At 43.0% G+C, this 72,089-nt stretch overlaps 2 protein-coding genes across 2 annotated transcripts; both read left to right on the top strand.

Moving 5' to 3' along the window:
• The first annotated feature begins 4,029 nt into the window (after positions 1-4,029).
• LOC125396688 (vomeronasal type-1 receptor 4-like) lies at positions 4,030-4,935 on the top strand. Its single transcript, XM_048428685.2, has one exon. The coding sequence runs from the start codon at positions 4,039-4,041 to the stop codon at positions 4,933-4,935; it is 897 nt and encodes a 298-aa protein (XP_048284642.1). The 5' UTR covers positions 4,030-4,038.
• A 29,725-nt stretch (positions 4,936-34,660) lies between these two features.
• On the top strand, positions 34,661-58,279 carry Ppp2r1a (protein phosphatase 2 scaffold subunit Aalpha). Its single transcript, XM_048428687.2, has 15 exons — positions 34,661-34,821; positions 40,686-40,776; positions 45,547-45,647; positions 46,694-46,926; positions 47,647-47,794; positions 47,895-48,050; positions 49,755-49,869; positions 49,970-50,040; positions 50,482-50,616; positions 52,115-52,288; positions 52,596-52,656; positions 53,233-53,387; positions 54,216-54,358; positions 57,625-57,716; positions 57,827-58,279. Exons 1-15 carry the CDS (start codon positions 34,744-34,746, stop codon positions 57,841-57,843), a joined length of 1,770 nt encoding a protein of 589 aa, XP_048284644.2. The 5' UTR covers positions 34,661-34,743; the 3' UTR covers positions 57,844-58,279.
• The last annotated feature ends 13,810 nt before the right edge of the window (positions 58,280-72,089 follow it).

The following is a 72,089-nucleotide window of genomic DNA, read 5'->3' as shown; positions in this document are numbered from 1 at the left end:
TTCAGAAGCGAGGTGAGGTCACAGCCACAGACTTTTTTTATCTCGTAGTTGAGACACCTCCATCATAACGGTGCTGGATTTCAGGATGCCACAAAGTGCACACTGAACAGAAGGATCTGCATTGAGGAGTCAGGTGAGCAATTTGTATTTAGTCTTGGAAGAAGAACTAGATAAGAAGGGAAGTCTGATTACATGCCCATATCTGGAGTCGAAAAATTACAAACTGCAAATTTAGTCTTGAGATTATATGAATAGCTTGCAGTTTAATTTCTTTCCAAAATCTTGATCTATTACTAATCATTTGACTTAATCATGGGATTAGTAAATGAAAGCATTTAAGTATAAACTAGTATTATTAGTAGTATTATTTATTTAATTTCTTCTCTGTGTACATGTGAATGTGTATGTATCCATGGACAAGTACACATGCATTTAGTATCAGGCTCGGTGCATGAGGGGTGGTCAGAGGACAAACTTAGAACTTAGCTGTTTTTCTTCAGACACATTTTACACTTACAAATTTTTATTATACCATCTTTTTAGACAAAGTCTTTATCTGGACTCTTATTCTCTGACCATTCAAGGCTGGATAGTCAGCAAGTTCAGTGGATCTTAATGACACCTCCACTGCAATGCTTAGATGACCGATGATGTTACTACACACAGCTTGTTTTTAATGTCTTGTGGAGACTCATCTTAGGCCCTCCATATACAAAGCAAGGACTTTACCAACTGAGCCCATTCCCTAACCTAGTAATAACTGTTTAAGTTCCATTATTGTATTAAACATTATTTTTCCTGTATAATATCTAAGAATCAATGTAATATCTAGGACTACATCTCAGAAATCTAGAGGCTAAGGCAGGAGGATTGCAGAAATTTCCAGTCCAGCTTACATTACAAATGGAGGCCCTTTGTGAAATCCTTCACCAAATAAATAGAAATATGAAATTACCAATTAGCTGTATACAATCCTATATTGTGTCACTGATAATAGTGTCCTGCTAGGGTTTTAGTGAAGGGTGGGGTTATGAGGATATGTGTATAGATGTATGTTAATCTATAAGAAACTGGAAAGCTGTTGATCTGTGTTGTGCTTTGCCTAATTGGAATCATATGTATGAATCTTACTTTTTCATTTCATTTATTTTGTGTGAATACCCTGGTCTTTTACTTAACTTGCTGCAGAGCACAGCATCATGAAAATATCAGTTAAGTATGTAAACTCTTAAAGAACATGTGACTAAGTCTAATGTTAAAAGGTGTATCTTAAATATATATGAATTGTGAACTTTGACAGCAAAGCCACAAGTGTAGGATGACTGACACATGGTTTTGTATATCTTTTGTTACACATATTCTCATATCCCAAAATGATTGTTTCATTGTGATCACAAGGTCTGTGTGTGAGATGCTTGCTGTATCTACAGCCATACAAAGAGCTGCTGTTTTCTACGGTTTTTATGTGGCACATCTGCTACTGCGCTATGACAATACACAATGGATCCTAAGAAAATTTATCATTTGTTTGTTCCTTATGGAGAGTGCTCATTTTTCAGAGACTTCTGTTGAAATGATTCAAGTCCTATCATTTTGTTGTCTATTTAGCAAGAGTTTTTCACACAGAATACTTCCTAAGTGAGTTTCTGTTCTCCCCAGTTCCTTCCTCATGTGAGCAAGCATGCATGACTATAGCCACGTCTTTCTATGAAACTTGATGAGACCTAGTTCTTTGGGTAAAGTCTCAAATATCACTTTATGATTAGTGACTATATGATTAGGGTTTTTTGGTATATGATAAACATATTATATAAGAATAGATAAATATTCACATTGTTGTGGGGAAATATTTTCATTTTCTTAGGTTTAAATTTCAGATGAGAAATTCATGGGTTTCATACATGCTGAAAGATTTTCTATAACTATTTATTTAAAAACAATCGTTTCTCATTTTACATACCAATCTTAGTTCCTACTCTCTCCCCTCCTCTCATTCCCTCCACTTTCCTCCCACCTCACCCACAACCCAGTCCTCAGAGAGGGTAAGACTTCCCATGAGAAGTCAACAAAGTCTGACACATCACTTTAAAGCAGGACCAAGGTACTCCCCATTATATCTACCTAAGCAAGGTATCCCTCCAAAGAGAATGGGTTCCAATAAGCCAGTTCAAGCAGTGGGGATAAATCCTAGTCTCACTGCCAGAGACCCCCACAGATAGCTCCAGCCATACAACTGTCACCCACATTCAGAGGGCCTAGTTTGGTCCTATGCTAGTTTCCTCACTGTCATTCAGTCAGTTAGCTCCCATTAGCTCAGATAAGCTGTTTCAGTGGATATCCCCATCATGGGCTTGACCCCTTTGTTCATATTATTGCTCCTCCATCTGTTCGACTGGAGTTTGGGAGCTCAGCCCAGTGCTTCACTATACAGTGAAGTGGTCTCTGCATTTGCTTCCATCAGTTGCTGGATGAAGGTTCTATGATGACAATTAAGGTAGTCATCACTCTGATTACAGAAAAGGCTCAGGAACCCTCTCCACCATTGCTTAGGGTCTTAGCTGGGGTCATCCTTGTGATTTCCTGGGAATTTCCCTTGTGCCAGGTTTCTTACTAGTCCCACAATGGCTACCTGGATCAATATGTCTTTTTTCTTTCTCTCCTTCTCTGTTCTTCCCTAATCTCAACCATCACTTCTTTCCTCCTTTTTCCCTTCCACCCTCTCTTCTTCCCCCACACCCACTCTCCCAATATACTCAGGAGATTTTATCTATTTCCCCTTCCCAGGGGGGAATCCATGTATGTTTCTCCTAGGGTTCTTCTTGTTATCTAGCTACTCTGGGATTATAAACAATAGTCTGATTATCCTTTACTTTATGTCTAATGTTCACCTCTGAGTGGGTCGATACCATGTTTGTCATTCTGGGTATAGAGTACCTCACCAAGAATGGTTTTTTCTAGTTCCATTCATTTGCATGCAAATTTCAAAATATCTTTTTTTTTCTGTGTAGTACTACATTGTGTAAATGTACCACATTCTCTTTTTCTATTCTTCTGTTGAGATGCATCTAGGCTGTTTCTGGCTATTACAAATAATGTTGCTATGAACGTAGTTGACCACATGTCATTATAGAATGGTTGAGTATCCTTTGGGTATATACCCAAGAGTGGTATTAGTGGGTCTTGAGGTAGGTTGATTCCCAATTTTCTGAGGAACTGCCATACTGATTTCCAAAGTGGCTGTATAAATTTTTACTCTCACCAACAATGGAGGAGAGTTCCCCTTCCTGTGCATTTTCTCCTATGCTGAAGAGTTGTATTATGCCCTGTTATGACTTGTAAATAGCAAGTCATTATGGAATTCAGAAGTGAGCCTCCTTTCCATTTCTATTCACTGCTCATTGCTACTCAAAGGCAATTTGGTCTTACTCAATCATCATTATTATTATCCCATAGATTACATCATGATCGCAGATTTTCCTCCCTCTCCTCCTCCAGGTCTCTCCAGCCCATCTCCCCTCTCCCCCAGATCCATGCCCCCACCATCTTCTTTCAAAAAAGAGCAGGCCTCCCAGGGACAACAACTAAACATGGCATAACATTTATGCTACAAGAAGACTAGATACACACAATCACATCAAGGCTGGGTGAGGCAATCCAGTAGGAGAAAAACGGTACCATAAGTAGGCAGAAAAGTCATCAACCACCTCCATTGCCATTGCTAGGAATCACACAAGAACACCAAGCTACTCAACCATAACATATATGCTGAGGAACTAGGTCAAACCCATACCATCATATTCTTAATTCTGACATTTCTAATAAAAGTTTCTGAAAGACTTCAGTAGTAACGGTAACAAAGTATTTTTGAGATGGGGTCTTGTTATACTGCCTACAATAGCCTTGCAATCTTGAACATACATAATTCTTTCACACCAGCAAAAATATTTTAAAAAATAAGCTGCAAAAGTTCAAGTCACCGTTTTGATCAAAGAATGTATTGTTTGCCAAAATTTAGGTGGAAAAGTGCTAAATGACAGAATGGACCTCAAGGATTTGGCAATAGGAATAGTATTCTTACTTCAGAGCACAGTTGGAATTCTGGGAAATCTTTCTCTTCTTTCCTGCTACTTTATCCTTTACCACATTGAACAGACATTAAAGACTACAGATGTGATTCTCACACACCTCTTCATAGCAAACTTCATGATTATTCTTTCTAAAGGGATGCTGGAGACAATGAGAGCTTTGGGGATGAAAGGGTTCTTCAATGATTTCAGTTGCAAACTTCTTTTGTATATTCAAAGACTTGGCAGGAGCATGTCCATGGGCACCACCTGTCTCTTGAGTGTCTTCCAAGCCATCACCATTAGCCCGGGTGACTCCTGTTGGAACGACCTTAAAGTCAAAGCTCCAAAGCATATTGGCCTCTTCATTTCTCTCTGCTGGATTCTCTACATATCAGTAAACATGATTTTCCCTGTGTATTTGTATACCAAGGGGAACAGCAATAACCTGACACATACGAATGATATGAAATACTGCTCCACTGTAGGTCATGATGAATTCACGGGGTCATTATATACAGCTTTCTTTGTTTTTCCTGAAATTTTGCTTTCTGTTCTCATTATCTGGTCCAGCAGTTCCATGGTTTTAATTTTGTACAGGCACAAGCAGCGGGTTCAATATATCCACAGTATCCATGTTTCCTCTAAAACATCCCCCGAATCCAAAGCTACCCAGAGCATTCTGGTTCTGGTGTTCACCTTTCTAGGTTTTTATGCCCTCTCCTCCATCTTACAAGGTTGTGTTGCTCTCATGTATAATCCTAGCTGGTGGCTGCTGAACATCACAGCCATCATTTCACTGTGTTTTCCTATGTTGGGCCCCTTTGTTATGAGCCATTATGCCACTGTGCCAAGACTGTGCTATTCCTGAGTATGGAATTCAAAAAAATTCCATAACTGTAACATAGGTGTGAAGATTGTATGGTCTCTTACTCACAGTATCTAAAATTTTATGTTCTGCGTGTCTTTCAAAACATGAACATACAACTAACTCCATAGTCACTGGTCTTCCTAAGGGACTCTATACTACGCATGTGGATTTTCATCTTGTTGAAACTAGTACCTGAGGTAACATAGCAGAGGTGAATGCAGCAAGTCACTCTGATGTGAGTTAATAGTTGGTGGAAATCTTAAGTACTTTTGCTTAAGGCAAATAAATGGGTTGAGCTTCAATTTTTTAGCGTCAGTTTCCAGAGAGTAGGTGACCAAGAATATATGTATTGGAAAACTTTTCCAGAAGCAAGCACAGCAAAGAATATTAGTGGATGTTGTTGAGAGATAACTTTTTAAATAAATCCATCATGTATGTTTATTATTTTTACAGATTCCCCTTCCTACTGTCTTCATTATAGCTACAAAAACAAGTTTGCCTGAAGACTAGTTCAATGCCATTTCTGAAGTGTGAAATAAAATTCTTCTGCTGTTTAGTTTAATAGGTATCACATTTCTGTATAAGGAAATAGTTGTGATAATTTGCTAGCACTTACCTTTGTAAAATTGTTTTTTATTAGTGACCTTCAGATGAAGTTACACTCAATTGTATGCACCCACCAACATTGGAAATAGGGAGGAAACAAAGAGTCACCAGAAAAGTGTTTGTGTTGACTGGTATTCCCTGAGTAGTAAACACTTGTGCTTCTCTCAAACATTTTATGCTTACAGTCAATGTATGATGGTGATTTTCAAAATGATCTTAAATTTTCCACTGCATCTGGAAATAAACTATTATGCAAAACTCCCAGATTTCTATAAAATGAGAGCTAACACCCTATAAAAATGGGAGTCCATGTAGGCCTTTAGGCTAGGCTGTTTTCTTTTTTTTATGGTTACTTTTTTACGATTTATTTATTGATTATGTATACAGTGTTCTGCCTACATATATGTTATGTAGAAGGAACTTCTGTATTTCTGTTGCTTTCATTGGTTAAATAAAGAGATTGCCTTGGCATTTTAGTAGGACAGAAAATTAGGTGTGCGGAGTAGACAGAACAGGATGCTGGGAGAAAGAAAGCAGAGTCAAGCAGAAGCTGGGAAGCTCTGGTCCGAGATGGACGTAGGTTAGTATCTTCCCAGTAAGCCACGACCTCGTGGTGAAACACAGTTATTAGAAATGGGTTAATCAAAAAGTGAGAGTTAACCAATAAGAGACTAGATATAATGGGCCAGGCAGTGTTTAAAAGAATACAGTTTCCATGTAATTGTTTTGGGTAAAGCTAGCTGGGAGGCGGGAAACTGCCTGCCAATCCTTTTACAACAATTGGTGTGCCAACGTGAAGGACCAAATCCACTTAAAAACCTGAGAGGGCTTAAAAAGGAGAGAGAGAAAGTTTAGCACAGTTTTTTGCTGTTTGCTAGGGTGTGCCGCAGAGAAATTTCCCTGACTCAGCAGCCGTATCAGGATAAAAGCTGCACCATTTTAAAGCGCAGCTTCCTGGGCTGTGCTGCCGGTGCAAATTCCGGCTATGGAGCATTTCTGGGCCCGGATGTTTGTGTGCCCACTTGGGATAGGGAAGAAAGTACTCTGAGACCATGCCAATGGTTCAGCACTCCCTGCCTGCACCTGGGCAGACAGTGGGACCAGGCTTAGGCAGGTGGGAGAGCACGGTGGATTCCTGCCACCATACAGAGAGATGTTTTCAGGCTGTACAGGCTGTGCAATACTCTGCATGGCTGATTTGGCTGTAACCAAATAACCAGATAGAAAGAGTTTCTGTGCTGCACGCTCAGTCTCAGAGTTAAAGTGCTGAGTGCAGCTCCTTCCTGGTGGCCCCAGAGCTAGCAGACCATTTTGAAATTGGAGAGAGGTGGAGCCAACATCCAGAACAATCCGCAGCTTTGCAGCTCAGAGACACAACTGATTCAGAGTCACAAGCAGCTCTGCCTTGTTGGACTGGGTGGGGAAAGCCTTTAGAACCTATTTTTAACCTACGAATGTCACAGCTTAGATTCTTAAGTGCTTAGTGTTTTAAAACTTCAAAGCAAAAATGCTCCTAGAGAGTAAAAAATTACAGACAATGCAATAGGACAGATTCAGACATAAAAGACCTCTAAATGGGTCATACTGTTAGACAAACATAAGCTTGGGAGAGAGAAGAAAAAGAATATAGAAAATAAAGTTAATGCTTAAAAAAGGGGTAAAGTCAGAGTATAGATTAAAAGAAATAAAGAAAAATAAGTCATGTATAAATGCAAAATTCAAAGAGTCTGGATTATGTACATTGTGTTTTCTTTGAATTTTTTGACTGTGAAGGAGCTAAATACAGAGAGACATTTCATTGTGAGGTCTGCTAAGCTAATCCAACATGTGTATTATAAAGCTATCTTGACTTTAGAATTTGGATATAAGAATGTGATACTTTGGAAAAGAAGTTCTTTGTTTATTTTCATAGAAGATGAGACCCTGTAGATTGCTTCTATCCCAATATGGTATGATAGACCACGCCCTGCTGAAAGGTTGCTGTCAACACCTTCAGAAAATTACATCATTCAACTGCTGACTGAAAGGAACCAAGCACACAGGTTATACCATAAAAGACCTGATTAACAGCACCCCTATACAGCAGGAAAAAGTTTGGAGAGAAATAACTACATTCATGTTCCCAGATATTATTTATAAATGTTCTTTTACATTTAAAGGGGGATATGATATAGATATGAATAATTTACATTGGTATAAATTTTACACTATTGATATAAATTTAAGGTCAATTTTGAAATATATATATTTCTTATCTTGATTAAGATATTGTGATTGTGTAGTTCATTTAAAAATGTAATGTATATTCAGGAATTTAGGCTGTTAATGGATAATCATCAATAATACTCAAACTTGTAGTTAGATTTTCTAGATATATAAAGATATATTTCATGGGGACTGAGAGATAGCTCAATGGTTAAGAGCACTGCTTGCTCTTCCAAAGGTCCTGAGTTCAATTCCCAGCAACCACATGGTGGCTCACAACCATTTGTAATGAGAGCTGGTGCCCTCTTCTGGCCTGCAAGCATACATGTAGAATACTAAGAATACTGTATATGTAATAAATAAATAAATCTTTTAAAAAAAAGATCTATTTCATTTAAATAGGCATTCTTCATATCTTTCAAAGACTACAGAATATGGCATTTTAAATGTTTTAATAACTTAGGGCTTTTCATGACAATGAGACACGTCTGCTCCTGGCAGCACCAATCCACTTCAAGAAGAAGATGGATATCAAAGAGGCTACTTATGAAGTTTGCTAGCCATTTGAGCAAGAAACTGCTCTTGTCTGGACTGTTGCATAAACTGGACCCAGAGAACCTGCAGAGAGAGGACTGCTGAACTTGCATAAAGGTGAGATGGTCTTTTGGGGTTCCTGATTCATGAAAGAGTCTGCGAGACATTCTGCAGGACACAGCAGATAGTGACTTAACTGTCTTTGAATTTTCCTGCTTCATGGAAATGTCTACTGGATACTATGGGCCTGAAGACCGAAGATAGATGCCCCAAAAGTACAAAAAAAGAACTTTGGGTGACTGTACAGGCAACAAATGTCTCTGTCATTTCTAGAGTTTGGAAGTTGCTTATTTCTTGTTTACTTAGGTAATATTATATCTTTCTGGAGTCTATATAGTTATAGTTTTCCTTAGTTATGATAAAAGATAAAATAGATATAAATATTGCAACTATAATTCTTGCTTGATAACCATTTTGTTATATGTAATTTTACTATGTTAAAATGAAAGACTTTCCTTTTTGTTCAATCAGAAAAAGGGGAAATGATGTAGGAGGAACTTCTATATTTTGTTGCTTTCATTGGTTAAATAAAGAGACTGCCTTGGCCTTTTAATAGGACAGAAAATTAGATGGGTGGAGTAAACAGAACAGGATGGTGGGAGAAAGAAAACAGAGTCAAGCAGATGCCATGAAGCTCTGGCCCAATATGGACGTAGGTTAGAATCTTCCCAGTAAGCCACAACCTCGTGGTGAAACACAGATTATTAGAAATGGGTTAATCAAGATGTGAGATTTAGCCAATAAAAGGCTAGATATAATAGGCTAGACAGTGTTTAAAAGAATACAGTTTCTGTGTAATTATTCAGGGTAAAGCTAGCCGGGAGGCGGGAAGTGGCCCGCTGATCCTTTTACAACATATGCATGAACATCAGAAGAAGGCAATGATCACATCAAAGACAGTTGTGAGCTACCCTGTGGTTGCTGGGAATTGAACTCAAGACCTCTGGATGTACAGCTAGTGTTCTTAATCTCTAAGTCATCTCTCTAGCCTATAGACTGTCTTCTTTAGGTATCTAATTAATCTACATTACAATTCAGAATGTTTCAATTATTTAGAGAATTGGGATGCAGACTTGGTTATTGGCATCAAATTCTGTGAAACTGAACATGTAAAAGATGTGAAGTTGGTATAGTAAAAGAAATGTCTTTGGCTGTTGAATATTGACAAGCCTATGCTGTTTTACATAGAGTATAGGAATTTCTTTTGAGACTTCTTTTAATTGATTTTTTTTGTGGATTTCTCATCATGTATTCCTGATTCATCCATCTCCCCATCCCTTCATAGCTGCCTTCTGTCCTTGCAACCATCACCACCCCAAAAAATTAAATTGAATTTAAAAAAACTAAATAAGCAAAAAAGAAAAAAGAAAAGAAAAGAAAAATGAACTAACATTAAAAAACAACAACAACAAAAAATCTTGGTGTGGAAGCTGTACTGTGACACAGTGAGTCACACAATATACCATTTATTCCTTATATATTTACTTGCAAGTGTTCACAGAAATGAGTCATTTTTCTGGTGCAAAGCCTATGACTTCTGCTACACTATTGATAATGGACCCTCACTGGGACTCTTTTTGGATATCCTGTTGTTGCCTTGTGTCACAAAGATCCTCCAACTTTGGATCTGCAGGTACTGGACTTTCACATGCTCCAGCAGTTCATAGATGAGGTAGATATTGGCGTGGGCCAATCAATTCATAGCCTTTGTTTGGGGCATATAGGTAGGTCAGCTTGCCAGTTCTCCCTTGTCAACAACACCAGAGCAAGCTCTCCAGCATTGTCCTGGCTAGGTCACCCACTGCAGCAGGCAGTGTGGAGTAGGACCAGCTCTCCTGCTCTAATGCCCTAAGGATCAGTTCACCTGCACCCACACCACCAGGACCAGCTCTATTGTTTTGCTCTGATGTGGGATTCCCCTCTGTATGCTGTGAATACCATTGGTGAAGAAAGAAGCCGCCTTGGTCTGTTGATAAGGCAGAACTTAGATAGGTGGGGAAAACTAAACTGAATGCTGGGAGGAAGGAGGAAGAGTCGAGGAGAAGCCATGTAGCCCTGCCAGAGACACATACCAGAACTTTACCTAGTAAGCCACTGCCATGTGGCGATACACAGATTAATGGAGACGGGTTAAATTAATATGTAAGAGCTAGCCAATAAGACACTAGAGATAATATACCAAACAATGATTTAAGTAATATAGTTTCTGTGTGGTTATTTTGGGTCTGAACTTCCTGGTGGCCAGGAAACAAACAAGCAGCCTTCCTCCCATTGCTCAGAAAGGTTCAGGGCTAGCTCTCCTGAGTGAGTGCTGCAGTTAATGAGCTGCAAGGCCAGTCTTGCTGTTCTTGTGTTCCCAAAGCCAGCTCTGCCACCTGCCTCAGGTGGCAAGTAGTGCATGGAGCAGGGATGGTATCTTTCTTTCACCCATGTCACCACATGGCAGATGAAGGTGGGGTGGGGTCAGTTCTCCTGCTTTCATACCCTTGGGGCCAGCTGACCTTGCCTCCCCATTCCACCCACCTCCCTACCCCCTTACCCCTCTACTCCCACCAACAGGATCAGCTCTACTCTTACCATGTTGCTTGGAGGAGGTTCAGGCAGAGTGCTGCCACTGGTGAGAGGCAAGACCAGCTCTCCCACTCTCATGAACTCATGGTCAGTTGTCCCACCTGCCTCAGATGTCAAGGGATGGGGGATGGGAGACAATATCCCTCTCTCACTCACTCCACCATATGGCAGATGAAGGCTGGGGCATGTCTTTCCCCTACATTCCAGGGCTCAGATTCCCTCAGCAGGGTCAGCTCTATTGTGCTGGCCAGGCAAAGTGCAAGGACCACTCTCTGGAGTGTTACAGTAAGTGAGTGGCAGGGCACTCTTTTGTCCCTGGGACAGATTTCCTGTATGCAGTAGGTGGCAAGGGGTAAGGGGGGAAATCTCTCCCTCTCCCATGTCACCAAGGGGCTAGCTCTTCTACTCTCATGCCTTGAGGGTCAAGTCCCCTGCACCTCCACCTGCAGGGTTAGCTCTACTGTGCTGCCCAGGCGAGGGACAGGATGCCCTTTCCCAAGTGCTACAATTGGTGGTGGTGAGGGAGAGTCATTTCCCTTTAGAACTAGAATCAGTGACAGGCAGGTCCAACTGTGTGCAACCCTATCCTCATTGTCTTCAGTGGTAACAGGAACCACGGCCATCGACACAGACCGAGGCTATGGCAGGGCTATGGACCTAGACATGGCCCTTGGCAGCAGCCCCACCCAGATGACAGCATGGCCCCAGGTGGTAGGACAAGCCCCTCAGAACTCTATAGCCCCAGCAGTGGCAAGAACCTCACACCCTAACTGGCCCTAGGTGCCAGCCCAGACCCTGACTGCCCCCATGGACTTTAGAGGCAACACGGTCCCTGCATATCAACCTAGACCTTGACTGTGGTTGAACCATACACCCAAACAAGGTCCCTGGCAGAAGCCTGGGCCTGAATGCCATCATGGCCCTAGCTGGCATTCAAGTTACCCACGTAAGCATGGCCCCAGTTGCAGCATGACAATCGAGCTCCAATAGGTAGCAGCCCAACTCCCAGACATCTGCCCGGCCTTCAATAACAAGAGCTATGGACATCAACACAGGCCCTGGCTGCAGTAGGGCTATGGACCCGGACATGGCCCTCAGCTGCAGCTCAGGTCCAAACATCACCCATGGTCCTGAGTGGCAGCCCAGACCACACAGATATATATGGCCCCAGAAGCAGCATGACCCTCAAATACGAACATGGCCTCAGGTGTCAGCCCAGATTAACGTCCTCTGCAGTGCCCTCAGTGGTAGCAGGAACCCCTAACATCAACACAGGAACCAGTTGCAGCAGGGCCACAGACCCAGATATAGCCTTCAGCAGTAATCTGAACCTTGATGTCACCATGGTCCTGGGTGACAGCATAGACCTCTTATAAAAGTGTGGCCCCTCAGACACATCTCTTAGACACCAACATGGTCACAGATAGTGGCTCAGCCTCCAGACATCCGCAGGACCATTGGTAGTCACAGGAGTTACAGACATCAACACAGACCACCACAACTGCATCAAGACCATGGACCCAGACTTGGCCCCTGTTAGCAGATCTGCCTCTCTCCTCAACACTTGAAACTCTCTCTCTCTCCCTCTCTCTCTCTCTCTCTCTCTCTCTCTCTCTCTCTCTCTCTCTCTCTCTTTCTCTCTCTCTCTCTCCCACCATATACTCATTCACCATACTGGTGCCTGATCACCCAGCGCTATGCTTCATCTCATCTCTGCCCACTCAGGGTAAGTGTCCTGGGATGAAGTTGTAGCTGTCCTCCATGCACTGGGCCTCGTGGAATCAGGCCCAGAACTTTAATTAAAAAAAAATTCTGAGTGATAATAAAATAAGTATGAAAAACAGAAGCATATAAATGAATAAAGCAATTAAGGTAGCCCCAGAGGGATAGAATCTGTGATATTGAACAGCAGAGAGGCATTCAGCAGACTGTCTTCATCCAGGGAATGTATGAGTACATCATCCGGATACATGAAACCAAGAATGCAGAGAGACCCTGTGTATAATATGTTTACACCCATGTACACATAAGTACTTATGAGACAGCTTATAGGTCAGGCCTGTAACATTAACACATATAATTGGTGAGAGGATAGAAGGATTATAATGATACACCAAAACAAAAGTTATACACGAACAAACTATGTTAAGAATTTCTCAATTCAGCAGAAGATAACATGGGCAACTGAAGTACCCTGTACAACTGGGCTGTCATCTGAATCCTGTGCACTGACTTATTATACCTGGAGCGAGGTTGAGGACTTGGATAGAGATCAATGAATTCTTCCAGTTAAGAAGCCAATGGAAACCACAGTTACAAGGAGGCTGTGTCAATTTACCTTATCACAATCCCACTCTAATTTACTTGAATTGAGGTGTCCTTGAAAGCAAGCACTTGTCCATAGAGGAACTGCAGAAAATTATCCCCCTGTGAGACATGAAGTGATGAAGAATAACTTAGAAGATGCCCAAAGCCATCCCCTGATCTTATCCATCTGGTCAGCAGATGAAAACAATTCTCATTTTCTCTATTTGTTCTGGCCAGAACTTGCTCTGCGTAAATATTTCAGTTCATGCTTTCTCCAAATCACTGATGATAGTTCCACAGTGGGGTGTTCAGAATAGTGACACAAATAAAAAAACTGCATTAACATGATGATACAAGGAAATAAACAGACCAGTTGAAGATTGTAGGCTACTTTCTTAGTTAAACATTCTGTTGCTAAAACAAAACAAGTAATGCTCACACCCTAGACCAAAACATTCTGCAGGCAAACCACTCCCTAGGTGGAATCCATTGGTATCTCCCTAGGGAGTAGGAACTTATTTAGACCCTTAGACTTTTGTTTGAGTTAGAAACGTTTATTTAGTTAGAAGAGTTTGTTTACTTCTCTATACCTGAAATACAAGGTCTGGTTATTAACCACATCTATTGACAATAACCTTGAGAGAGCAAAACTCTCAGATCTAAATATGAGTCTCTTTGGGGAATTTTCCACTCTGAATCTTATCAGTAAACAAATGGGGCTTGTCAAGACACAGGTGGTGGTTGCGCTCACCTTTAATCCCAGCACCTAGGAGGCAGAGGCAACAGATCTCTGTGAGTTCAAGGTCAGCTTGGTCTACAAGAGCCAGTTCCAGAACACCTAGGGTTGTTACACAGAGAAACTCTGTCTCCAAATCCAGGAAGGGCAGTGAGCATCAGATGGTTTATGGGACCAGTACAAAAGGGCAGTGATTATAGAGTCATGTGTTATGGCTCAGCTGTCTGGACTTAAGGGACCAAGTCACTCCCTATTTTCACAAGTTCTTGAAGTACTGAAAGTTGAGAATCAAGGTTTCAAGGTTGTTTGTTATAGAGGGCACATGGGCCTACTATGAGTTGGGATGTTTGAATTAAAGGCAGAGAGAGGGCAAGCAGAAGAAGACAGGAACAACAACATTCCTGGACTTTGTGAGAGAGAATAAAGGTCAAGACCGAAGTCTTCAGGATAGATAAAATGAAGAAGTACCTCAGAGAGATGATAGGATGGAGGGTGCAGCACGATGTTAATGGCCAAGTGAAAGGCAGAACTAGTGGAAGTATTTGGGTTTCTGAAAGTCACATGATTAATGGAGGATGGTGTGGACTGAACCATTTGTTCAACAAGAGCCTGATTCCATTGAATGAGCACTTGCTACGTTGCAACTGTGCAGTTATCTAGTGACACAGCTCCTGGGATTCCAACCTGACTATCCCAGCTCTGACACAGATGCACTAGGGCCTGGCAACAGTTGTACTGATTCATATATCTTATTGGGTGGTGACACAAGATTTTAATCTTCTTGATGGAAAAGGTCAGTTAAGATCAGTGCCTCACAATGACATATTTTATTTCATAGCATACTATATTGCAATAAAAGGGTCGGCAACATCGAGCATTTTGTATTTGCAATATCTACTTTCACAATTAGTGCAGGAATATGAAAATTAATAGAAGAAGTAAAACGAGAGAGCTGTGAATCATTTACTCTTACGTGTTTCAGACTGTGACAAGCAAAGCTGCATAACCTCACTCTGGAACTGAGGGGTCTCAAATACTTTGAAATGAGTGAATATATCAGTTCACTCTCACAGACTGCTTAAAGAAGCACATGCTCCCAGCTCTGTGTTGTCCCAGGCTTTCAAAAATGCTACATTAAGTTCTGCTTATAACGTTCAACAAAATTACCGGTCTTCCAATCTCAATACAACCATGTCCAATTGCTTCACAATGACAATATATTTTTGGTACTAATTCCCTTATTAATTACTTTTCTATTTTTGTAATAAAATATCATGACCAAAGGCAAATAATGTAGGTGATATTTTTGTGTCCAAATCCATAGAAAGCATAATCCATCATGACTAGGAAGAAAGACAACAACAAGTGGCAGGCAACCAGCCGGAGCAGAAAGCTGAGAGACAACCTCTTGAACCACATGTTCTAACAAGAGTCAAAAAATAAAATAAAATAAAATAAACTGGAAGTAGGGTGAGACTATGAACCCTCAAAACTTACCCTGAACAACAAACTTCCTTTAGCAAGGGTGCATTCCCAAGATTCTCCAAACAAAATGATCACATGAGTATCAAATGTTCAAACGCCCAAGTCTATGGGTGACATTTTTTATTCAAGCAACACATATAGGTTTTTCTGATATACTTTTAAACTTTAACACTAAGAAAGTCCCCTGGCTTGAGTGATTTTTAAACAAAAGAGTCTAGTGGGATGAGACAGAAGTTAAGAGAGATGCTCTTTCGTAAGACCAGAGTTGAATTCACACACTCACATAAGACCCTAAACTGCCTCTAAACAACATTCCAGAAGATCCAGTGCCTTTTTCTGGCCTCCTCAGCACCAGCACAGATGTGGTACACACTTAAGCAGACATGTGCATGTACATATAAATCAAAATCAAAATAAATGTAAAAAGCCAAACAAAAGAACAGGAACATAAATTAATCAGAAATGGTTATGAACTTGTCTATTCTAGGAATAAGGCTCTGTGCTGAAGTCGACCCATGACTGAGCTGATATTTGTAACTTTTCCAGGATTATTTGTATAGCACTATTTCTTGATTGCATTCATTTGTATAAATGAGCACAGTCATGTCTAGTGTAGATTACATCATGTTTTCCCTTTTACTCATACTTCAGTAGATGTCTGTTGAGATTTGTTCTGTATCTGTTTAAATGATAAGTGTTGGGAAAAGTTCCATGAGGTACTCATAAGTCTATATTCCTTTTTTGGATGAAATATTCTGTAAATACCTGTTAGTACCATTGTTTTATAACGTGAGTTAGTTCCAGGATTTCTCTGTTATTGTTTTTGTCCAGATGGCCTGTATATTAGAGAGAGTGGGATATTGATGTCTTCCCATCTCAGTGATGGGGGGGATGGGTGTGATATAATACATGAGAACTTTGGAGAATTATAGACCTTGAAAGAAAAAAAGAAAGAATGATAAATGATAGAAGGATATGACATGTAACCACAGGGCTAAAGTGAATTTACACATTCAGAATTAAAGTAAAGGATCAAATGGGAAAAGAAATTAACAAAGGTGAGTGCTATATCTATGTAGGTTGTCATAGCAGGGAAGCACAGTCACAAAAACAATATTAATGACCCCATCACACAGACACACACACACGCGCGCGCGCGCACACACACACACACACACATATTCAAAGAAGAAAGTGTGTAAAGGATCACTCAAAACAAGGGTTAAATTCTGTGGTGTAGTTTAAAGAGTTCCAGATGAAATAGACACGAATCTTAAGTTGTCAAGTCTCCCAGGCAACGAGTACTTGAAACACTTTTGGAAGCCTAAATTTCCTTCAACTGATGAGTGGATAATAAAAATGAGATACATATACATTATGTAATACTGTTTAGCTCTAAAGAGAAATGAAATCATGAAATTTACAGGAGCATCTCCAGCTGTCTCATCTGACACTCATTGCTGCTACAGATCAAACAGCAAATGCATTTCTGATGGGAATGGTGGTTACAGAAACATACACCCATATATCGAAGTCCAGTAAAGCCTTTTGACACACTGAATGCTGCCATGGTTCTGACATTCACTGTGAACACACCATAAAGGAAATCAGTGGGTATCATCAGAGTCCATCATAGGTTTGGGCAATTGCTTACACTGGAATTTTTTTTCTGGGTTTAAACTTGTTTCAGGACTCCATCTATACAATCAGCAGAAATGACCTGGAAAACAGAAGTAAGTTTCTACATTCTACACTGACCGCTGATTTAAATCCAGTAATATATTTTAATATAAAATCCTTCCAATGTTTGTACTAACATTCCAGTTTTCATGTAAGCACTTCACTTTAATGCTGTTCAAAACTGTGCTTTCTTTAAGCCAATGATTTTATTTAATTAAGGAATTAACAAATATAGGCATCAGTAACTGAGACCATGCAGGTTATCCACTGGGAAATTGGCAGTAGGAGTGATCTTGTCACCCCAGTTTGCACTCAGAATCATGGGGAACCTCTGTCTCCTCCATCATTACTTCTCCCACATTTCACTGGTGTGAGCTGAAGAATGCAGATCTGCCTGTGCAGTACCTGCTTGTAGCCGACTCCACCGTCATTTATTTCTAAAGACATTGCTTGGATGGCAACTTGACTTCGAGGATTTTGTATGCAGATTCTCTTTATATCTTCCCAAGATGGGGAGAGGTGTGTGTCTATCAGTAGCACCTATCTGCTGAGTGACTGCCAGTTCATCATGATGAGTCCAAGAGACTCTAGGTGGAAACAGTTTAAAGCAATCGCTTCCAGAGACTTGGACATCACTGTTTGCACTAGATTCAGCAAATGATATGTAGTGTCATTTCCCTATGTATGAATCTTAAAAAGTGAGCAAGAAAACATGACAAATATTAGAGATTTTGGATACTGCTCTGGTGTTGGTCATGACAAATCCATGGGCATACCATATATAGTGTTGATGTAATTACCAGATGCTACCTGTATGGGGAATATACTGTGGTCGGTGACTACATTGTTTAGTTGCCATACAGACAAAACAGAGCAGGCAACCATGCACAGGACCAAACTGCCCTTCAGATTCTCCCAAAGTCAGACTTATGAAATTGATCCTTCTCCTAGTCAGCAAGCACATTGTCTGCTTTGGCACACTTTTCTATATCATTCAAGCTTTTATGTTTCCTGTTTAAAATCACAGTTAGTTTATGGTGAAAGTATCTACAATAACCTTCCTGTTACTGTGATTGCTGTAAATCAGTAATTCTGTGAAATTGTTTCAAAATATTTAATTTTTTAAAAAAGACAAAAGTTCTACTTACATTGATGCTTTACCTGGCATTAATTTTTATTTAAAAAAATGTGGATCTGTTTTGATTAATTTAGTTGTAATTTTTTGTCTTAATTACATCTATTTAAAAATCCAAATTAACACAAGAAATTATTATTTGACTTTTTAAATTTTAATTATTAGAAAGATAGAGATGGCTCAAGGACTAAGAGCACTGGTTGATCTTCCAGAAGATCCAGGTTCATTCAGTTCTTAGTGCCCACTTGGCAACTGACAACTGTCTTCAACTCCAGTTACAGGTAATTTGTTACCCTCTTTCTGTCCTCTTTAGACATTTTACACACAAGCAGTACACAGATACACTTGTAGGTCAAGCCCTCATATACAAGAAATAAGAACAAATATTTTGAAATGTTAGTGATTGAACAGAGATGCATGTACTATCTTACTCTGTAGTTGTTCTGGTACCTACTTTGTTTTCTCATCTATTTTGATTTATTTAAAACATTCTTGTTAATACATATTCTCCACATCCTGTATGTTTAGAACTGCATTGGTCCCAACTTAGAAAGTGTCCTCCAAACTTAATCATGTATAAAGTTATGGAATGCCCTTGTTCTTCATACAGGCTGAAATGGATTAATTAAAAATGCTGCAGATCCCCGGTGGCAGCAGGCAGCAGCCCATGTGGCAGCAGGTAGTGGGCAGGGAGTCCCAAGAGCAGCCAATCCCAGGCAGGGATGGCTGCAGGTCCCCAAAGGGGTGGCTGCTCCTGGGCAGGGAGACAAGCAGCAAGAGACGGAGACATGGATAGGCATGCCTTGCAGAGTGAAGTTGGATATTTGTTTAGTGGGTTATGAAAGTGGAAGGGAACAGGGGAAAAGAGCAGGGGGGGGCAGGGAGGGAGGGAGAGGGAGAATGAGAGAGAGAGAATGACAAGGAGAGGGAGAGACAGAAGGGGGAAGAGAGGAAGTGAGGAGAGGTAGAAGCTGCTTCTTCAAGAGGGAGATGGAAAAGGAAGGGATTCAGGCCTCAGCAGATGCGGAGGGAGTGGGCGTGGATGGTCTCTTAAAGAGACAGAACAGATCATTACACAGGCAACCTAAGGATCTCATCATTTATTTATCTTTTGCAACTTACTTTTTAGTTTCTCTCTCTCTCTCTCTCTCTCTCTTTCTCTCTCTCTGTGTGTGTGTGTGTGTGTGTGTAAGTCATGAATGAATTGCTTGTGGAAAATTTATGACCTTGACACACCTCTGCATTCAAATTGCATGTCAAAATTAGAATACTGCCACCCACACAGCAGCCCTGCTGTCACTACCTCTGTACCATGGCATAGCATCCGTGATCAGAAAGAAGCTGTGTATATATATATATATATATATATATATATATATATATATATATATAACAAATTAATCCATTCTTTCCACCCTCAGATGCTATGTGAGTGGTTTCCAGCTAGGTACTATCCTTAGTAGGGCTACCCATGTCATAGTGATATTTGCATAGTCTTCTGTTGGGAGTATATGTGTGCAGAGATGGAACCAGAAGATCATAACATTTCTATTAATCAGGTTCTGGAGATGGTGCCGAGTTTTCCGAAAAGGATGGCACAATTTTCACAGTTCGCACAATTAAGGGTGCCTTAATCCTAATCCATTGTCATTTGCACTGTCATCCCATTTTAGAATTAGTATCAATTAATCTGTTAAAATATTTTCCCTGTAATAGAATGGAATTTATTTTCTTTTAAATACTATTTTATACCTTGCAAATGTACAGCAGCTGTCGATTTATTTGTCCACAGTGGGATGTGCTTTATTTTACTTTTAGAAGCTGGCACACATGGGTTTGCTTCTAAACTTGTTGGCACGTGTCATGTGTCACCCACATCAATATTACCTTAATCTCAGAGCTGTCTGTCCAGGTCTTGTGAATCAATATCTTACCATTATTCTGTTCGTCTTTTAGCTCTATGGCCATGGTGGGGGTGACCTGTTCTAACACATAAATGCTGATCTCCAGAGGTAATTTGTGGTTTTGGTGCTAAAATAGACTCTGATGGGGTTTTTAAAGTCATATTTTGTTACATTTCATTAACTGTATATTAGTTTTTACTGATTTATTGGCGTGGACCGCATGAAGACCATTGCTGCTTGACAAAGTTCCAGCAGTTCAACACTGCAGACCACACTTCTCCAGCACTATTGTTCTTTTTAAAAATATTATGATGATGGGATGTCCCGGGCAGCTCGCGGAGCAGCTGCTAGTGGCTGTGGGTTCCTGCAAGATCTTCAGGGTGGCAGCGCCATGCGGCCGGGGGAGTCAGGGTCCCCGGGCGAGCGGCAGAGTCAGGCGGCTGGATGCGGTGGACAGCAGAATAAATGGACATAAGGCTATACATAAAGCTAAACATTTATTACTTAAAGAAAGGTAGACATAGACAAACATAGAGAGAGAGGGAAAACACGTGTACACACGGTAAGAGACGGACAGGAAAGAGAGGAGCCAAGATGGCGATGAGGAGCCAAGATGGCAACGAGGTCAGAAGTAGCTGGGGTGAGTGTGGTTAGTTCTTAAAGTGTCCCAAAGGAATAACATTCCCGGATCCTTTTTATAATAAAAAGTAGAAGGTTAGACATTACAGGTTGAAGGAATTGGGGCGGCGAATTCTCAAGGCTGCTTCCGGCTGATTTGTGAGCGTCATCTTTGGGGGTGGTGGTGAGGGAGATCCGAGAGAAGGCTGGATGCTGGTCACATTTTAGCATAGCTGGTCTCTGCTCCTGACAGGTGTCTGTGACATGGAAATGTCTGGTGTCCCTTGTACCTGGTTAGGGTGTTGGCAGAACAGAGGACAAAGTTAAATTGAGAAAAAAATTTTTAGGACCAAGGAATTGAGGGGTTTGTATCTGACCTGTTTACGGTGGGTTCTTTAATTTGGCTCCCTGGAACTTATAAGAAAAACAGAAGTTTTAGACATATACATTGTATTAAGAACTCCTTGGGTTTGTAAAATCAGAAATTATAATGAAAAGTATTTTTATTTGGTGAGACAACCTGGCAAAACCTCTCAGCTATCAGACTGTCAGAGATCTTTGAGAAGGATAAGATTTTACTTGAGTTATTGATTAAACAATGACAGAGAACTTACTTGGTTGGCATCTAGAGCTACTCTTTGGTTCTTCCTGGTCACTGAAGGTTGCATTTGACCTTTGTTGTTTAATGTAGAGCCTGCCAGGCTTTTGAAGACCCTGTGAACTAAGAAATCTTTAGGAAGACAGGCCTACCTTGACCCTGGGCAGCTAGACTGTCGATTCCAGTGATTTTGTCCACGTTTGGAGGTCTCCAGTTTAGGTGAAAGGCAGTCTTTGCCCAATGGTCAGCGCTTGGCAGTCGAAGCAAACTGCAGATGGACGCTGGTCTTTGACGGTTTGTCTTCTGTCTTCTCGGAGGAAACAGAGTGCTTGCTAGGAGCCAACCTGCCACTTTTTGTTATGAAAAGTTTTTTAAATAATTAAACATTTAAATATCGCATTCCCCAGATCTCTGAGCAGTTGAGGGCTGATTATTAGGTATAGCTGCAGTATAGAATCTGTTTGGAAGGTTGGGTTTGAGTTTGACTTACTGACTTTTAACAGGTAAGATCCACATTTGTAAAAAGACAGACAGAAAGAAAAAAAACTGTTTGTAACATTAAGATTAGTGGCAGAACTGACAATGGTAGAAAACAGCTTAAAAGTACATACCAGTTTAAAATATGAGACTTATGATTTTGTAGTCTGAAATGAGATGAAATGAACAATCATTATATACAGAGAGATTGAACAGGAATTAGGCAGAATGCATGCTCTCTGATGGACCCTATCAGAAAGCATGTCAATATGCAAAACACCTGTAATCACACACTGAGGAGGGGGAGGGGAAAGCGGGACATACATAACAGTGGGAGGGCCTGGTCGCGTGATCTGGTTCTCAGTGAATCTAGCGATAAAGTCATCTGACCCCAATGAACATGGTGGCGGTCACGTGTTGTGGCCTGAATGGAAAGCCGCGGGAATTTTAAAAGCTGGGGGCCGCCTGGTTGTTATCCAGAGTCTGAATCGTGAAAAACCCGCATAAACAGACAATTTAAGGCATATTTAGGCTGGTACGACTTGCTTTTCCAGGTTAAGACCGTGAAAAACCCTCAAAAACCATGGCATCTCGAGCCTATGGGGAACGGCTCCCCGTTAAGGTGAGATGCAAATGAATCGACCACCCAGGACACGTGGGTGAGTGTTCTCAATCCATGTGTGGGGTGGTATAGGCCGAACCGGATCAGCCTTTTGTCCTCGAGAAAGATGAGAAAGAAGAAAAGAATGAAATAAGAGAGGAAGATGACTGGAGGCCCTGGGCCACCAGGTGAGGGAATGCACGGACTTAACAGGATGCAAGCCGTATGCCAGCGATGGGGCAGAGAAGTACCCCTCCCCGAGCCCAGAAACACCGGGAGGACCGGTCAATCCTGGGTTAAAAAGGCTCAGATAAGTTGGCTGGAGTGAGGAAACTTACAATTAGAAGCCGGTGTTGTTTGTAGGAATGAGTCCAGGCAGTTGGCCATGTTGAGAAGTCCTTGGTCCCTATTCAATCCCAGAAGTTGGTGGTCAGAGTTCCGGACGAAAGGTGAAGCTGGAACCCTGGCCCTTGGCGGGTGAATCTCTCGAGTCCGCGGCACCAAATATTGTTCTTTTTAAAAATAATATGATGATGGGATGTCCCGGGCAGCTCGCGGAGCAGCTGCTAGTGGCTGCGGGTTCCCGCAAGATCTCCAGGGTGGCAGCGCCATGCGGCCGGGGGAGTCAGGGTCCCCGGGCGAGCGGCAGAGTCAGGCGGCTGGATGCGGTGGACGGTAGAGTAAATGGACATAAGACTATACATAAAGCTAAACATTTATTACTTAAAGAAAGGTAGACATAGACAAACATAGAGAGAGGGAAAACACGTGTACACACGGTAAGAGACGGACAGGAAAGAGAGGAGCCAAGATGGCAACGAGGTCAGAAGTAGCTGGGGTGGGCGTGGTTAGTTCTTAAAGTGTCCCAAAGGAATAACAAGCACCTTTTTAATTTCATTTTTTAATGATTCTTAATATTAATGCCTTTTATTTTGGGAATTTTTGTGCAAGCTTTGGTAAAGGATAAAAATGTATACATATATGGTAGCCTCTCTCTAAAAAAAAGATAATTTTTTAGGAAAAAAAATCTTGCCACCATGAAACCAGGAATCCCATTTTTGCTCTTCCACTACTCCAAGAACAGGAAAGTTAGAGAATTTCTAGACAAACCTGATCCCAAGGATGAAATGCCTATAATTCAGATCCAGAGCCTGAGGCCATTAAGAGCAGGAGCTCAGTTAATAAATATAGGGAAATCAGAATGGTACAGTATAATGGGAAAAGGATAAGACATCAGGACCTTTCCTTTCTGGAGCATTATGAGAGTAACAGGCCTATAGAGTAAGACTAAGAAATTGTAGTATACTTACTGTCTGCTCCCCAGAAGAAATCCGTTTTCCCCAAAGTCTGGCATTTGGATAAATGTCTCCATTCCTTGGGGGTTTGAGGAAGGGTCTCTCTTGCTAAAGCAGTCATTCTCCTAATCTCTGTCAAAAGGAATTTGTGGCCCTTTCATTTACATATGACTAGTTCCCTATTGTCAAGGCAAATGCGGGACTCTTCAATCCTGACCTCAAGTCACACCCCTGTTCACACACTCTCTTTTCTCGCCTTTACTCCTTTGTGCAAATATAGAGTATAAAAGCTGCATCCTTTTTTTCAATCAAACGATGTTGTCAGCCATCCTGATTCACCCATAGATCAAGTCCATTTCCTCTTCTTCCCCTGCAGACTCCCACTCCCCCTCCCCCGGCAATTCTACATTATTCCCCCAACCCTGATGCTGACCAACTCCAGACATTCTCTTTGGCACATGAACCCCCAAACCACCCCCACCCCGTGATGAAGCAAGTCACCAGCAATTTATGATCAGAACTGTTCTCATCATAAATATACACAAAAATATACATCAAAAAAATTCTACATCAAAAATATACACAGTAAGATAATTATATAATATCTCCTCTATGTGTGGGGTCATGATGTTGACTTATTCAAACACATAATTTCAAATGTATAAAGAAAGTCAATCCTCCCTCCCTTCCTATCTTTCCTTCATTGGGTAAGAGGGGCATGAGTCAGGAAGAATGAGAAGTCAGAACTGTTAAGTTTTTCTGGACTGACAAACCTCTCCGCTGACACAATAATCTAAATTAGACCAAATCAGACTGAATTAGAAAAGGCCCAGGTTCATTATCCCATAGCCACACTGATGAATATCTTGCATATCACCATAGAACCTTCATCCGACAATGGATGGAGATAGAAACAGAAACCCACATTGGAGCACTGGACAGAGCTCCCAAGGTCCAAATGAGGAGCAGAAGGAGGGAGAACATGAGCAAGGAAGTCAGGACCAAAGTGGGGGGGGGGTGCGTCCACCCACAGAGACAATGGGACTGATCTAATGGGAGTTCACCAAGGCCAGCTGAACTGGGACTGAAGGAGCATGTGATCAAAGCAGATTCTCTGAATGTGGCTGACAATGAGGGCTGACTGAGAAGCCAAGGACAATGGCACTGGGTTTTGATTCTACTGCATGGACTGGCTTTGTGGGAACCTAGTCTGTTTGGATGCTCACCTTCCTAAACCTGGATGGGGGAAGGGGGGACCTTGGACTTCCCACAGGGCAGGGGACCCTGACTGCTCTTAGGCTGGAGAGGGAGGGAGAGGGGAGGAAGAAAGAGGGAAATGGGAGGAGGTGGAAATTTTTAATAAATAAGTAAATAAAAATTAAAAAAAAAGAAAAGGCCCAGGTTTAATTGAAAGACCCTCAGGATCCCCCCCCCCCCAGAACCTGCAGCTCCCATGAGAACATCTTGTTTGCTTGAAAGACTATCAGGACCTGTAGGCAGCTGCTCTCATGAGAACATCCTGTTTTGTTGCAAGACCCTTGAGACCCCCAGTACCTGAAGTTCGAGACCCCCAGGACCTGAAGCTGGCCTGTTCTCATGAGAACATCCCGTTTGCTTAGGAGAACAGAATATCTATGGTTGGCACATGTGCCAAACATAGAACGTTAATGGGAAATCTCAGGGCCAAAATGAAACATCTAGGAAATAGCATGAACAAACAACATTGTCCATTGTCACTGTCTGATCTGTTTAAAATAACTAGTGATCTTTATGCTCTGAAAACTGCTGATTACGTAATTAATTTTGCCTATATAAGCTTGCTGAAATTTTACTCGGTGTGCTCAGTCTCCCCCTGGAGCCCTGAGTCACCCGATAGCGCTACCGAAATAAACCTCTTGCTGTTGCATCTGCTGGCCTGGATTATTGAGTCTGGGGACTTCCCTCGTGGCTTTAGAAATTCTAGGGTCTTTCATTAATGAATGCCAGCGTTCCCAAGTGGCCCCTGGGAAAACATGGAGAGGGGAAAAGGAGAACCAGACCAATCACTGGAGAGGGAAAAGAGGAGACCACATGATCGTTCTGTGGGGGACAGGTTCTGTATCTTCTAAAGAAACACTACACTGGCTTTGTATCTTCTCATGTGTACCTGAAATCTTGAGTTCCAAGCCTAAGCCCTCCTAAAATAGCATAGGTAGCTCCTAAGATGATCCATGAGACTGTCTTCAAAATTCTCCTATGGATAGTCTAGTGGCTCTCATACTCCCAATAGGCCCACAGAAGACATCAAGTGCAGTGGGTACCATGATGCAACTGTGAGATCCACTCTTCTCCATAACCAACATGCCCATCTTCCTTTGAGTCCAAATGCTGTGGAGGTTCATCATAAGTCTTGGTTCTAATGACACAGTGGTATGAGTTTCCTCTGTCTAAATCCATTTCCTTAATTCCATCTCAGGAAGGACCACAGGTTTTCCAGGTGAACCTCTGCATGGAAACTTCAGCCTTGGTCTGTGTTTCCCTGAGAAGATGATCCATGAGCTGTGGTACTCCTAACCAGCCCATGCTATCCCACCTTATTTCTTTCAAGTGCTCTACATACATTTCCCACAACCATGCCTGTTTATTTTCCTAAGGGAACAGGACAGTTCAATGGTCCATACCTATTCCAGGAGGTCTATTGTGTAGGAATTTTCCTGAGGAGATGCTAAATATACTCCTTATCTGATGTGGGATTCCCCTCTGTATGCTGTGAATACTATTGGCTAATAAAGAAACTGTTTTGAGGCTATAGCAGAGCAAGGCCAAACAGAGCTAGGTGGGGAAAACTAAAGTGAATGCTGGGAGAAAGAAGGCAGAGTCAGTGTGAAGCCAGTAGCCCGGCCAGAGACAGATACTGGAACTCTACCTGGTAATCCACAGCCTCATGGTGATACACAGATGAATAGAAATAGGTTAAATTATGTAACATGAAGGGCCAGGCCTGCTTGCTTGTGTTTTTCTGTCCTGCCCAGCCCCCCAGCTGCTTAGTCCCAGAGAAAAATCACACACAGATCTCTGTAAGTTATAACACTGATTGGCCCATTAGGTCAGGCTTCTTACTGGCTAACTCTCACATCTTGATTAACCCATTTTTCTGATCTATGTTAGCCATGTGGCTCAGTACCTTTTTCAGTGGGGCATCTCACATCCTGCTGCTTTGGTGATCTGGGCAGGAGTGGCAGAGGAAGCTTCCAGCTTCCCAGAATTCTCCTGTTCTCATTGCATCACCTCTACTTCCTGTCTGGTTTTTATAGGCAGCTCTGCAGGTCAGATTGTCTGACCTGAGTTGTTCTGGTCAGAGTCAACTTCCTCCAGCAACTATTTAATGCTTCTCTAACCCTGAGGAGGGGCAGCAGTAACCCTTGTCAAGTTTGTTTACTTCCCAAGTCTCAAGAGTTTCCCAAGTCCTTTACTGAGAAAATGTTTCAACTCAGAGGAAATTGCTACACAAGGTCTCTCAAATGCATAGTGACTTACTGTTCCTAAATTTCATTACACAGTATTCTCTGACACATAGTATCTGTAACTGTGTAGGACAGGAGACATGGCACAAGAATGGCCTATGGTCTAGGGAATTAACACCATGTACCCATCAACAAATCTTCACAACCAGCACTGCTCTTCCTGCATCTCCTACCATCTGCTGATTGCTGAGACACACAGCACACTGCTATCATTCCAAACTCTTGTGGGCTAATAACTACATAACTGGAGAACTGTCCCAGATTTTGACTTAGTCTGAATACATTCTTCCCTTTTTTTTTTTAAAAAAAAAATGTTTATTAAATTTTTTTTCTTTTTTTTAAAATTTACTTATTTATTTATTTATAAAATTTACATTTCCTTCCCTCCTCCCAATACCCTCCGGCTCCCCGCCCCCCACTCCTTCTCCTCCTCCCTCTCCAGTCCCAAGAGCAGTCAGGGTTTCCTGCCTGTGGGAAGTCCAAGTTCCTCCCCCCTCCCTTCAGGTCTAGGAAGGTGAGCATCCAAACAGACCAGGATCCCAAAAAGCCAATACGTGCAGACAAAACAAGACCCAGTGCTATTGTCAATGGCTTCTCAGTCAGCCCCCATGCCAGCCACATTCAGAGAATCTGGTTTGATCACATGCTCGTTCAGTCCCAGTCCAGCTGGCCTTGGTGAGCTCTCATTCGATTAGTCCCCTTGTATCAGTGGGTGAACGCACCCCTCACGGTCCTGACTTCCTTTTTCATGTTCTCCCTCCTTCTGCTCCTCATTTGGACCTTGTTATTAAAATTTTTAAACAATTATTATCAATTTTACACGAATATAAAAATAGACACAGTAGACTTGCTATAAGTTCTCTGACAATGAATATCACCACCCCTCTCAAAACAAAACAAAAATAAAAATAAAAAACAGTTAAGACAAAAAATGCCAAACCAAGCCTTCGTATGGTTTGAACCTATGAAGGTTTTGTGTATACTGTCACAGTCTCTGTGGGTTCATATGTGCATCAACCCTGTTGTGTCTGGAAGATACTGTTTCCTTAGAAACAGTTTCCTATGGCTCTTACAACCTTTCTGCCTTTTCTGGTTCCTTTTTCACATAGGTCCCTGAGCCTTGATGAGAAGCATTTAGTAAAGACATCCCACTGAGAACTGAGTGCTCCAAAACCTCTCACTTTCTGCACACTGTCCAGTCATGGGTTTCTGCTTTAATTGCCATCTACTGCAATAAGAAACTTCTCTGATGAAGGTTGAATAGTATACTAATCTGAGTCCAGCCAGGGACCACCCAGAGGCATTTTGAGGACAGCTGTAGAAAATGACATCCTCTATTAAATAAAGTACAGGATAACCAATCTACAATCCACAGCCCCAGAGAGGCTAGATAACAAGGAGGGCCCAGAGAGGGATGCATGGATTTTCCTGGAAAGGGGAAAAAGAAGAGATCTCCTGGGTAAACTGGGGTTGGGGTTGGAGGGTGGGGAGTGAAAATTTGAGGGAATTGGGAGGCCTGGGTGGAGGAGGCAGGTTGGGGGTGGGACTGAGGAGGAGAGTAAGGATACATGGTGGGGGGGTCATTTGGGGGTTAGGAAGAAAACTGGTACCAGGGAAGCTCCCAAGAATCCACAAGGATGACCCCAACTAAGACTTCTTGCAATAGAGGAGTGGGTGCCTGAACTGACTTTAACCAGAAGGTCAAAGTCTTTACCCAGTAACTGATGGAGGAAGTTGCAGAGCTCCACAGCCAAGCACTGGGCCTAGCTCCAGGGTTTTCTTGAAGAAAGGGAAAAGGGATTGTATGAGCTGGGGGTGGGGTGTCAAGGTCATGACAAAGGAACCCACAGACATCTGACCTGAGCTCTTGGAAGCACATGGATTCTAGACCAACAGTTAGGGAGCATACATGGGATGGACCTAAGCCCTCTGCATGTGTGTAATAGTTGTGTAGCTTGGTCTGTTTGTAAGGCTCCTAGCAGTGAGATCAGAACATATCCCTGGTGCTTAGTTGGCTTTGGGGAACCTGTTCCCCTTGCAGGATTACTTTGCACAGCCTTGATGCATGGGAAGGAGCTTGGTCCTACCCCAACCAGAAGTACCATGCTTTGTTCAAACCCATGGGAGGCCTGTGCCTTTCTGGAAGGAGATAGAGGAGGAGTGGATGGGGAGGGGCATAGGAGGTGGGAGTGGTGGGGGAGAAGGAATAGAGAGAAAGGAGGGAGGAGAAACTGTGGTTGGTAAGTAAAATAAATGGAAAAAATGTTAATAAAATAAATAAAATAAAGTATCTAGGAATAAAACTAAAAAAGAAAAAAAGCAAATAATATCCTCAGACACTGTGGATGTGGGGCTCCACAGAAGAAAAAAATGATATGTTACCCCTGGAAAGTTCAAGCTGAACATTCAGGATATTCTCTTTCTACCCCAACCCCACTACAGGTTCTCATGTAGGCCAGACTGCCTTTTGAGCATGCAGCCAAGGATAAACTTTAACTTCTGATCCCATGTCTCTCTGGGATTAAAAGTGTACAACACCACATTCAATTTTATATGGTGCTGAGGTCTCATAGTTAGTTTTTGTGAACTTGACAAAAACCTAGATATATCTGGCAAGTGAGACTTGATTGATTTGCAAGGACCCAGTCCACTGTGAACAGAGCCATCAGTGTGCAGTTGGTCATGAGCTGTATAAGAAAGGTATCAAGCAAGCAGAAATAAGCCAATAAGCAGCACTCCTCCATGCTTTCTGATTCAAGCTCCTGCCTTGGTTTCCCTCAGTAGTGGACTATAACCTGCAAGGCAAATAATAAAACCTTTCTTCCCCATATTAGTTTTGGCTGGAGGGGTTTATCAGCAACAGAAAGCTAACTAGGGGCTCATGTATGTTAGGTAAGCACACTAGCAGCTGAGCTACATTCCTCAGCTATGGTCTTTACCTTCCAACGTTGTTCTTTTGTAATCGATTTCCTCTGACAGATAAAGAGAATTAAAGGGTAAAGGGCTATAACCCATCCTCATTGTCATCTCACTAAGCAAGTCACAGATTATTATTATTCATGGGTAGTACTGTTACATGAATACTTTTTTTTCAGAGATATTATTAGTCATTGATATACTGGGTTTCTTCCATCAAACTAATGAAGGTTTGTGTTTTTTCTCTATTTTTTATTTGCGGTGTGTGTTGGGGGGTCATGGTGGTTAGTGCCCTTTTCCTGGAGAAAACTCGAAGACTGACTTATTTTGATACTCGAGCTCGACTGGCTTTTATCCATTGCTCCTTTCCTGTGATAAAGACTGAAAAAAAGGAAGAGAAAAAGGAAGGGAGGTAGGAAAGTAGGAAGGAGGCTGAAAGCCAGGCTTTAACCTTTTACTTTTTTATACTTTTCATGTGGAGCTTTGAACCCTGAAACTTGAGCATTCTAGGAGTCACCTACAATGTACATAGAAACTAGAAGTTTTTTTAAAACTTTTTTTAAAGATTTTTTATGGTTTATTAAACTTTATTTTATGTGCATTGGTGTGAAGGTGTCAGATCCCCAGGAACTGCATTTTCAGACAGTTGTGAGCTGTATGTGGTTGCTGGGAATTGAACCCCGGGTCCTCTGGAAGGGCAGTCAGGGCTGTTAACCGCTGAGCCATCTCTCCAGCCCGAAACTGGAAGTTCTGAAGAAAAACTGTTCCTCACTCCCCTCCCCTTTCCTTCCCATGCTTACTTATTCTGTAGAAGGATGATAGGGTGATGCTTGACATTTCCGTGAAAGTCTGAATCTAGAATGTTTTATATTGATGTGATGAACAAGATGCAGAAACGGAATATCATCTATACTGTCACGGAGTCCTGTTCTCTTACGTACATCTCTGATTTTCTCAACTTTTGGTTAAAAAAGCAAAATTCTCCTCCAGACAGCAAAAACAGAGATTCTCCATCCCACGCAGGTAAAAATAGAGAACAATGCACTGAAGGGCTGAGGGGATGTGGTTTAGTTGACAGAGTTCTTGTCTTGTATATATGAGTCTCTGAGTTCCATTCCCAGTATCATATAAATTGGGTATGGTGATGCACACGTGTAATCTCAGTGCCCTAGATGTAGAGGTAGGGAGATCAGGAGTTCAAGTCCAGCCTTGACTCCATAGTGAGTTTGAGCCAGGCTGGGATACATGAAACCTGTCTCAGAGAGAAACTGGCACACAAACAAGCAGAAGAAAAGATCATAGTATCCACATATCCATAGCATGAGTTCAGTCATCAGCATTTAGTATCCTTGGAACCATCAGTTCTCTCATAGTTGAGGAACCCTCCGGGCTAAACTGCTATAGGGAACAGCTAGATGAGGCTGCATTCCAGAGAGTCCCAGGTTTGCATCACAATGACAAAACAGTACAGAGAGTTCTCTTGGTGGGAGGGACAGGATAAAAGAGGAAAGCCATACTCCACATTTGATTGTCTGTAAGTCCCATTATACACCCCAATACTTCTTCTCTTCCTCCCTCCTCCAATTTTCCCATCCATCCTCTCATTACATCAAATACACACACCTGCAACTCTATTTCATACAGAAGTACTCTGCACTGTCTGACAAATGATCTGTGATGGCTGTGCTTTTGGTTTTGAATGTATGAATTTGCTCTATGTGTAGCAAGCAAAGTAAAGGAAGAAATAGTGAGGCTGGAGCAATTGCTCAGCAGTTAAGTGCATGTGATGCTTTTAATTGAAATTAACTGAAATTGAACTAGAGTTCAATTTCCAGTAAATCAAGCCACTCACAGCTACCTATAACCACAGCTTCAGGGGATGTGATGCCCTCTTATGGTCTTCTTGAACACCTGCACACATGCAACATATACATACACATAATAAAGATAAAAATAAATCTTTGCCTATCCATACAGAGTGAAACATTCTTTTTTTCTTTCTCTTTTACTCTTTTCTTCTTGTACTGAGGGTTGAAATTAGGGCATTGTACATCCTAGGTAAGCATTCTACCACTGAGCTACAGGCCCAGCCCTTAAGTGGGACTTTTCCCGAGGACAGAAGAACCATAATCACATAGCTGGGTGTGAAGGTACATGGCTTTCATTCTAGACTTGAGAGGCATATATCTGTGAGTTCAAGTCCGATGTTATCTACATAGTGAGTTCCAGGTCAACAAGAGCTACACTCTGAAACCCTGTCTCAAAAGCAAAACAAAACATAAACAAATTAAGCTACAATTTGTAAGTTGGCTAATAATTCTATTAACCACTTAAAACTACTAATCATACACTTTTTACCTAATCCTAATATACAGAACCTAAAAGTATATAACACACATTTCTATTACACATTATATATAATTGTGTTGAATGCACAGAACCTACAAGTATATAACACACATTTCTATTATACATTGTATATAGTTGTGAAAGGTCCAGATGGTCTGTAGTTCCTTTCTCAAGTATGAACCCTAACCAAGACGTGATCACCTGACTGACAAACTTCAGGCACAAGATAAAGCCTAGGAGGAATGTCCACTGGGGCAAAAGAAGCCAAGGGCAAGGAAATGCAAAAGAAAGAATTTAGATAATGCAGTCAAAAAGCCTGTTTCTCAAACCCTGCTTGCAATCTTCAGGTGCTAGCTATACAACATTTCAACAGCAACGAGAAAAATAAGAATCATTCATTCTCAAAGTGAATTCTGAGTTTTGTTTCTCAATCTTCATTATCTTTCTTTCCAGGTTCCTATGATGCCCAGGTGTGTTCACCATGGCATAACTATTTAACATGTAATGTTTCTAAATGCAATAATATCCTAATATATAATCATTAATCATATATAATTATTTATGACATATATGTCCCCAAACCCAGATATTTCATAATATCAGCGACACTAAAAGTTAAGGATTTTCAGCATAAGGAGTACAAATATAAAATTAAAATATTGTTAAGTGAAAAATCTGTTTTTATTTAAATTCTCATAATTTACATAAATGGATTAGGAATACCAATAAGAACTCATAACTTCTAAAATTGTATCTTCACAGTAACCCCTGAAAAGCCCAGTACCAATTATAATCTTGCAATTTTAACTTTTTTATAATTTATTTAAGTTCATTTTATGTGCATGAGGGTATTATATCTCCTGGATCTGGAGTTAGAGACAGTTGTGAGCTGCCATGTGGGTGTTGGGAATTGAACACGGGTCCTCTGTAAGAACAGCCAGTGCTCTCAACCACTAGGCCATCTCTCTAGCCCCCTGTAGATTATAATTTTAACAAATATAACTCACCCCCATCTTGTGACTGTTAAGGAATCAAGTATTTCCTAAAATGTCTATCTAACCCAAGACAGTTCAAGATAAGAGTGGAAAACATTGTCATGAATAAAAGTAGATGAAAAAGGAAAGGGGGGAGATTTCTATAGAGATCATTCAAATTAGGAGGAATGGCACTTCAAGAAGGCACTGGTAGGAGCAACTCTACATAGCCTTCCCTGGGCTCCCCAGTTCTGTGCCTGCACCGAGGAGCAGAGATACAATTCAGATCCAAATGCACATCGTTGATTATAAATGTCCACTGTCTGTGAGGGTGTTTTCTTTCTTAATTGTCTATCTGGTCTGAGAGAGAAGAGAAAAACAAAATACAAGTACAAAAATAGTCATGCGTAGCTTAGAAAAGACATTCTTTCCTTAATAAGTCTTCAACCACTCTGCTATCTCCACCTTCCTCCCTTTCATACGTTCACTTTTCAATATTAAGGAGAAATGATTATGATACCTTACAATAGTCTGTAAGGGGGTCATAGAGTTGGGCGCCCAATGTCTTCGTGAGACAGAGGTCTAACCTAAAATACCTTCCACCTCACTGATTTCTAGCTACCTAGAAGCTCCTCGACCGGATAAGGACTCGCCCTGTCCACTCTAGTTCTCCAGGACTAATCCAGAGTAGGAGGGCAGGTGAACCTATGTCATCCGCCCCAGGGCAGTGTCGAAGAAGCGACCAAGGCAAGTCTCCCTTCTTAGGATTTCCTTCTTCACAGGGGACGGTTTAAAGCCGCAGAGGTACAACCCGACCGGCTTGTCCTTCTTTACGTCACCCACCGCTCCCAACACCCGCGTTTAAGCCTTCTCTGTGCAGCCTCACGGAGCCACTTTGCCACCTCCTCTTCTCGATCCTTATTGGCTCAAAGCCCTGCTCGTTTCTGTGGTTGCTAGCGGCGATGTAGGCGGGAACAAACTTGGTCGCTAAGATACCCCACTTCCGCTTCCGATACTACAGCGGAAAGCCAATCTGGTTCGCCCAACCAATAGTGAATGGGAAGCAGGCGGGCCTTGGTAGGTTCGGACCAAACAGACGCGACCTTGTACGGCCAATGGCGGCGGGACAGCCCCTGTAGCGTGGCTCGGGAGCCCCCACGCCCTCTTTGCGTCCTTTCCCCGCGCATTGCCCCGCCCGATCCCGGATTCCGCCCGGCGCTGGCCGCAGCCTGACAGAGACGCCAGGGAGGCAAGATGGCAGCTGCCGACGGCGACGATTCACTCTACCCCATTGCGGTGCTCATAGATGAACTCCGCAATGAAGACGTTCAGGTGTGGGGGACCTTCCGTTAAAGTGTGTTGGGAAGATCGGGGACCGGGATGATCGCGGAATGCGGGAGAGATGGCTCGGGGTTCTCCGGGAGTGGCGGAAGACAGCGGTGACCAATCAGAATCCAGGTCTCATCTTTCCTAGTGGCAAGATTCGATGAGATGGCGCTCCTGATTGGGTCTTTTCCCCAGCGGAGGGCAAGCCTCGAGGGTCCCTTCTTAGTGCGCGCGGCCGCCCGGGATCTGTGCCTAGGCGGCCCGAGATGGGCTGGGGAGACTACGGCCGCCTGCCAGGCTGATGATTGGCGGTGGACTCAGAATGGCCCCCTGGGGGAGATAGACTGGGGCGCGTGACCAGCGGAGTTGGGGAAGCCCTCATGGCTGCTGAGGACCGGGATACAGTTCCTATTGCTTTTAGTGTTTTTATATAGCTGGGCCGAGTAGGGACTGATACCAGGAGATCCGTCCATTCCTCTCGGGCCTTCGCCTGGTATTTGGGGTAGCTCTCCTGAAGGAGGAGGAAGGAGGATGTGAAAGTATCCTCCCCTGAGATTTAACTAGCCTAATTCAGGTGTGGGTCACGTGTACAGACCCACCTCTCCCCGATCTCTTCCCAGGCCAGACTGCCAAGCGATTTGCTAGTTCTGGTTCAGAGAGAAGAGTGACCTAGGGCCTTTGAGTCGGTTTGCTGTGGTTTTGAAAGAGGTCAGACCTCAAGGCCGCATCCTCTCACCTGAGGACAACCTTGTGTGCACTTTATTTCATTGCCCCTGGCTTCTGTTTTCTACAAAATACCGGCTAATAATAGTCCTGGCTTACCCCAGTGGCTGAGGAAATGTAGTAAAATAGAACTAGCTGCTTGTAAAGGCCTCATAAATGTTAGCTGTTATTTTGGGGGAGTGGCTATTGTGGTACCATGCTCTATGGACCCTCTGTTTTTCCTTTTGTATGGAATTGTTTGTGGTGCACTAAGTAACCTGAGGCTAGCCCAGCTTCTAAGTCTTATGTGTATGATTCTGGTTCTGATGCCAGACAGACTGGAGTTGTATTCCTGGTCCTTGCGCGTCTTGCTGATTGACTCAAGCAATCGGTGTTTCTCCTCTGTTAAATGGAAACAATAACCTGGTTATAGGGATACTCTGTGAATTTATGTGTTCAGTAAACATGTGCAGTTATCAGGAATGTTGTTGGGGACAGAAAAGAGACCAAAGCCAGGTATGGTGGTGCCTGCCTGTGATCTCCGCACTCAGGAGGCAGAGGCAGGTTCAAGGCTAGCCTAGACTACATAGTGACACTCTGTATCAACAAAGAAACTGGCTGGTTGCTGTCCAGGAAGCTAGGTGTGAAACAGTCAAACCTTACATATATTACCACCTGTAAGAAGTGATGAGACATGTCAATGTTGGGATAATGAATCAGCAATTGTTTGTTGGGCCTGTGTTCTGAGCAGTGCTCCAGATGTTTGTGTACAGTGGGAAAAAGAAGAAAAAAACTGGCCTTGGAAGAATTTACCTTGTAGTGAAGGGTGACAGATAAATACATATTGTGTTGACTGTGAAGAACAGCAAAGAGAAAAATAAGGGAGGTAGGGTACATTATTAGTGTGGGGAAGCCTTGTCAAAAAGTTGAAGTTTGAGCCAATACCTGCTTGTCAAGGAAGGAACTGTGAGGGCAGAGTACATAACAACTAAATAGTTGGGTGAGGAATTGGGCCAGTGGAGAGACTCCTCTCAGGATACAGTTTGAGAAGTTGGGGAAGAGGCTTAAAGAAACCAGGAGTATATCTATGTAATAATTATAGTTCCTAGCTTGAAGCAATTTTTGCCACCAGGGATGTTTAGCAATGTCTAGAGATGTTTTGGTTGTCATAACTGGGAGATTGTTGCTGGGTAGAAGTCAGGAATGCTTTTATACATGGTTTCAGTGTATAGACCGTCCCTCATGGAAGGGAAGAGACCCATTTAAAATGACAGTGCTAAGGTTGAGGGAAGCTGTTGAATGAAGTGTACATGCAGAGACAATAAGGAAGTTGGTTAGCTTAGGTCAGTGTGTCAGTTTTGTAATGCTTCTGTAACAGATTACCATAAATTTAGCAGTATAAAACAGCATACAGTTTTATTTATGGTTCTGGAGGTCAGAAGTCTGTTGTAAGTCTCTCTGGGTGAAGATGACCTAAGATCTTGCAACTGATTGCTAGCAGCATAGCTTTGAATTCAGGCCACAGGGCTACACAGCTTTCTGCCTCTTCTTCAGCACACACAGTGCCATCTTCTCAAAGAAAACAATGGACATAGTTAACAAAATCAAAATTAGAGTGAAAGAACGGCTGCCCATATTCAGACTCCCAACTCTTAGGCATATTTTCTCAATGGTAGTATGGACAGAGTGTTTAGGTTCTGGTTGGGGATTCATTGCATTCCAAAAAGTGCCTGTTTTTCTGCATCAGCTTCCTTGCCTTTTAAAATGGTGTTTCTAGGACAAGACCTCAGAGCACAGTGCCAAGTATGTTAATACACTGGCTAAGCAAACAGGGAGCAATTTATAGCTGTCATGTGCTATTCATACTGGCACTAAGATTATGAACGTGATTGTGGTTGCTCCCTGATACCCTCTGTTGTTTTTAGGGCTGCTGCTTACCAGTTGTGGCTCCGACCCATGCGTTTCCCATAGTCTATTTGGGAGAGGAGCACAAACATCTATCTACCTTAAACACAAAGGGGAAAGGAGGCAGGCTGCTAAGACAACCATCCTAGTAGAATTTCTTCTTTAAAAATTGAGGCAAGAGGGGCTGGAGAGATGGCTCAGAGGTTAAGAGCACTGACTGTTCTTCCAGGGGTCCTGAATTCAATTCCCAGCAACCGCATGGTGGCTCACAACCATCTATGATGAGATCTGGTGCTCTCTTCTGGCATCTAAGCATACATGCAGACAGAATACGGTGTACATATAAATAAATAAAGATTTATTTTAAAAAATTGAGGCAAGAGCGTTGAAAAACTAGTACAGGGTTCAGCAAAAATACAGGCTGTGGACCATATCCAGCCACTGGCAGCTTTTGCAAGTAAAGTTTTGCTGGAATACAAGCTGAGCCAGTTTGTTTGCAGAATGTCTCCTTCCTGTGACTGCTGTCTTGCTGTGAGTACAAGTTAAGTGGTTCAGAGACACTGGCCTGTGAGACTGGAAACATTTACTGGTAGTTTAAAGAACAGTTTTGCTGGGTACTGAACAAGCACCTGTAGGCTTACTGCTGGCCTTTAGGGATTGTTAGTGTTTGCAGTATTTGGCTTTTTAACCTTTCCATAGATCTGCATATTTTATAGTTTGACTGAAAAGTTTTGGGGTTTATAGTAGATGACTTTTTACCACCAAAATGAGATTCGGGGCCTCCTTTGTTCTTTCATTGCTCCCAAAGCTACTGTGGTGTCACTGAATGCTAAGTTTGGTGTGAATTTTTGTTGTGGTTTGTTTTCGTGTGTTTTTGAGGTAAGATGCTGCGTTGTAGTCCAGGCTGATCTGGAACACATGGTGTTCCTACCATAGCCTCCCGGGTGCTGGAGATATATATAGGCTTGTACTCTGTGCTCAGACAGTTTTCATCATAGCATTTTTCAGATCCTCAGCATAGTCTGTGAGCCCAGAGTCCTCCTTTAAGTCCCCTGCGGTGAGAACCGTACTTGTTCAGGATCACAGTAATTTGAAGACCTATTTCCAGTTGTATGGAGTCTGAAAAGAGAGCAGACTCCTCTGTTCTCTTTTTCCTTCCAGAAAGAGTGTTCCCCTGGGGGTAATGAAGAGTTTGTAATCCCTCAAGCATTGCCTTCTTCAAATGTTATCTTTTCTGTTTTGGGACAGCTCTGGACCTGGGTAGAAAAAAAGCACCCTATGGAGGAAGAAACAGACAGGGACTCTGTCATGTTCAGCTCTCAGGGCTGGTCTAGGCAAGTGTTTCCTTTTCTGAGCCTCAGTTTCTGTGAAGTAGAGAGGCATGGTCACACATGTTCTTCCTTAGGGTGTTAGCCAGAGACAGTTATTTGTTAAGGCTGATGTAATAAATTATCGCAAACAGGATGGATTAAAACAATAAATACATCCTTTAAAAATCGTGCAGACCAAAAATCTGAAATCAAGTCAGTGGTTCCTCTGAGGTTCCAAGAGAAGTCTACTTCATCTCTCTTAACTTCAGGGAGCTGTTGGCAATTCTTGGTATTCTTGGCCTTGTGAATATGCCACCCCAGCATCTTCCTATACCTTTATATGACCCTGCCTTCTGCAAATATGTCTTCTCCATTTCTGTTGCTATATTGTAAGGATACTTAATAGAGTCTAGGATCAACTCTGAATTGAGGATGGTTTCATCTTAAGATGAAACATAATACTAGCAAAGATGCTCCTTCACATTCACAAGTACAAGGGATTAGGGCTGGTTTGTGTCTCCCGCATGGTGTGTGTTGGAAGAACAAAACTGCTTGCTTTTTCTGTGCTTTCACACCACAGTCAAGAGAGTTCCGTGGTCCTAAATGGTGCATAATTTCCCTCCTAGAAAACAAGCGTTCAGTTCTTCGGCCAGTATTTTGTAACGTAGTTCAGTTGAGATGCTGTCTACTTGGAGAGTGTCATATCCCACAGTTGAGGACTCATTCCTAAGACTGTCTCCCAAACTTCAGATGCCAGTTCTAAGTCCCAGGTCTTTTTACCTGCGCTTTTTTTATCAGCTGCCTGTAAATCAGGTATCCCACATTCCTTATTTAATAATTGACTGGATGAGGAAAACCTAGACAGTTTTCATCATTCTTCCTGGCCTCTGCAATACTCCTTTTTGGGTATGGGACAGGACCCATTCTGAAATGGTATTTGTAGTTGACAATCAGAATAAATCTTTTATTGCTACTGTAGTACAGGAAGACAGGAAGATGAGGCTTTCTGTGACTGGCCTTGGGTAAGAGACATTCTGACTGTTATGACCTATGTGAGGGTGAAGCTGCAAGCCAAAAACAATAAGGAAAAAACATATGCTTACATGGAGACAGCAAATACACCTTCATGTTGTGGGTCATTCCCTCTGAACTAGAAGTATTAGCACTGTTAATGCTTGTCTTGCTTTTTATTTTTGGATTTTTTTTAGCATATATTTATGTACCTAATAATGGTTTTATTATGACATTCTTCTGCATCTACATGATCCTCTTTGATCATACTGCTCTCTGTACCCTGACATTCCCTCTGAGCCCCTTTTTCCCATAGTCTTCCTTCTACGTACAATCATCTTAATTAGGGTGGCTTATGGGAGCATCAGTAAGGTGTTGTTTTGATGTGGTCTTGCAGTGTAGTTCAAGCTGGTCTCAAACTCAAGATCTTCCTGCCATAACTTTCTGCGTATTGGGGTCATGGGTGTACCACTGTGCCCAACTACTTCATTCTTAAGGTACTGTTATATTAATTCTTGCAGTCCTGGGTTATTTGTTTGTTGTGATGGGTTCACTTGCAGCTAAGGCTAGCCTGGAACTTGGTAGGTAGACAAGAATGACCTTGAACTTCTGATCCTCCTGCTTCCTTCTGCTACCACCTTCCAAGTGTTCTTTGTAGTAATGTGAGGAGCAGGGGCAGGAATGGAGTTCAACTTTAAACAAAACTTGGAAAGACCCAGGAGAGGTTCTGGCTTCCATTGCTATCATTGCTGTTGGTAAATATTTTTTTTTGAGAAACACAGAATTGCTTGGTTGTATTATGCTGTTACTATTGATCATTGAGAATCTTCATGAATAGCAGTGGGTCAGTCTGGGGATTGACCTAATTACTTCAGAGCTTTGGGACCCCTGTGGGTCCAAAATTTCTAATCTTCTCTCTTCCTTTGCTTGTCTTTTCATTAGCTTCGCCTCAATAGTATCAAGAAACTCTCCACCATCGCCTTGGCCCTTGGGGTTGAACGGACCAGAAGTGAGCTCCTGCCCTTCCTTACAGGTAAGGATTTCTGGGGTCCAGATATGGTGAGGACAGTTGAATGTTTCTTACAAGTTAGTGAAAAGTAGATTAATAAATTAAAAGTCTTCCCTATGCCACAGTGGTATGGGCAGTATTCCAGAGGAGCCTAAGTGTGATCCTCTGAGAAAATAATATGGAACGATGGAGCACCAGAACCTAGTTTCAATCACAGCTTCAACTGTTAGCATTGACTTTAGACAAGTTTCTTAGATTTTTTTTTCATCTCTAAAATGAAGATAATCTTCGTACTGTATTGTTGATGTGGGCATTAAAGAGCATTAATCATTAATACTTATTACATAGTTGTTGCATGCCAGCTGACCACTGGAATCTTGTGATTTTGAGTTAACTCTTAGCTCACAGAGTGCTTATGAGAGTGCCTATGTTCTTAAATTTACATCTTCATTGTCATTCATCTCAGTCTCATAGCAACACCTTAAAGCAAAGAATGCTACTGTTGCTGATTTGGACATGAAGAAACTGAGGCACAGAAAGATGAAGTAACTCATTTCCCTGGAATTTTTCTGTCTGGAGGTGACCAAAGGGATTTTTATATTTAGGCTCCATAGTGAGCAGTATTAACTAATTGTGAAGAGTTGGGATCTGATGTCACATCTGCCTGGTCAGAGGGTTTGTGGGTAAGATAGGCATGATGCTGTAACCTAAATGAAGACTAAGGCTCCTGTGACGACCCAGTGACTGGGTCAGGGATGTGTTAAGTGGGGCTCTCTTAGCTTTTGCCAAGTTTACTGTCTGTAGGTGCGTATCAAGTTCTCTGTACAATGGCTGGCACAGTGTGGGCCACCATACTAAATCCCTGCTGTCGTTATTCTCATTTTTCCCCTACTGTGGTCCCCTCTAGTCAGAGTTGGAACTAAAGGTTTTCAGTGCTTTGTTACTGACAGAGTGATTTGTATTGGATCATTTCCTGTGGATGACCTAGGAGAAGTAGAAGGCCCAGCCTTTTGGTCCTCCCCTGTTTGACATATGGGGAGCTGTGGCCTATTGGGGCTTGGTGCCCTGCCACAGTGGCACAGCTAATGATGAAGTGTGAAGGTGTGACTGTAAACACAGCCTGAAGAGTAGTTTTCTGCATCTGGCATGAGAAGATGATCCAATCCCAAGCCAGGGGTCTTCCTTTGGCAATCAGAGATGCCCTAAGGTTTAGGATGCTGAGACAGAGGTTGCTCTTGACATCAAAATGACATGAAGAGCAGTTACATGAATAATGGTACAGGCGAGAAGCCAAAGATTGATGCCGCAGGGTGATCGGTAATGAAAAGTCCCCTGACTATCTTAATACAAAATATACAGCTTTAATGAACAGAAGGAAGACTTCACCAGCTTACACCAGAATCCAAACAATCCGTCCAGATGCAGGAGCCAGGCAGGAGCCAGGCGAGAGAGCTAGCAGGTGCGCATTTGCCAGGTTTATAGGTAAACTTTAGCCTAAGGGCGACACGCCCCTCGAACAGGGCTGAACTCCCCTATCAAAAGATCCCTGGCTTTTGAAACAAACTGCTATGGCCTAACTCTGCTGAGAACCTGGGAATGCCCTCCACCTCTTGGGCTCTGCTCTTTAGTTGAAAGCTGTTCTATAAGAAGAGTCTACTCTTCTTATGTATGTAGGTGATTGTGCAAGGAGTGAGCTGGGCAATTAATGAAAATAACCAGTGTGTGTGACTAGTGAATAGAGGTCAGGTGGCAAGGCCATCAGGATTAGGGGTACTGAGAGAACCACCTAGGTTATAATGGGCTACCTTTTGCCAGCTTTCTGTACCACATGGAGCCTCTGAGGTTTAATCCTGTTGATGGGCAAGGTGCCATTGTGGTTATCTGCTAGAGTACAAAGGGAGTGAGATTTGGGACCACTGTGGATATATAGAGGGTGTGTGAGGGGAGGCACAGAGGTAGCAGCCTGCTAGCAAGGTAATATCTGAGAGCAGAGGCCCTGTAGTCAGATGGTCAGGGTTCAGTCCTGCCTTGCTGTTTTCCTTCCTCTGCAGTGTCAGAAATCACATAATGGGATCATGACAACTCACTAAGCTAGTAGGAAAATACTACTCAGATATATTATTTGAAAATTGCATGTGGCATTTTAATAATCCAGATGGGAAGAACTGTGGGAGCCTGAGTGTGCTGGAGACCAAAGACTGAAAAGGAACTGTGATTCAGACAGATTTATTTTTGAGCTGTTAGAAATCTAAGTGATGTCAGATTTCTTCTGCTCTGGGCTCAGAAAGTGTTCAGAACAGGAAGCAGCAGACACATGTATAAGACACCGATAGTGTTTCAGCAAGTACAATCTAAAGACCTGTAAGCTCATATCTAAAGAACATTAAGCTTTTCTTTTTTTCTTTCTGTGAGGGAACATTACTGAATTATATTAGTTTCCTAGGACAAAGGCCTCAGACTGGGCGTCTTGAACAGTTGTGTTTTTGCAGTTCTAAAATCTGGAACTGTGAGGTTGAGGTATCAAATAGCATTGGCCTAGGTTTCCCCTTAGGCTCCTCTGCTTGCCTTTCTTATGGCAAATCCAAGGTGAAAGAATGTTAAAGTGCTGGTGAGCAGCCAGTGACTGCACATTGTGAGAGCAGCCAGCATTTCCCTCAGGAGAAGCAGAACCTGAGAGAGGCACAGGTAGTTTCCCTGTCGCTTGGCTGCTTATTCTTTTATTTTATTTATTTATTTATTTATTTATTTATTTTTATACTTTTTTTATTTTATTTTTTAATGTTCCTACCAGGAGGTCATGCCTATCCTGTGGGGGTGACCCCATCTCCCCGCTAGCCCCCCAGTTTCTTTTTTTTTTCTCAAAGTTTATTAAAATACAAAAGTCTCCATTTCCGCCCCTCCTCCCAACACCCTCCCACTCCCCCCACTCCCTCCCCTCCTCCCTCTCCATCCCCAATAGCAGTCAGGGTCTCCCACCCTGTGGGTAGTTCAGGCTCTTTCCCCCTCCCTCCAGGTCCAGGAAGGTGAGCATCCAAACAGACTGGATCCCAAAAATCCAGTATATGCAGAGGAAACAAGTCCCAGTGTCATTGTCAATGGCTTTTCAGAAAGACTCCGGGCCAGCCACATTCAGAGAATCTCTGTCCCAGACAACTGGCCTTGGTGAACTCTCATTAGATCAGTCCCCTTGTATCAGTGGGTGATCGCACCCCTCGCGGTCCTGATTTCCTTTTTCATGTTCTTCCTCTTTCTGCTCCTCGTTTGGACCTTTGGGGACTCAGTCCGGTGTTCCAATGTGGCTCTCCGTCTGTACCACCATCCCTCATCGGATGAAGGTTCCCTCTGATCTTGCCTTCCTTGCTCACGTTCTCTTTCCTTCTGCTTCTCGTTTGGACCTAGGGAATTAAGTCCAGTGTTCCAATGTGGTTCTCCGTCTCCATCTCCATCCATCACCAGATGAAGGATCTATGGTGATAAGCAAAATATTCATCAGTATGGTTATGGGCCAAGGCCGGTTCAGGCACCCTCTCCTCTGTCCAGAGAACAATCTGGGGATCTCTCCTTGGACCTGGGATTCCATTTATAATCAAATCTCTAGTAAACCCTAAACTGACTCCCTTAATTGAGATATATTCTTCCCTGATCCCATATCTATCCTTCCTCACGCCCCCCCCCAGTCTCCTGAGCATTCCCCTTTCCTCCCCTGCTCCCTTCTCTCTAACCCTCTCCCCTTCCAGAAACCCTCCCACCCCCCCAAGCACCCAAGGTTACCTGGAACTCTTGTCTATTTCCAATCTCCAGGAGGAAAACTACCTGAATTTTCTTCAGGTTCACCCTCCTATTCAACTTCTCTAGAATCACGAATAATAGGCTCAAAGACCTTTAATTATGGCTAGAATCCACTTATGAGTGAATACATACCATATTCCTCTTTTTGGGTCTGGCTTACCTGTGACTCAGTAAAGAGTTTTCTTTTCTTTTTTTTTGTTATTTTTTTAAATTTTTTTTTAATTTTTTAATTTTTTTTAAATTTTTTTATTTAAGTTTTACTGGGAACCCCTCCAGAATCAAGTCTCTTGCAAACCCTAAAATGGCTCCCTTAGCTGAGATATAAACCTCCCTGCTCCCACAACCATCCTTCCTCCCTCCGCCCTTCCCATTCCCCCAAGCCATCCCCAATCCTCCCCCTCTCCCCTGCTTATTCTTTTAAATCAGTCGATTTCCAAACATGCTACTCTGACTCTGGCAGGAACTGGAGCACACCAAAGCTAGTCTTGGCTGCAAGTGATCATGGTTTCTGATCATGCTTGGTAAAAGTAGAAGAAGGGGAGAGAATGAGTTCAGGCGGGAAAGAATCTGACTTAGTCTAGCAGCTTCTTTGAAATTCTACAAGCAATCAACAGTGGCTGAACCAAGCCCAAAAAGGAAGAAAAGAATTTCCTGGCTGAAGACTTAGGAGTTCCTGAAAGCGGTGCTGCGTATTTAAACTAGACCCAACCAGAAATTTCATGGACTGTCCTGGACTGTATACACATGATTGTGTTTGCCCCCATTGAGAAGGCGCCAAAACTGAGGCTTAGTAGTGGTGCCACTCTGCTACCACCCCCCACCTAGCACAGAAAAGGCAGTTGTGGGACCTGGGCTCATTCTGCTCAGCAGGTAGCAGATGAGGAGGAGTGATAGACAGGGAGATAGGGTTGCTGACAATGAGGAGGCACAGGGCTGTTTGCTTGTTTGAAGGTTGGGTCACTGGTTCAGCTTGAGTCTTTGATGGACTTGGTCCTTGTCCCACAGACACTATCTATGATGAAGATGAAGTCCTCTTGGCCTTGGCTGAACAACTGGGAACCTTCACCACTTTGGTGGGAGGACCTGAGTTTGTGCACTGCCTGCTGGTGAGTGAAAGCTGGGAGGTCCCCTAATCCTTTTCTCTACCTTGGGGTCAAAACTGTGGTTCTGCCTATGGGGAATGGGGACCAAGAGAGGGATTAGGAAGGCTGGAGATCATCCTAGAATGGATGGCCTTCGGATGTCACTTATGTCAAGTCATTAGTGACATTTAATCTCCAGTTACCATTCATTGTGTATCCTTACCCACAATAGGACCAGCGGGCAACCCACTTGTAGGGTTGTGGGTTTGGGGTCAGGTAGGTTTCTGCCACATACTGATAGGCCTTTTAAGAGTGCTAACCTTTCTGACTGCTCGGGTCAATTGGAGGTCCCCAAAGCCCACCCTGATAAATGACTTAGATTCACTCACATAGTAGTAAGTACTCACAGTTAGACGCTGTGATTTTCATGGTTGGGTAGGAAGGTATACCTGATACATGAGTCAATATAGAGTACCAGGATGTTAAGCCATCCTGTCAGAGACTCCTAGCTAGTAAGTGGCAGAGCTGGATTTTCAAGATTGTTTGCATGAGTGCACCTTACCATACCATCTGTCTGTGTATCTCTTTTGGATGACAGCTGAAAACACAGAGAGGATTTGATACTGTCGGGACCTGTTGTGTAGGGAAGGAGAGCCAAAAGGTCTTTTAGATCTTGGCTTGTAGCTGATAGTAAGTAGCTTAGGCAAATTACATAGCCTGTGTGCTTCAGATTCCTTCTCTTTGATTAATGAGGACAGTATCAAAGACTGTTTCACAAGACTCATAGGAAGGAACGACAGATATGTCAGCAATACAATGACATGGTCTAAAACCTAGTACATGGGTGCTGGAGCCAGCATCAGCAATGTTTATTGTACATGGAGAGCTACACACACATGGGACTCCTTGAGAATTGGTTCATGAAGTTCCTTTAGGAGTCCTCATGGGCTTTTAATGAAGGATGGGGTGGAGAGATCAGAGGAGTCTCATTAGTTCAGGTCATGAGGTAGGGTTCCATAGCTGTGACAATAGAGCAAACACTGTTTTCTAACCTTGTGTTCTCATCACAGCCACCCCTTGAGTCACTGGCCACAGTGGAGGAGACAGTAGTACGAGACAAGGCGGTAGAATCCTTACGGGCCATCTCACACGAGCATTCGCCTTCTGACCTAGAGGCTCATTTTGTGCCTCTGGTGAAGCGGCTGGCGGGTGGAGACTGGTTCACCTCCCGCACCTCGGCCTGCGGCCTCTTCTCCGTCTGCTACCCCCGAGTATCCAGTGCTGTGAAGGCAGAACTTCGACAGTGAGTCCTTACACTCCATCACTTTCCTTAGCGTTTCTCAAAGTCTCAGCCCCTCTAGGTCTTCCCAGAACCCAATGTTGCAGAGTTCTCCCTGCTCCCTCCTCAGTTCTCTTCAGGGAGGCTTGTCCTTGACAGTGGCCTCCGGATACCACAGGGGTGAATTTGCCTGACCTGCCTTCTTGGAAATTCATTCCTGCTGGTGATTACACATGGCCTGCTTGGAACAGAGTCTAGAATTCCACACAACAAATGGTGTCTGGTGTTACCTTCAGTCTAGACCCCTGAGTAGACATTCCTGGAAGTTACTGAGTGCCTTGTTGCTCAGCTCTGTGAAACCCAGGTCCTGATCTGTCACTCCAGAGTACTGGCCTACAGCCATATGCACATACTGGGATGTCTCCATTACTCCCTGTGTGTCTCTGACTGAGGCTTTTGACAAGGAAGACCTGTCAGTGGCATTTTAAACAGTTTTATGGCCATGGCCACATAAAGAGTACTGTGTTGTGCTCTTTCACTGAGACCTCAAGTTAGCTGTGTGGGGATGTGCCATTGCCTTTGGTTCTGTTGGTAGGACTGGGAAGACAGAGTTCATGAGTTGTACAAAGTCACCATTGTTAGCAGCAGAGTCTACTGCATAACCAGCAGTGCTCTGTGTTAATGCTGGGCTGCCAGCTGCTAGGGCTTCCCAAGATCTTAAGGCCAGGCTTCTTCCTATCCCAGGTACTTCCGGAACCTGTGCTCAGACGACACCCCCATGGTGCGGCGGGCCGCAGCCTCCAAGCTGGGGGAGTTCGCCAAAGTCCTGGAACTGGACAATGTCAAGAGTGAGATCATTCCCATGTTCTCTAACCTGGCCTCTGACGAGCAGGTGAGTCAGTCCCCAGCTCTCACCATGCCCTTGCTTGCCGAGGCAAGGGACCCTCAGCCCAGTAGGCCTCTGCTACTCTAAGCCACCCCATTCTTTCCAGGACTCGGTGCGGCTGCTGGCAGTGGAGGCATGTGTGAACATTGCCCAGCTTCTACCCCAGGAGGATCTGGAGGCCTTAGTGATGCCCACCTTACGTCAGGCTGCTGAAGATAAGTCCTGGCGTGTCCGCTACATGGTGGCCGACAAGTTCACAGAGGTAGGTTGGTATGGTTTCACAGGAGGGGAAACTGAGGTTCTCTGAGGGAAAGAGTGACCCTATATGTGGGAGCTGGCACCACAGTCCTCAATTTTAATAAACATTCCGTAGATCTCGCAGAGCCAACCCTGGATGTGTGATTGGCAACTGAGGGTGCTAAGATAAAATATGATTCTGAAGTCAGGTTCTAACTCTGAAAGCATATTCCCTGACCTCAAAACTTCCTTAAGATACAGTCTGAGAGTTAGTTGTCAGAGTAATGCCACAAACTAGACAGAACAGGGACAAGATCAAAATTTTCTTACCTGACAGAATGCCTCCACCCACCGTCTTTACTCCTCAGTGCTGAGAGTTGATCCCAGAGCTTGGCCCATTTGACCCATGCTAGGCAAGTGCTCTACTGCTATGCTCTAATTTCAAGCCCATAGTTATTAGCAGTGCCTTTGGTGGAGGTCCTGCAGTCAGTGAATTACACACATACGTTGCCTTCAAGGAGCAGGCTAAAGGTCAGCCTCAGTAGAAAGTGCTAATGGAATGTTCTGTTCTCTGTGCCTCATGGCATTGAGAGGAGGAGGTCGTGCTCCAGCTGGTTGTGAGGATGAAGAATTAGCATCTAGGTAGGAGCTGTATCCCAACAAGATAACCTGTGCAGAGGTGAGACACAGAATGAGAGGGATCCTGGGATTCAGCGAGAGAAGGTACAGAAGTGATGGACAAGAGCTCTCCCTCGTATGATTACTGGGGTCTACTGGAAGGCTCAGCCCTAAGGACTGTTTTTGTGGGCACAGTGAAGTTGTTTGGCGCTTAGCCGTGTAAGAAGTCTGTGTGCCTGAAGGGCTTAGTACCATAGTAAAAGCAAGAGAGTCAGTCTCTTCCTCCTTCCTCTCAGAGGGAAGCAGACTTATGCTAGACCTTGGAAGATGGGACCCTTGTGCTATGGAAATGACAATCTGCCCACGTCCGACTGCAAACATGTTCTTAAATAAAAGGTAGTGTGTGCCCAAGATAATATGAGAGCCTGCAGAATTTTTACTTATTTATTCTCTTGGTAGTAGTGAGTCTTCCTGCTTCTAACTGATCTTCAAGGCAGGTTGAAGCAGACCCACATACATGCTTTTTTTTCTGGATCCTCGAGACTGGTAGGGTTCCTGTATCTTCCACCTCACTCTTATTTTTTTTTCTTCATTTATTTATTTGTTTGTTTGTTTGTTTATGGTTTTTTCAAGACAGGGTTTCGTGTAGCTTTGGAGCCTTCCTGATATTAGCTCTTGAACTTAATGGAGATCCGCCTGCCTCCGCCTCCCCAGTGCTGGGGTTAAAGGCGTGCACCACCACCACCCAGACTTCTTATTTCAATTACAAAAATGATAATCGCTTCTTGTAGCCAGTTAGATAAAACACAAATATGCTTATATTTTCTTGTCAGATGAAAGTGGGAGCCACCTACTATAGGTAATGGAAAATCCAAGTAACCTGAAGTAAATGGAAAACATACAGTAATAGATGTCCTAGAACCTCCCTTCTGTTTCTGAGGAAGCCAGAGTTCAGGGAGGCGACGTCTTCACCCATGATCGTGTTGTGGTGCTGGTATTAGGTCCCCAGTGCCGTGTCTTAGTTTCGTCCTGGTGCCTTCACCTCAGTTTTTGCCTTGTTAGCTCTGAGCAGCTGCCAGACTCTCAGTGTTGCCCTTCTCTTTATGTCCAGCTCCAGAAAGCAGTGGGGCCTGAGATCACCAAGACAGATCTGGTACCTGCCTTCCAGAACCTGATGAAGGACTGTGAGGCCGAGGTGAGGGCCGCAGCCTCCCACAAGGTCAAAGGTTGGTGCTGGCAATCAGAACCTAGCTGGGGGATGTCTGAGAGGCAGAAATGGGACTGGGCCATCAAGTCTAACCAGCACCTTTCTGTCTCTGCCCATAGAGTTCTGTGAGAATCTCTCAGCTGACTGTCGGGAGAATGTGATCATGACCCAGATCTTGCCCTGCATCAAGGTAATGGAATGCTTGGTTGTAGGATTTGAGACTTCCAGAGAGGGGTGCAGATTTGGTTTTGAGTATATTCAGATCCAAGCTAAGTTTTCATCCTCTTGGGACACACAGTAACTGTGTTTAACAGTCCTGGGTTTGGCTGTTGGCAAAATCTGAGGGTTGCAAGTGACCCTAAGATCTTAGGGATGTGTTTGCCTTCAAAGGCCACTGAGTTCCCTCATCTATAGATCTTGTGGAATGGGGCAGTGGCTGCTGGAAGCAGGGCTCACAGAACAAGCAAGGGAGGACTTGTGAATACATGCAGTGAGTGCCTGAGCTGCCCTGATTGTGTTAAAAGTAGGAGAGTGTGGTCTCCTCGGGCCATCAGGACTGAGGTATGTGTAGCCACTTGCCACTAAAGGGGTTTTTCTGACTCTGGGCTTCCTCCTTCCTTCTCCCCTCTAGGAGCTCGTTTCAGATGCCAACCAACACGTCAAATCTGCACTGGCTTCAGTCATCATGGGCCTCTCTCCCATTCTCGGCAAAGACAACACCATCGAACACCTCTTGCCACTCTTCTTGGCTCAGCTCAAGGATGAGGTGAGAGCACCAGGAATGTTTTCAGCACTTTGCAGAGATGATGGTCTACTGTTCTCCAAGAATGTTTAGAATCTTGGCACCAGACACCACACTCCACACTCCTTCTAGATGACAGGCAAAAGTGTCTGTTTTTTCGCTCACTCTTGTTAGATAGTGCTTCATGTTCCCTTAACTTGATCCTCAGGGATGCACAGAGTATGCCAGTGGAGAGGAACAGATATAGACACTGTGGGTACCGGGAGAGGTACGCCATGGTTTTTAGGTTCATGTACCATAGAGACCCTAATACAGTGCCATAGAAAGTTGTGATTCCTCTCACATCATTCCAACTGGTCCTGTGGTGAGCGATTAACTTTGCTGGCCTGGCTTTGTCAATCTGTAGTCACAGCTGTAATCTTACCTCTTGGCCCACCGAAGGGTTTGGCTCTAGCTTGTGTTTTCTACGTGTTCCATTGACCATAGCCAGTCAGGTCACAATACTTGACTGTGCAGGTGACCTAGACCACAGAGGACCAAAGAGGTCACTGTGGTGACAGCTCAGGGAATTGGATTTGAACCTGTAGGCAAGTGCTCTAGCTGCAAGAGGTCCTTTTGTTAAGAAAGTGTAGTTGGTGTTAGGGAGAGATGAGAGAGAGCCAGAGCTCTTGGATGCATGCCAGCCCGGAGTGCTGCTGTTCATTTTTTTTTTTTTTTTTTTTTTGAGATGGGGTTTTTCTGTGTAGCTCTGGCTGTCCTGGAACTAGCTTTGTATACCAGTCTGGCCTCAAACTCATGGAGATCCACCTGCCTCTGTCTCCCAAGTGCTGGGGATTAAAGGTGTGAGCCAACACTTCCTGGCCCATTCAGATTTTTTAATGGAGCACTTTCGTGGAGTACCTAGTGACTGATTCTATAATAATGACCCATTCTCCAGATGGGAAAAGGATTTCTCATAAGCTGTTTCCTACTTCAGAAGTCTTTCTTTAGAGAAGGTTTATGGAGTCAGTTGAAAGGGCTAACATTTGCAACTCTGGTTCTGTACATATAAAAAAACAAACACCAGACTAAAACAAACAATAAAATCTCTTCCTGGATCTGGGTTTTGTGTTTTCCAGAGAACTTGCTTTTTATGGCCTCTGTGGGACCAGTCCATGTGTTTGTTCCTATGGGTGTCTCTGCTCTATGGAGTGAGTGTGGATGGATACAGACTGTTAATCAGAGTTTGCAATGCTTGGAATCAGGCAGTTCAGAGGCTCGTTACATGTGCTCCCTGGTCTGGCATTAGCAAGGTGAAGTGATGAGAATGATAATGGGCCCTACACATGTACTCCTTGGTGTTCCAGACACTAGGTGCTTCAGCCCGTTGAGCAGAGAGCCTCAGCTACCCTTGAGACTAGATGGATATTTGGATATTTCAAGTTACAGAATGATACCTAGAAAGGAGCCCTTGCCTGCTCCTATCACTTTTCTGAGGCTGCTGTACGAAGTGCTCTTTTAATCCTCCTATCATCTTTTCAAGTGTCCCGAGGTGCGGCTGAATATCATCTCCAACCTGGACTGCGTGAACGAGGTGATTGGTATCCGGCAGCTCTCTCAGTCCCTGCTCCCTGCCATTGTGGAGCTGGCTGAGGATGCCAAGTGGCGAGTGCGGCTGGCCATCATTGAGTACATGCCTCTGCTGGCTGGACAGCTGGTGAGTGAGGAGCCAGGTTTTGTTGGCCACGAAGTGATAGATTTCAGGGTCTGGTCTGGGCTTAACCCTAGTGCCAGGGCTGTGGTGCTGTAACTAGGGGCTTGGAGCCTCAGTGTAGGCAGTGACAGTTGTCCGTGGAGGGATGTCTGGACTCAGGAACTGAGTCCTTAGCTGATGCAGGGAATTCAGTTAGAGGAAGAAGACTGGCACTCTGGTGGAGATCAGAATTGCCTGATTCTCTGGGACCCCTCTTTCTCGTCCTTCCTCTCCCCCTCTCAGGCCCTTACCAATCTTTTCCCCCCCGCAGGGTGTGGAATTTTTTGATGAGAAACTCAACTCTTTGTGTATGGCCTGGCTCGTGGATCATGGTAAGTATCCCCAGCAGTACAGCAAGACAGGTTAGTAGCTGCAAGGACAGACAGGTGAGCTGGCACATTTCCTTGTCAGTGCTCACCTGGACCCACTCTGTTGTTGTTTAAAAACCCTAGAGAAGTGTAGGTTAGGGATGGGGTGTGGTGGGTGTCTGTGGAGCCCTACACTCAAATTCGAACATAAAGACTTCTCACTGTGGTCTCTCGGGCCCTTGTGAGACTTATTCCTTGGTTTTATTAAGTGGTTAAAAAAAAATTAAGAGTTTTTGTTTTTCTCAGGCAGTTTTACGTCTCAGGCAGTAGTATGGTTAAATAGCTTGAGATGTAATTTGCACAAGCAGAGTCTCAGTTTGTACTTCTGGATAATGAGGCAAGTCTCTTTGGGTGGCCAGAAGGTGCTGTAAGAGAAAAAACTGGGCAAAATGTAGCAAGCGCTGCTTCTTAGTTTGGCTGAATTGACTGAACCTGTGTGATCTGGCCACTGGGGCCTCGCCTTAGGCAGAAACAGGTGTGGTCATGGTCAGTCCTTCACCCTGAATCACCTCCCTTGCCCTTTCCTTTTCCCTACTACAGTCTACGCCATCCGTGAGGCTGCCACCAGCAACCTCAAGAAGCTAGTGGAGAAGTTCGGGAAGGAGTGGGCCCATGCCACTATCATCCCCAAGGTCTTAGCCATGTCTGGAGACCCTAACTACCTGCACCGTATGACCACGCTCTTCTGCATCAATGTAAGCACCTCAACTGCCTGTCAACCCCAGGGAATGGGAGTACCCCTAAGATGAAGGTGGTGGAGGTGTTTTGCTTGTAAATAGAAACATGATTTGGGCCAAGGATGAGTCTCTGAAGACTGCAGGCAAAAGCTTGAGTCTGCAGTGTCAGATCAGGCCTCTGGGGGCTAAGGTTTGCATGGTGAGAGATCCAAGATTGAGAGGGAAGTAGAGCACATGTGTTCACACAGAAGCACTTTCTGCTTGCTGAGCAGGAGAGCAAGCGCGTGGCTCTGGAGTTGACCCAGTTCAGTTTCAGCTGTGTCACACATCAAAGCACCTAACAGTCAATGCTTTGGTTTGTTCACCTTTGGGGATTTGTGATGGTGCTCACCAGGCTGTGAAGAGTAATGTAATAGCCCCAGAAGACATAGAACAGCTCTGATTTTGTGTCAGAGTATAGTTACTGATTTTCATTAGTGTCTTACTTATTCTTACTGTTTTACTGACACTAAAAGCTAAACCATGGCTTGGAAATTCTTTTCCTCCATACTACAATTTGGAGACTCCTGTATTAAGGAGGAATTTCAGGAGTTAGGAATCAAAACCACTCAAACCTTGAGGATAAAGGAAATCCAGACAAAGCACAGTCAGTCCTCAAAGGAAGGCTGTTTAGGGATTTCGGAGCTATAAGAGGGTAACCGCTCCCTAGGGTTGATGCCTCTGGACCCAGATCCTCCCATGTTCCTCTGGGAACCTGACGATGACCCAGGTGGCCTGGTTAGGTGGGGAGACATGAGGACTTAGTGAAACTTGCATAATCATGCTTCTGCCATTCACTGGTCTCAGGTGCTGTCTGAGGTCTGTGGGCAGGATATCACCACCAAGCACATGCTGCCCACAGTGCTTCGTATGGCTGGGGACCCAGTTGCCAATGTCCGCTTCAATGTGGCCAAATCACTACAGAAGATAGGACCCATTCTTGACAACAGGTGAGGTCTGGGGCTTGTTCTAAACATCTTAGATATTTTGAAGATGAAGGCCAGGGTTTGAAGCCTTCTTGCGTATGACCCTAGCTGCTGCTTCTTTACTTTCCACAAAGTCTTTTTTTCTGTTTTAGAATGAGAATTCATTCCCACAAAATAGAATGAAAGAAAAGAGAGGGTGGTAGTTGCAGTCTTGTGCTACAATGAATTGCTCCAAAATGAAATTAGCCAATATTTATGTAGATATTTTATGTGTGTGGATTAAGTTACGCTTGTATCTAAAATTTACACTGTACCACAGACATCAAATAACCAAAATATAAGTAATAAAGTACACTTAACATTTCTAGTGAGTCTATTAAACAGTGCCCTGGGAAGCTTTGGGAAACATGTATATACATAATTAAGAAACAGTGAAGTGGACATTCATGTCTCACTGAAACATTTTCCAGAGCACACAAAGCACTCAGGTGTGTGGAACATCGGGTGTCATTGTAGTTTGATGGAATAATGTTCATTTTTTCTAAAAATGGATAGATCACTTGGATGCCCCCATAAAATAAGAGGAATTCCTGCCTCTCCATAAACAAATTCATCTGAAGTAAGTTTTCAAACCAGAATCAGGATTGTGAAGAAAACTTGTAGAAAATACAGAAGAATGTCTTCATGACATGGGCAGCACACAGACCAGCTGAGTTGTGTAAGCAAGAGTTTGACAAGATAGCCTCATAGAGATGGAAACCTGTGTATCTGCTGACAGCGGAGATGTTTCTATGTGGAAAGAATTTGTCTAGAATCTTATAGGTGGGAAGACAAGGAAACTCACAGTTAAAGATGGGAAGAAGGCAAAGGGACGGAGGGTTGTGGCATTAAAGTGGGAGTATTGGAAGCTGGAAGGTGCAAGTCGGGAGGAGATGGAGGAGGCAAGTTGTCCATCAAAGCAGTATGTGTGACAGTATCATGAGGAATCCTGTTCATTTGTGCTAATTTGAAAATAGGATCTTCATGTACTCAGTGAGCACCTGAGAAGGTGCAGCTGACTAGGTGCTGAGCACCGTAGGCTGTTGGGACAGCATGGGTTACAGCAGAAGTACTCTGAACACCAGGAAGGTGGGAGCTGTGTTACAGGTGGGATGCCCACCTGCAATGGCTTTAAAGACTGAGCATTTTAAGTGGACGGGTGCAGTTAGGTCGGTGTAGACCCTGAGCTAGGCCTTGCTTTTAGAGAAATGAGTATTCCTCCTCCCACCACCCACCAGCCAATGTAGTGGCTATGGGTGTCCTCTGTCCCCCTTGGCCTGTTGGCCACTAGGTCAAGAGGGGAAGGAGGCAGGTGGGGTGGGCATGGTGACCCATGAATACAGAGACAGCCTTCTGACAGATTTCAGTGAATATATTCTAGAATATAAGGAAAATAAAGTGTAGTGAGGGGCTGTGGGCAGGCCTGCTTTTCATCCTGCCCAGCTCCCGCACGGCTAGCTTAGCCCCAGAAATAATAACACATAAGTTGTATTCATGTAAATACTGCCTGGCCCATTATCTCTAGAGAGTTAGTTACTGACTAACTCTCATATTTTGATATTAACCCATTTCTAATAATCTCGTGGTAGCACCACGAGGTAGTGACTTACCGGAAAAGATTCAGCATGTCTAACCTGGTGGCTGGCTCCATGGCGTCTGCCTCACTTCCCTTCTTCCCAGCATTCTATTCTGTTTACTCCGCCTACCTAATTTTCTGTCCTATCAAAGGGCCAAGGCAGTCTCTTTATTGACCAATGAAAATAACACAATAGACAGATAACCCTCCTCCATCAATAAAGGATTGTGATCCTGGGGCCAAACCTTAATTTGCATTAAGTGGCATGCTCCTACCACAAGGCTCAGTATATGGCAGTAGGGTCCTATGGCAGCTCCTAGCACAAGTCTTCTCAGCAGGGAACTATGCAAAGGGTCAAGCTAATGATGAACTGCAGCTGGTTTAGTGACAGCTTTCAGATAAGGTCAGTCCTTCAGGCTGAGGAACAGGAACATTCTCCAGACAAGGACAGTAGAGAGCAGGAACCTTTGCTGGAGGGAGGGAGCTCCATTTTGCCAAGCTTATTGAGATAAACTGCTAGGCCACTGGAAAGTCATGACCTCTGACCAGCCAACATTGTCTTCCAACACGTGGCCTTATGTATAGTAGCCATAAGACAGAAACAGCTATGTACTTTCACACAGCGAAAGCGTGACTTATTCACAGGACAGAAAACTTAGTAATGAGAAAAGAGATGCCTGTTTTTAATTAGCAACATGTATAATTATGAATGATTTATTGGCATCATATTGAGGGAGATGCTAGACCCAGGAAAATAAGTCATTTATGTTGAGTTTAAAATAGATGGGGGCCAGAGAGATAATGGCTCAATGGTCAAGAGCACTAGCTGCTCTTGCAGAGGACCTTGGTTCACTTCCCAGCACCCAGACAAAAGCTCACAAGTGCTTATAATTCTAGTTCTAGGGTATCCAAGCCTGACACATACACCAATTACCAAGAACTCACAAAAGTGCGTGCACAAACACACACACGTAAATAACTTTTTGTGGATAAAAGTCTTATAGCATGGTGGTACAGAGCTTCCCAGCACTCTACAGGTTGAGGCAAGAAGGTCGTGAGTTGTAGACCAGCCTAGTCTATATAGTTTGAGGTCATGTGTAGTTATATAGTAAGACCTTCCTCCCCAAAACAAAGCAAGCAAGCAAACTGCAGAAACAAAGCAACCTTAAGTGTTAGGAATGAGGGAGGGTTGTATGGAGGGAAGAGGAGCTGCCTGCTAACTAAAGGGAACATTGATACCTGTATGTCTCGTCTCTGTTTCATAGCCTTAAATTTTTGTTTCTGAGACGTGCCTGCATGTCTCACAACTTATAAGACAGGCAGATCTCCCCATGTAGATGTAACTTGTGGGGCCCCTTGAAATCAGGAAGCCTTTGATCTTTCTGCCATGCCCATTAATTGGTCTTGTCTTCTGGTCTGGGCTCATCTGGGTAAGAATCTAGAGTGATATAACTCTGTATTCATACCAGACATACAGTGCAGTGAATATACATTTAGTCAATGAAGGAATCTTCTGAGCTCCAAGACCTGAGGGCTCACCTGGGCACCCCAGAATATTCTTGTTTAGCTGATTCCAAGCCTGCTTGTATGTGCCCTCGTCCAGCCATCTTCCTGCCTGGGATCCCCCTGTCTCAGCCTAGCCTTGTTCACCACCTTCTTTTCTCCTCCTTTCCAGCACGCTGCAGAGTGAAGTCAAGCCCATCCTGGAGAAGCTGACGCAGGACCAGGATGTAGATGTCAAGTACTTTGCCCAGGAGGCGCTGACTGGTAAGAACCTGAGAGAATAGAGCCCTGAAAGAAGGGTGGGGACAGCATTTGATAGTGTAGGTAGGCAGTGCGGTCCTGTTCTAAGACCTGATTGTTCCTTGTTTCCCCAGTTCTGTCTCTTGCCTGATGCTGGAAGAAGAACCATTGCCGGCTTCTGGTGTTCGCCCTCCAACCCCCACCAAGTACCTCCCTTAGGGAGGTAGGTGGAGGCCAATGACTGTCACTCCCCGTGCATGGTCTGACCCCAGGCCCCTCCCCCAGCACGGTTCCTCCTCTCTGTAGCCTGGGAAGACTTCTGTCCACCTCCCAAGGGGCTGAGACAGTGCAAGTTGGGGCAGGGCAGCAGCCTGAAAGGAAAAGCTGGCTGTTCCTGCCCATAGTGGGAGAGATGGAGCATCCTAGGTCACTGACTCCTGCTGCTGTAATAGGGACCCCTCACCCATCTACTCACCACCACCCTTTCTCTGACCCCTGAACCATGTTGTTTTGTGTGTGTCAACTGTGCCATTTTTATTTTATTCCTTTCCCTACTCTTCTCACAGAGAAATAAATGTGTAGAAATAGTTGGTCTCTAGTCTTAGTCATCAGAATGGAGGAAAGAGCGCTCGCTGGGGGTTGGTTCTCTGCTCTGTTCCTGAGGAGACTGTCCTGCAGTTATCCTTCCTGCTGTCATGAGAGGAAGAAGGACTTGAGCTGGCAAGAGTGCAGCAAGAGCCACAGAGCAGAGGGCCCAGAGGCTACTCGGCAGGGTCCCAGGATGAAGCTTAAGTTTTCAAGCGCTGGCATAATTCTCAGGTTTGTGTAGTGTTAACCGGGTTAGCGCCTGTGATGGAGTCCTGGCCTGTGTGAGCCCTCACTGGGATAGCACTCACAAGCTCTGTGGGCCACTTGCTGTGCTGTCAGGTTGGCTGGTGAATCCATGTGTAAGCATGCAAATAAAACCTTCATGCCAGGAGACTGGCTAGGGCTCTTTGTGGAGTTTTAGGACATGGTTTCATAGTGCTTTGTAGGCACTTTGTATGAAGACAAAACCATTCGTTCTCAGTATCTGCCCTGCCCTTATTATTTTTGAAGATTGATTTTTTTTTGCTTTTATTATAACTATTATTATCGTCATCATCATTATATTTGTGTTTGTAGCCATGTGTATGCAGGTAACCCCACAGACAAGAAGAGGATTAGGAATACAGGCAGTTGTGAGTCTTTTGACGTGGATGTTGGGAACTAAACTCGACTCCTCTGAAAGGACAACAAACACTCTTAACCACTAAGTTGTCTCTCCAGCTTCTGCTCTCCCGTTAATATCGAAGTGCTTTTAGCTGTTGGAGTGTCCAGTGGTGTGACTAAATTCTGGCCAAAATGACATAGAAAGAAATGGTACTCACAGCGTATCACAGGGAAGGCATGATCCTCCTATTCTCTGGAATGCAGGCCAGATGTCTGGAGTAGGGTCAGTCATTTTAGGTCAGGGAAGTCATAATGTAGGCCAGGCAGGCCAAAGGAGTAAGACAGAGCTTGAATCCCTCACACTGTTCAGCCAGCCGTTATTGGTGACTGTGGAACTGTTAAATGACTGGAGTCTTGAAGGTCACCCCAGTTCTCACCAAAGGAGGCCAAAACCCCTGAAAAAGGAACAAAGGACTTAGATATATTGTATACCAAGAAGAGTCTCAGAGGAGTAACATGTGACTCACCTGGATGGGAAGTAACTGTAGCATTGAGTGACTGGTTTTATTAGTTCTTCCCTCATGTTCCTGAGAACATCAGGAACATCAGCAGGATTCTCGGGCAGTGCTGAATGCCCCAGAATGGAAATTTTCTTGGGTGAACACCAGGCACACAGTCTGACATTAATCCAGTCCTTATCTCTTCCCAAACTGATGCACAGAGCTTGGAATCTTGATACTTAGCACTGTCTGAAGGCAAGAGTGCCCTGGTGGGCATTTCCATGTTTTAATAGTGTCTCCAGGGATCTACCTCTTCAGTAACATTTGTGCAGCATTGCCTTAAACACTATCATCCAGTTTTCCTTTCTTGATAGTGACTTTAAAGGCAAGGGACATACCACTCAGAGACGAAGTATACACTTGGGTCAACTTTGGCTGGCTGAGGGGGCAGTCACCCTGGTCATGAGATGGAGACACTGGAATCCTAGCGGGGGATTGCAAGTTAGCAGGAGTTCTTGGTGTCTGCTTGCATTGTCTAGAAGCAGCCCAAGACTGCTTTAAGGCCCAGCACTTAGAGCATTGTTAAATGGGGCAGGAGCAGCAGCTTCCATGTCCCTAAGAGGTACCTATAGTTAAGGCAGTATTAGGCGTGAGTGTGAAGCTTTGCATATTCAGTAAGTTGGTTCCTTGGGTCCTTGACCCTGGGGTACAGACATCATGTAGAGCTAAGATGAACTTAAACACCCACTTTCTCCTGTGAGGCTGTCTCCAGACCTTCACAGTTATCTTCTGATCCTTTTTATAGAACTATCCATGGACACATGGACAGCTTTTGTCTTCTTTCTGAATCATCCAGCTCTTAGACATAGTTTGCTAGCATGTATTTTACTCAGCCCTTTTGCTTTGACCCAAGAAACCCATATGCACGTGAGGGTGTGGGGATACCTTTGATTAATGAGTAGGGTTATAGTATTTTCAACTCCCACACAAGATCTACCTGTGGTATATGAGCTATAGGTCATACTGGGGAAAATTTACATGGCTCTCCAATTGGATGAAGACATGTGGCACATGAAGACAAGGTGGCACATGTTTACAAACAAGGACAGTGACCTGCTTCTCATCAAGATGGGTGTAAGACATCAGGTTCCTCTATCCCAAATGGCAACAATGGGTCAGAAAACAGCCTCCATCAGGCATTGCATATGCCTGCAGTAGAACATGCATACCTCTGCAGTGTGCTCCAGTATGGTATGGATCCTCAGCAAACAAGATCTAGGTCAGTTTGTGCTTGAGAGGTTAGTTGAGGATGAGAAAATTTGCTCATTTTCATCTTGCTGACAGATTTCTCCCCTTTATTCACTTCTGCTCACTCTACTCCAGCTTCTCTCTCTCTCTCCCTGTTTCTCCTGCGGCACCCTACAGTTGTCCCACAGACATCAGCACATTAGTGCGGGATCCTTTTGCACTTCATTGAAGCCATCAAGCCAGGGACCATCTAATCTTTGACAACAGGATGCCTAGACAGGTGAATATGAATTATAGTTCAACCAAGACTACGTAGTGAGACCCTGTCTTAAGATTTGTCTTCCTCTGTGTTCTGCATGGTTCTCTTTGAGAAGTATACTGCATCTCACCTGCTGAAACAAGAAACTGGGTCAGAAAGGATAATGTTTCCTTAGCCAGTGCTTCTCTTCTCTAACATAAGATGTTTTCATGGCTTCCATATTCTTCAAATCAACACACTATAATGTGTAGGGTAAAAAAGGCCAAGAAAAGAGCACCCTACCCCTGACTTGACCCCAGGACCAGGACTTGAAATCTTACCAATCCCTGAGCTTGCCTCAGAATCTGCAAAATCCCACCAATCCCAAGCCACCTTGGAAAGCACCCCCTCCCCAAGAAACACTATGTAAACTCTGTTCTAGGTTCAGTTTTCTGCTGCTTTTCACTCTAGAGGCAGCCACCCTCTTGGATTTTTCCTTCTCAATAAATCTCTTGAGTGAGGTTTGTCGTGCAGTATTATACTTTTCCCTGGAGCCCAGCTGTAACAACTATCCATGGAGCTTAGCGGAACTGTAAGTCTTTCTCTGGGAAAACTTGCACTAGAGGCAGAGTTGTTACACTTAAGCGGCCTAAGCAGAGCTGCTGCTGTGCTTCCAGTGACTGCGGTATTCCCTTGTTCCTGACTAATGCCATACCTTTCTATCGGAGCTGCAACACATCCATCCAGAAAGGTATCCTGGCAGTCAGGAGCCATGGAATACCACAGAGTCACAGGCGTCGCAGCTCTGAAAGGAAAGCTTTTTCCAACAGAAGTGTTATAACTCTGTTCTTTTTGGGGCGTCGGGAGTTCCACAGCAAAACTGTTCTAATTCTGCTCCACTCTGCTCTGCTCCTCTGGGTGGAAAGCATCACACCACACCACACCACACCACACCACAGCACACAAACCTCACACAAGAAGATTTATTTGAAGAAGAAAAAACCAGGAGGCTGATTATCTTTACTCAGGTAAGAAGCAGCAGCCAACTGCTCAGAATGCTGAACTTATTATATGGAATTTCTGGGCAGGGTGTTGGTGGCAACTATTATATAGAATTTCTGGGCAGGGTGTTGGTGGGATTTCAAGTCCTTAACTTAGGGCAAGCTCAGAAATTGGTGAGTTTTTAAGTCCTGAGTTTGGGATTCTGTGGTCAGACTCTGGGGCAAACTCAGTGATTGGTGAGATTGTGTGCTTAGATATTGATGGGATTTGAAGTACTTGGCCCTGGCGCTAAATCAGTGATTGGTGGGATTATGTGCTCAGGGATGGATGGGATTTGAAGTCCTTGGCCCTAGTCTCAAAGCCGGGGTGCTCTTTCTCTGGCCCTTTGTTCTCTACAGAGAAGTCTCTATTCCTGAAGGGAATTATCTTTAGTCGTTTCTAGAGCCAACCCATCATTCAGGAGGATCTACCACACAGATTGAGAGCTTAGGACAGAACCTAGCTCTCTCATTTCTGTCTTCAGACATGACGTTTTAATGTCTCCTGAGACCTGCTGTATATCTCTTGTCAACATAGTAAATCCAGTGTTACAGGAAGGACAACCGGCAAGTGTTTCTGGAGTTTGCTTACCTGATTTATGTCTCTGAGTGTTTCCATATTGATGAAAATACTTTTATTTCTGTGGTAGAGAAACAGAAACCCCAAATCTTACGTTAAGTAGAAAATATCCATAATATCCATATTGTCACTTAGATGGAGTTCTGCCTGGTCTGAAGCACTCTGACTCAAGCAACCTAATGTGAGAATGCCTAGTCACTTTAGAATTCCATGTCATCATAGAACAATGGAACAGCTCTCTAGCCTCAGGTGATTCTAAGCAGTAAGGAAGAACACAAGAAAGAAAGTGAACCCTAAGACCTACCATCTTATTTGAGTACTCAAATCTATTTCTGTCTTTCTTTGTTTTCTAATCCAAACCTTTTATCATTATTTTATGAAAACTTTAGAGCAATGCATTTGCTATTTCACATAAGTCAATTGTTTCTGTTCTCAGAAAGTTTGACTCTCAACACACCTCACTAAAAGACACAAGCGTAACAATCTAACATCTTCCCAGGAATCTTTGCAGATCCCCTGGTCATTGTATTCTTGACTAAACACTGTACTTATTGTAGGCTTCTCGCAAAATTTCTTTACTCATATCAGCTTCTACACCTAAAACTCAGGGATCATTGCAGAAGAAGTGTGTAAAGTTTGTAAGCACCAATGGAATAGGAAGTTTGCTATGAGATTGTGTCTCCTAGAAATGTCAGGCTACAGCCACGAAGTCTCATCAACATGACTGCCTAAACAAGACCTAACAACAACAGCACGAGGTTTCAACTCCAGAGAAAATACTATGGCGAATTTTTTATTCAATATAAAGTAGTCAGTGCTGAGATCATGCATCCATATAGCATAGTAAATTTTTCTTTTACTAAGAAGCTCCTGAGAGTATAGTATAGTATAGACTACACAGGTTGTATTTATGTATTTGGAAAAATGGATAGATAGGTAGATAGTAGATAGATAGATATGGTGATAAATGTGGATGAATGATAGATGATAAAAATCAACAATGAAAGGAAAAGAGGCCATGAGTTTGAGAGGGAATAGGCAGATGTATGAAAGTGGTTGGAGGGAGAAAAGGTAAGGGGGAATATAATGTAATGATAAAATTTTTAAAACGTATTGAAAAATGTGTGTGTCCATGTGTGTTGTGTATATTTATTGAGACCAGAGGTAGTAGTGTCTCCTACAGTTATGTTCTGCCTTATTTTGAAAGTTTTATTTTTGTTTTACATGCTTGTATGAGTGAGTATGTATGTATGTGCACCATTTTCATGCCTGGAATCTGCAGAAGGCAGAAGTAGATAGACAAGAACTTGGAAACTTCCCTGTGTGTTGGGAATCACAGTCAGGTCCTTTGCCAGAGCAATCAGTGCTCTTAACTATTTAGCCATCTCTCCATTCCCAGGTTTTCTTCTTTCATCTTTGGCCATTTGTTTATATGATGTATAATTTCTCTGACATATATTACAAGATGAATATCATACATAATTGTGCTCTCGTGTGTCCACATACATTCTATCTGTCCATCCATCCATCTACCTGTCTCATCTATTGCTGTCTATATGTATAGAGATAAACACACATTTGTCACATAGATACATATTTTTTATAAACCATCTACATGTGAATTTAGTGTTTGCTGTTCTGAGAATGGGACTGAAGAAATAAATTCAAAAGCTTATAATTAGCATGTTGGTGATAATGTCAAGAGAATTTTCCCTTCCTAAATGCAGCTACAACTATTAGGAGAAAGAACTGACAGTTTGGAAACACATAGAGACCATTACACTTGTGTTTGCCTGTAACCAGCTTAAGATGATAATAAGACCTAAAATGTTTGAAGGATGCAGGAGAACATGAAAAAGCAGACAGGTACTTAGAAGGAGGATGGTTTTGGTAACTCTGGATTCAGGGAAGGATCAGGAGGTGACCTTGCTCCTACACATCTGTTGCCCTCTCTTGTATATGTACAGAAAAACAACCGTGGAGCCACTGGCCCAAAGCATGAGTTCCACCCACAGGACATCAGGAAATGACAGGTAGACTGCATGTAGGGATATACCAATTTTGTGTGCATATTGTATACAGCAAAACATCCAAAATCCTACAGGCGTGTCTTATTTCTGTTGCCCTGTTTCCCAATCACATCTGTAACAAAAAACAACAGCAAAAATATTTATAAGGAAGAAGAGGATCCAGATCAGCTATATGTATAGATGAGCCAGTGTACCTGTGAGACTTTAAGCTATGCCCACCAAGCAGTACTAGGGTTGATGTTAGTGGAAATAACTCAGGAGGCAGTTGCTTCCAAAGGAGACACCCCTGCCTTGTCTGTGGAGATACAAAAGCAGTTTACAAATAAAGTCACTGAAATAAACCTTCAATCCAAAGACTACCATTGTCTGGGGTACCTTTTTACATAGGAGTGTGAAGAAGTTAGCTGTAATTGTTTCAGAATCAGATCTGTGTAGGCTTCAACACACACCCCATAAAGAAACAGATGATAGAGGAGAGAGGAATTCCCAATAACTGCAACCATAGTCTATAAGATCATTCCAGCAACCACCTCATTGGCCACTCACCATTTTGTCTGTTTTCTACTCTCTGGACCTGAGGAGACCGAAAGGGAAGAGTAAAGCATGGGTTTCATGTTCCATCACTCAGAATCCAGTATTCTCTCTTCACAAGGACTCTCAGTTCAGATATTTCTGCTAATTTTTCTTTTACTAAGAAGCTCCTGAGAGTTAACTCATGAGTTTAGATAGCACTTCTGATGCACGCAATCTCTATAGATGAATCACACGTCTTCACTCTTTATAATCCATGATACAGGCATGCTTATATCTTAGTTACAAAAATGAGAAAAACTAAAACTGAATTGAAACATTAAGTATTTGTTAGTTGCAACTTGTTTAAGGATCAACCAGCCACTTGAAACTGAGTCTTAAGGGGGCTGGAGAGATGGCTCAGTGGTTAAGAGCATTGCCTGCTCTTTCAAAGGTACTGAGTTCAATTCCCAGCAACCACATGGTGGCCCACAACCATCTGTAATGAGGTCTGGTGCCCTCTTCTGTCCTTCAGGCATACACAGAATTATGTATACATAATAAATAAATAAATAAGAAAGAAGCTGAGGCTTAAGAAAGAGTTACAGCCTCCCTGACAGCTAATTAAGAGGGTTCTTCAAATGAAGTAGTTGGATATGCAGGTTTGTCTGTAGACATTTCTATTATGTTCTAAATTGGTGGCATGTAATAAATTTTGCTACAGTTTTTTCTTACAAAATTTGTGTAATCCAATATAAATTATGACTAAATATTGAGTTATTTTCGATAATTTTATGTGCATGAATGTTTCATCTGCCTGTGTATGTGGGCACTGTGTGTATATACCTGATACCCATGGAGGCTAGAAGAATGTACTGGATTCTCTGAAACTGGTTGTGAGCCACCAGGTGAATGCTGGGAACTGAACTCCAGTCTCTGCAAGAGCAGCCACTGTTTTAACTGATGAGCCATCTCTCCAGTTCCAAGAATACTGAGATATTTTAAAGAAAGTTCGCAAGGCAAAACAAATGTATCAGGCACTTGCTTCATAAGAAGCTATACATACTGAAACACTTTATCTTGAGAGTAGCCTGTGATTCACTGGGATTACATTACAGACATGAGTTTTGGTATACCCATCATTTGAATCAGCACAACTATTAACCTCACCTAGTAAAGCGGTGCAGACAAGAAGTAAAGATCTTACTGATTTGGTTTCACATGGTGGGCTGAAGTTATACGGAATATCTTTTTTTAAGTTGATTTTTATTGAGCTCTATATTTTTCTCTGCTCCCCTCCCTGCCTCTCTCCTCCCCACTTCAGTCCTCCCCCAAGGTCCCCATGCTCCCAGTTTACTCAGGAGATCTTGTCTTTTTCTATTTTCTACTTCCCATGTGGATTAGATCTATGTGAGTCTCTCTTAGTGTCCGCATTGTTGTCTAAGTTCTCTGGGATTGTGGTTTGTAGGCTGGTTTTCTTTGCTTTATGTTTAAAAATCACCTATAAGTGAGTGCATGTGATAATTGTCTTTCTGTGTCTGGGTTACCTCACTCAAAATAATGTTTTCTAGCTCCATCAATTTTCCTGCAAAATTCAAGCTGTCGTTATTTTCTTAATTGAGTAGAACTGTGAGATTTCTGACTAGTATAACAGACATAAGCAAACTGGTAAAAGTGTAACATGAACATTGAAATAATTGAAATACACGTTAGGCTTTCATTAGGTAGTATAAAATTCACAAATTTATTTAGAGCAATTATAGATTTATAGTGAAACTGAACAGACAATAAGGTTTCCATGTCCCCATGCATTCTTCAGACTCCTGTTAAATTCCTTTAATAACAGTGATCTGTTTTAGAAAATATGGAGAATTCCATGAACAAGTAGAAACAGGTGATGCTTCTCTGAAGGGTCTTGTTAGGAAGTCAGGATTGCCAGGCATGGTATCATAGGCCTTTAGTCCCAGCACTCAAGAGGCAGGTAGTTCTGCATATCGAGTTAGAGGCTAGCGAGAGCTACATAAGTCTCAAAAAAAAAAAAAAATGTCAGGCTGATGGTAACTTTTTATAGCCGGTATTAACAGGAAGAGCTTCATCATAATCAGACAATGACATTTTCAGGATGGATTCTCTTCATCTCTACACCCAGCACACTTCGTGACCAGAGTGAGAGTAGCCATTCTCTTCAAGCAGATTCCATTTCTGTATGGACTACGTAGATCACATTTGTTCATCATTTCACAAGCCTGGGAGCTTACAGGCATGGCTCTGGGAAACTTGAAAATCAAGACTTAGGATAGTGGGCTGGAGACACAGCAGCAGGCTGCTCCTAATGCACCCACAATCACCTTCAGCATCAGCTCTCATTTTTACATAGATTTAATCCCAGCAACCACTGCAGGGAGGAGTATATTAAGAGAAAACATCTGGGTTTGGAATGTATCTAGGACCCCGTTGCTCTTGCTGCCTGATCCCATTCCTCCCCAGTTTTCTGCTTCCTGTGTGACAACTGCTTTCAATCTGGCATCTCATTTTCTCGTATGACCACTTACCCATATTCTAGACGTAGATCTTCTCTGAACTTGCCCCCAGACTGCGGCTGGAAATACTCACCCTACTCTTTGTCTTTGCTGAAATAAAGATTTCAGCGCCATGATCTTTTTGCTCTGACACCTGGGGAAGTCACCTCCTGGCATGTATCAGATCTTAAATTTATGAAGGAGGTTTGTCTTCATTATAATCAGAGCACAGAAGTGTTAAATGATAGTCATTCATTAAACAGGAGAATAACATTTTCACTCCACAAATAACTTTACACTCTTGGTTTCTACACAGTATGAGGGAACTCTCGTGATTTCATCCTGTTCTTTCTCAAAGGCCCAAATTCAAGGTGAATGTACTGGTTGGCAGTAATCCTTGTGAGGTTTAGAAACTGACATGACTGTTCTATGGTGTGACTAAGGGGAAGGTTTAATAGTAGATCAATCAATTGATCAATCGATCGATAGATTGATCTAGATAGACAGATAACAGAATGAGAATGCAGCTAGAAGTATCTGACAGAGTCTAGAGGAGTCCAGAGTGAAGAGAGAAAGTAGTAAACTTTTCTGACTGGACCTAGCAATAAGAGAAGCAGGAACGTGCGGGGAGGAGTATCTGTGTAGGAAGAACAGAGAGAAGAGGCGGGAAGACAGAGGAAGGAAGACAGAGCATAGCTGAAATAGTAAGTTTATAAGGGGAATGAGTAGCTGCAGGGAAAGAAGCCTGTGACCTGGGGAAGTTTAGCATAGGTGAGGAACTGAGGAGCTAGGATGCACATGGACTGTGTGTAATAGGTACTTGTTATACTGAAGGAGCCTGGAGACAGGCGTATGCTTTGGTATGCTAACACACACCACAGATAGCCATTTGTCCCTTTCACCTTTTAGAATTTAGGGAAATGGAGTTTTCTTTGGACCTGTCATCATGTTTGTAAGGTTACATGAACAACAGAAATATCTCTATTCAAGTCATGTGAAGCCTTCTTTGCCCATGACTGGCATGGTTAAGCTGTGCCCATCTCAGGGGATCATTTCATTAAGTTGCATTAACAACCCAACTCAGAGATCCTGCATGGGATCTCTGTCCCCAGAGTTCATTTTCCAAATGTCATCACTAACCCAAACTGTCTGGATCTTTCTCTATCCCCAGAGTCCATTCTCTAAATGTCAGCCCTAAACCAAACCTCTCTCCTTCATCCTCCTCCCTTGTTCTGGCTCACAGACTGCAATAAAAAATATTCCTATGACAGCTTCCCTTTGCAGGACTGTGGGATAAGTTCCAAGGTCACAGCAGCTGGTATTTGTGGGGAAGCAACCCGACCCTGTGATTCAGGTTTCTCATTCTGTGAATGAGCTCCCCAAAGAGCCAAAATTAACTTTTAGCTTTCAGGGGCAATGACATTTCAGGCTTAGAACCCAGAAAATGTTTTTGACATTTATCTCAGTTTATCCCAGTTGCTAATTACAACTCACTTCTATCTTCTAAGAGACCTCCGAAGCATTTTAGAAGTAGCTGCTTCTTTTTGCTATCCATGAATGCTGAAACAGGGAAACATGGAGTTCAGATTCTCAGGAAAATAAGAACACACATCTTTGTAGATGCCACTGACCTTTTATTAAAATTGAAAGTGTGTGTTAATTTTCATTGTGCCAATCAGACATTTCTAATGATAAAACAAGTAAATTTTATATAAGCCAAAGTTTTGATATACATACAATCTCTAGCTCTTATGACTTTATTTTTCTTATTTTCTTTATTTTATTACTTTAAAAATTACCAATCCAAACTCCCATTCCCTCCCCTCCTCCCACTCCCTCCACACATCCTCCCACCCGCCCCCCCTCCAATTCTAAGAGAGAGCAAGGCACCCCACCTTGTGGAAAGTCCAGGGCCCTCGCTACTACTTCTAGCCTAAGTATACATCTTAGTATATGCAGTAGAGACAGATCCCAGTGCCAGTGTCAGTGGCCCCTCAGTCTGCCCCAACTGTCAGCCACATTCAGAGGGACTAGTTTGATCCCATGCTCGTTCACTCCCAGTCCAGTTGGAGTTGGTGAGCTACCATCAGCTCAGGCAAACTGCTTCAGTGAATGAACCCCTCATGGTCTTGACCTCCTTGCTCATACTCTCATTCCATCCACTCTTCAACTGGACCTTGGGAGCTCAGTCCAGTGCTTTGATGTAGTTCCCTTCCTCTGTTTCCATCTGTTGTTGGACAAAGGTTCTAGGTGATATTTAAGATAATCATCAGTCTGACTACAGGGCAAGGCCAGTTCAGGCACCCTCTCCTCTCTTGCTTAGGGTCTTAGCTGGGGTCATCTTTGTGGATTCCTGAGAATTTTTCTAGAGCCAGGTTTCTTGCTAACTTCATAATGGCTCCCTCACTCAAAATATCTCTTTCCTTGCTCTCATAGCTGTCCTTTTCCAACAACCCATTTTTCTTATTTTAATTAAAATCAAATTATATACCTTTTCTCCCTTTCCCTGGCCCTGAGGGAAAAGACCTGTACCATCTTAACTATTAAGACAAAGCCACATTTGCATTATAAAGAGATAAATGTAATTATTAAACTAATTACATCTTAGTATGTTTGGTACTTCAGAACATGGGAAACCTCAGTGTATTTTAGAATAAATTCATGATATGTTATATGATGGGGACTATGATTCAGCATGTAGGATATGGATATAAGCAATTCTAGACTAAGAATGTGTGCTTATGCTAGAATGTCAAAATGTATGTGTGAAATTTTCTGTGTAATGAACCTGAGGCAGACTGGGACTTTCTAAAGCAAATGTTTACTCCAGGTCAGATATTAGCTACTGTCTTGGTAAGTTTTCTTTCTTTTTTTTTTTTCAAGGCAAGAAAAGTACTTCAGTGGTTCAGAACACTGACTGCTCTTACATTGGGCCTCGGTTTGGTTCTCAGCACCCACATAACTGCTCACAACCATCTATGACACCATTTTGAGGGAATCTGGTGCCTTCTGGTCTCTGTGGGCCTTGCACGTGCAGTGTATATGCATACACACAAGCAAAACTCATACACAAAAGTAAACAAATCCAATTTTTTTTCTATGTTTTAGGTTTTTTGTAGAGGTCTTTCACCTTCTCGCTCAGCATGTTTTGTGCTTTGTTATTTTCACATCTGTTGTAAGTAAGATTATGCTTCTGTTTTTTGTTGTTATTGTTTCCACAAGTTACCTCAAATATTTTTCAGGAAACTGTCTGTTATGGGCAGTATTCATTTCTATCAGTCATAGATTTCTTGTTCATTTACCTACTTGGTCTTTGAATGGAAGATATTTCTCTTCATATGCATTTATTTGAAAACTTGACATTTGAGCACAATCCTATAGAAAAAAATCCCACCCCCCTCATGGATAGTAGAACACAGGATAGATATAAAGAGGGAATACTGGGAAGGCAGGTTTCAGTGAGGAGAGATATTAGAGTGCAGGGCAGAGGATGGGGGATAGGGAATGATAACATTAAAGATATTTGAAAAGACATTTAGAAACCTATTTTATTGGCTTCTTCTTCTTCTTCTTCTTCCTCTCTCTCTCTCTCTCTCTCTCTCTCTCTCTCTCTCTCTCTCTCTCTGTGTGTGTGTGTGTGTGTGTGTGTGTGTGTTTAGATATAAGAATTTAACTGTGGTTAACCTACACAAAGGAATTATGCTCCTTCCAAAAGCCACAGACTAGCAAATAGAAAGCACAGTGCCAGGGGCAGGATACTTTTCCTTAAATTGTTGGTCAGAAGTGTTTTGGACACCCTTCAAACAATATAGGTTGAAATTGCTCATGGTTGCCCACCGGAACTTGATGTTTAGACTGGATTCCAGAAGATACTATAAACATTGGTTCCAGGTCATGGAGAAATCAAGTTGGTAGTGAGTGAAGCTCCTTTTCTGATGGCTAGCTTTTTTTTTTTTTTTGATTTTTATTGAGCTCTACATTTTTCTCTGATCCCCTCCCCCCTTTGACCCGCCCCTCAAGGTTCGCATGGTCCCAATTTACTGAGGAGATCTTGTCTTTTCTGCTTCCCATGTAGATTAGATCTATGTATGTCTCTCTTAGGGTCCTCATTGTTGTCTAAATTCTCCGGACTACACAGCAGAAAAAAAAAAAAAGACATCTTGAATTTTGCTGGAAAATGGATGAAGCTAAAAAAGAGTATTTTGAGTGAGGTAATGCAGACATAGAAAGACAGTTATCACATGTACTCACTCATAAGTTGTTTTTAAACGTAAAGCAAATAAAATGAGCCTACAAATCATAATTCCAGAGAACTTAGACTAGCTTTCATAATACTGGATGGTGCTATTCAGGCTGCTGGAGGAGAAAAGCCAGTTACAGTCTTACCTAGATATGACCCCTGTGGGCTACAAGAATGATTACTGTGACAAGATATGTCCATAGGCACAATAATGGCACAACTGTTACAGGGCTAACCAATTTCTTGACTATAAGCCTTGCTTTGTGAGGAAAAATGCTTGCCTGGTTCCTTAAGTTTAACC

This window comes from Myodes glareolus, chromosome 1, assembly GCF_982192425.1.
Source record: "Myodes glareolus chromosome 1, mMyoGla1.1, whole genome shotgun sequence".
Taxonomy (NCBI): Eukaryota; Metazoa; Chordata; class Mammalia; order Rodentia; family Cricetidae; genus Myodes; species Myodes glareolus.
This window is presented reverse-complemented; position numbering and strand designations above follow the sequence as displayed.

What these genes read in the sequence shown, in the direction of transcription:
- LOC125396688 (XM_048428685.2), top strand. Translation starts at nt 4,039, where the DNA reads ATGGACCTCAAGGATTTGGCAATAGGAATAGTATTCTTACTTCAGAGC.
- Ppp2r1a (XM_048428687.2), top strand. Translation starts at nt 34,744, where the DNA reads ATGGCAGCTGCCGACGGCGACGATTCACTCTACCCCATTGCGGTGCTC. An exon ending in AGTTTGTGCACTGCCTGCTG is followed by an intron (nt 45,648 to 46,693) that starts GTGAGTGAAAGC and finishes TTCTCATCACAG; the next exon opens with CCACCCCTTGAGTCACTGGC. An exon ending in AGCCTCCCACAAGGTCAAAG is followed by an intron (nt 49,870 to 49,969) that starts GTTGGTGCTGGC and finishes CTCTGCCCATAG; the next exon opens with AGTTCTGTGAGAATCTCTCA.